The 72,089-nt window shown below is 44.2% G+C and overlaps 1 protein-coding gene across 1 annotated transcript; it reads left to right on the forward strand.

Annotated features, from left to right (window-relative positions):
• Nucleotides 1-26,683: 26,683 nt before the first annotated feature.
• LOC311114521 (uncharacterized protein) lies at nucleotides 26,684-55,807 on the forward strand (the record flags this gene model as incomplete). Its single annotated transcript, XM_084189771.1, has 4 exons — nucleotides 26,684-26,738; nucleotides 39,847-39,949; nucleotides 41,160-41,181; nucleotides 55,487-55,807. Coding segments are annotated over exons 2-4 (406 nt in total), but the record flags the coding sequence as incomplete, so codon positions are not given.
• Nucleotides 55,808-72,089: the final 16,282 nt, after the last annotated feature.

The raw sequence follows: 72,089 nt of genomic DNA on the forward strand, positions 1-72,089 counted from the left end.
AACGCTGCCGATAAAGAGAGGCAAGAGCCATAGCTCTTGAAGCTAAGCTACTAGAAACCTAGCCTTGGGGAGCTCTTCTCTTTCCCAGTATTTCTCTCTCTCTTCTCCCAGTAAACATACAGGGCCCGGGGCACCTGGGGGACACACCTCTAATTAGCTGGCTGTTTGGCCTGCTGAGTAACTTTCATGTTTAATGGCCATGTTGGGTCCTGCCTGGGGGACCAGTTAAAACAACACTCCACGTTCACTTAGCGACACACACCAGAGTTACAGCAGTTATACAGCTGAGCTAAATAACCATTCAGTTCTAAGCCTGGCGGAGAGGCAGGGAAGCAGGCAACAGGCCAGGGTTGCAGATGAAGCTGTTGTCATCTTCTAAGTACGTGAGAGGGGAGGAGAGAGAGAGGAGAGTGCGTGTGAATGCATAATGTGACATTTATATTTCCCCATCTCTGAACAGACAATAGGGTGTCCTAGTTCGATTATTTTCTAGATTTGACAGAGGCTAGACATATTTTAGAGATATAGACATACTGTAGCATGGGCCCGCACACACACACACTCCCTTCTTCCACCACTAAGGCACTACCTTTCCCACCACTAAGGTGCTACTTGATTGCTTGTGTTTAATTAGTAACCAGCCCACTCCAGAGCTGTCATCACGTTAAACTATTAAGTCCTGAAGTAGAGATGCTGCTGTTTTAATTAGGATGCCATTGTCAGAGAGGATTGTGGAAGAGATGCACAGGATTCATAGACCTCTTGTCTTTTCATGCTGGGCAACACTTTAACCCTCTCTACCCCTTTCCTCTATACCCCTCTCTACTTCCGGGGAAGGGGGTAGAGAGGGGGTTCTTTTGTAGTGGTTGACTAATTAGATTGATTAGAGCTGAGCTGGCGTTGGCGACAGAGAGACAGGAAGAGGAAATGGAGACAGATGACCCTAACCTGTACGGCTGCTGCTGCTGATACGCCACAGGAATGACAATATGTCTACTCTGTGGTAGGAATGACAATATGTCTACTCTGTGGTAGGAATGACAATATGTCTACTCTGTGGTAGGAATGACAATATGTCTACTCTGTGGTAGGAATGACAATATGTCTACTCCAGGACTGACCAACCCTGTTCCTGGAGAGCTACCATCCTGTAGGTTTTTACTCCAACCCTAATCTAGCACACCTGATTCTAATAATTAGCAGGTTGATAAGATGAATCAGGTTAGTAACACCTGGGGTTGGAGCGAAAACCTACAGGAGGGTAGCTCTCCAGGAACAGGGTTGGGCAACCCTGGTCTACTCTGTGGTAGGAATGGCAATATCATGGCGACTCTGTGGTAGGAATGGCAATATCATGGCGACTCTGTGGTAGGAATGGCAATATCATGGCGACTCTGTGGTAGGAATGGCAATATCATGGCTACTCTGTGGTAGGAAAAGCAATATGTCTATTCTGTGGTAGGAATTACAATATGTCTACTATGTGGTAGGAATGGCAATATGTCTAAAGTGTGATAGGGATGGTAGTGTGGGTAGTCAGTGATAGGAATAGGCTATGGTTAATCTGTACTACCGTGGAGAATAGCTGACCTGCTAATCCACAAGACACAATTAGACCAGGCATGTGAGGGGAAAGCCAACTGGCTAAAGTCCTACAGTCCTTTTGATTGCTCCCTCCCTCCACTCTCTCTCTTTCTTTTTTTTTATCTGCCTTTCTCTCTTCCTCTTGCTCTCTCTTTTTCTCTCCTTCTGTATCTCTCATCTCCATTTGTATTCCTTCTTCCCCATCTCTCTCTCTTTCTCTCACTCTCTCTGCTGTCTCTCGCTGTATGTGATTGCGTTGCTCTCTGTCTTGCTGTCTCTCTGTCAGTCGTTGTTGTATTCTGACTGCAGGACAGCATTATAAGTCGTTGCTGTATTCTGACTGCAGGACAGCGTTATAAGTCGTTGTTGTATTCTGACTGCAGGACAGTGTTATAAGTCTTTGTTGTATTCTGACTGCAGGACAGCGTTATAAGTCGTTGTTGTATTCTGACTGCTGGACAGCGTTATAAGTTGTTGTTGTATTCTGACTGCAGGTCAGCGTTATAAGTCGTTGTTGTATTCTGACTGCAGGTCAGCGTTATAAGTCATTGTTCTTCTCTGACTGCAGGACAGCGTTATAAGTCATTGGCTACCACCACCAGAGGGGTACTATAGGACTCAGAAAAGAGCTGGTGTGCTCCCCACTCCATTCATTGTGTAGACACAAACACACACACACTGGAGTAACTATCTGTCGGGAAGAGAACAGGTGGGCACAGTGTGTATTCTGCACTTCCTGTAGAGAGAATGTTTGGTATGAGGGAGGGAGAAAGAGAGAAGGGGAGGGAGGGAATAATGACTGAGAGAGCTGGAGTAGAGTGAAGGGAGGGAGGGAGGGAGGGAGGGAGGGAGAAGGGGAGGGAGGAAGGGAATAATGACAGAGAGCTGGAGTAGAGTGAAAGAGTGGAGGGAGGGAGGGAGGGAGGGAGGGAGGGAATAATGACAGAGAGCTGGAGTAGAGTGAAAGAGTGGAGGGAGGGAGGGAGGGAGGGAGTGAGGGAGAAGGGGAGTGAGGAAGGGAATAATGACTGAGAGAGCTGGAGTAGAGTGAAAGAGTGGAGGGAGGGAGAATAAGAATACCAACACACACACTGGAAATCCTCAAATATACATTTTCCTCCTAAGCTACAATAGTTCAGGTAAATGTGTAACTACTATTAAACACTATATACACTGTAGCTGTCAGTCACTCCCTCTGCCTACTGGATCACAAATTATATCTCACTGAGTGTAAACCACTGGGGAGCTAAGACAGCTGAGGGCCTCAGACTGCTAGGTGCTTTCCAACCACAAGATGCATAGCAGTTACGCATATCAGGTCCAATTGAAAAATAACAAACATGTAACACATCTAACAGCCCAAATTCCTCTTCTTTAGACTGATCTGGGCTGAGCTCCCAAAACTTCGTAGCACTAAGATCATCGTTCATCCATTGCTTACCGATGGACTTCAGATGATCTTTTTTTAAATGTAGTATTTTATGGACACAGTCAATTATACAATCATTATATTTTGTTTGTTTTTACTCCTGAACTTCAGATGATCTTAGCGGTAATAAAAGTTTTGGGAAACTCAGCGCTGCCCAGTACAAATGACTGTGTGTACTGGCAATGCTGGTTGCCCTGGAAACTGCCCCTTCCTCAACCCGACCACAATTGCATCTCACTGGAGGTTTGATGGAGCAGAGGGTATCAAGGGCATCTGACATCTCGTTGGTTCCTAATCTTGTTTCTGGGGGGCCTGGCTTTGTGTTGCACAGCGTGGGCAGAGGGAATGGGGTTTTAATGGTGGATTTAGACACAGAGGGATCATTCCAATGTCAGATGCCCATGCTCTAATGATTTGAAATTAGATTCCTGAGGAGAACAAAATGTGAATAGAGAAGGAGTAAGAAAGAATATGTGTGTGCGTGCGTATGTTTTGTTGTTTATATTTCCGTCCCCATCGCATTCCGTCTCTCTTCATCCCTCTGTCCCTCCTCTCACTCATCCCCCTCTCCTCGGACCATGCTACCAATGTCACTCTATTGTTGTCACAACAACAGCTTCTGGAAAGGGATCTTTATGACTCTCTCTCTGAACCTCACAGAAACCACTATTTCACATCTCTGTTATGAGGCGGGAATAGACCTTCTCACAGGGAATGGCAAATGGAGAAGGAGAGAATAGAGGAGGACCATCAGTGGCTTGCCTATAGAGAGTGATTTAACAGATGTGATTGTGCTCCAGTCCCCTAATGGCAGAGGTGTGATATAAATCTAAATCTCCTCTTTAGAGCTAATTCATCTCAGGTCTGATTTAATAAAGGGCCTGAACCTACCATTAGTCATTATCAATAAGGGCTCTAGAGCCTCAGACATGCTGCTCATTAACACAGAGTGGTGGCGTGTGTGGGGGGGAGGGGTGTTTTGCTCCATATCATACAGGGATGATTTCTGTATTTTGAAAGTTACATATCTTGAAAACTTGATTGCTGACAAGCAAAACATTTTGGGACTATGTCAACAATGGACTAATGACAAATACAAAAATATTGGTTTTGGGTGGAATTTTCCTTTAAGGGCACAAAAGCTGACCCTGAAAACAACACTGACCCTGAATCAGTTTTCTAGAGGCAACATCAGCCTTCTACCATTAAAGTTATATTGGTCAGCTGGTTATTGATCAGGATGCAGTCGTTGATGGGGTGAAACGGTCAGAAGCCCTGTCTGGTTTGGCCTGTCTGAGACCATGAACCCTAACATCTGACCTCTGTCAGTGCTCCCTGGGGAGTCTGGGTTGTAGGTGAGACGTGTGTCAGTGACAGAAGCTAACGACTGAAGGGGAGGAGGAAAGATATACAAATAAAATGTGTCGATGACGTGGGCCGATTATCCTCTCAGGCCTCATCCCCTCGCTATTGCCGGAGTTAGCTCGGTAGGCTAATCTCGTTAGCAAGATTCTCTCCTAAATGGATTGTTGGATGTCGTTAGCATAAACTCTCTGTGGCCATGTGGAATACAGTGTGGACAGTGACTCATGGACAGTGTGTGAAGTTACAGTGACAGGGAGAAGGATGGAAAAAGTCAATTCAATTTAGATGCATTGTCCTCAAACTGATGTTTTAGGTCAAATTATTATTGTCCCCGTATGATTTGAAGCGATGCCACCATGTCTGGTAACAAGCAGCCTAAAGAAAAGAGTCCCTGCTGTTGAATGAGTCTATACCTTCATCCCAGAGAAGAAAGAGTGAAGTGCCACCATTCCTTTCATCCCCCTCTCCTCTCCTCTCCTCAGTCTCCCACTGTCCTTATCTATTAATGAACTAGAATCCTCTTAAGAGCAGAAGGCTGAGGATGTGTTACTACCTAGCCTAGTATCTGTAAATTACAGAGTCCTAAAGTCCTTTTCATTTATTTAAACCTTTTTTCTATTTGACTTTCTATCTTCTCTCTCTCTCCCCTCTTTCTTTCTTTCTTTCTTTTTCTTTCTTGCTTTCTTTCTTGTTTGTTTCTTTCTCTCTCTCTCCATCTCTCTCTCTCTCTTTCCCCCTCTCCCTCTCTGCAGTTACTACTGGTGAGAGTCACTTTTTAAGGAGTGGACCACACTATCAGGTCAGTTTGTTCTTTTTTGAAAAGACCCGTTGTTGTGCTCAAGGTTCTATTCACTCCAATAGAACACACCATTTGTGTCTATATTGTTCACACATGGCAGATAGATGATACTGTAGCCAGCCTGATCCCAGATCTGTTGGCGCATCGGCGTGATAATGACAAGGGGTTGACAAGAGAACACAAACAGATCTGGGATCAGGCTAGAATATTCACACACACCTGGGGGCCTACTGAATCTTATGTGATGCTCATTAGATTAACCTGAGCAGTAGCCTAACACCCCTACTCATAGAAACCAACTAGTGAATCATACACTGGAATTATACATATTGGGATGTGATTAAAAGACTGGGGCTGGCCTGTTTGTCTGCCTGCGGTGGTTGGCATCGTTCACTCTCTCCCTCACACTGGATGAGATTTATTCACCCTGGCTTGACTGCTAAATGTAGGCCCACCCTCCTCCTGTACCACTCTACCATTCTTTCCCATACTGCTGCATGTAGGCCCACCCTCCTCCTGTACCACTCCACCATTCTCTCCCCTACTGCTTCATGTAGGCCCAACCTCCTCCTGTACCACTCCATCATTCTTTCCCCTACTGCTTCATGTAGGCCCACCCTCCTCCTGTACCACTCCACCATTCTCTCCCCTACTGATTCATGTAGGCCCACCATCCTCCTGTACCACTCCACCATTCTTTTCCCCTACTGCTTCATGTAGGGCCACCCTCCTCCTGTACCACTCTTCCATTCTTTCCCTACTTCTTCATGTAGGCCCACCCTCCTCCTGTACCACTCCACCATTCTCTCCCCTACTGATTCATGTAGGCCCACCCTCCTCCTGTACCACTCCACCATTCTCTCCCCTACTGCTTCATGTAGGCCCAACCTCCTCCTGTACCACTCCACCATTCTTTCCCCTACTGCTTCATGTAGGCCCACCCTCCTCCTGTACCACTCCACCATTCTCTCCCCTACTGATTCATGTAGGCGTACCCTCCTCCTGTACCACTCCACCATTCTTTCCCCTACTGCTTCATGTAGGCCAACTTTCCTCCTGTACCACTCCACCATTCTCTCCCCTACTGATTCATGTAGGCCCACCGTCCTCCTGTACCACTCCACCATTCTTTCCCCTACTGTTTCATGTAGGCCCACCCTCCTCCTGTACCACTCCACCATTCTTTCCCATACTGCTGCATGTAGGCCCACCGCCCTCCTGTACCACTCCACCATTCTCTCCCCTACTGATTCATGTAGGCCCACCCTCCTCCTGTACCACTCCACCATTCTTTCCCATACTGCTGCATGTAGGCCCACCCTCCTCCTGTACCACTCCACCATTCTTTCCCATACTGATTCATGTAGGCCCACCCTCCTCCTGTACCACTCCACCATTCTTTCCCCTACTGCTTCATGTAGGCCCACCCTCCTCCTGTACCACTCCACCATTCTTTCCCCTACTGCTTCATGTAGGCCCACCCTCCTCCTGTACCACTCCACCATTCTTCCCCCCTACTGCTTCATGTAGGCCCACCCTCCTCCTGTACCACTCCACCATTCTTTCCCATACTGCTGCATGTAGGCCCACCCTCCTCCTGTACCACTCCACCATTCTCTCCCCTACTGATTCATGTAGGCCCACCCTCCTCCTGTACCACTCCACCATTCTTTCCCATACTGCTGCAAGTAGGCCCACCCTCCTCCTGTACCACTCCACCATTCTTTCCCATACTGCTGCATGTAGGCCCACCCTCCTCCTGTACCACTCCACCATTCTCTCCCATACTGCTGCATGTAGGCCCACCATCCTCCTGTACCACTCCACCTTTCTTTCCCATACTGCTGCATGTAGGCCCACCCTCCTCCTGTACCACTCCACCATTCTTTCCCATACTGCTGCATGTAGGCCCACCCTCCTCCTGTACCACTCCACCATTCTTTCCCATACTGCTGCAAGTAGGCCCACCCTCCTACTGTACCACTCCACCATTCTTTCCCATACTGCTGCATGTAGGCCCACCCTCCTCCTGTACCACTCCACCATTCTCTCCCATACTGCTGCATGTAGGCCCACCATCCTCCTGTACCACTCCACCTTTCTTTCCCATACTGCTTCATGTAGGCCCACCCTCCTCCTGTACCACTCCACCATTCTTTCCCCTACTGCTTCATGTAGGCCCACCCTCCTCCTGTACCACTCCACCATTCTTTCCCATACTGCTGCATGTAGGCCCACCCTCCTCCTGTACCACTCCACCATTCTTTCCCCTACTGTTTCATGTAGGCCCACCCTCCTCCTGTACCACTCCACCATTCTTTCCCATACTGCTGCATGTAGGCCCACCGCCCTCCTGTACCACTCCACCATTCTCTCCCCTACTGATTCATGTAGGCCCACCCTCCTCCTGTACCACTCCACCATTCTTTCCCATACTGCTGCATGTAGGCCCACCCTCCTCCTGTACCACTCCACCATTCTTTCCCATACTGATTCATGTAGGCCCACCCTCCTCCTGTACCACTCCACCATTCTTTCCCCTACTGCTTCATGTAGGCCCACCCTCCTCCTGTACCACTCCACCATTCTTTCCCATACTGATTCATGTAGGCCCACCCTCCTCCTGTACCACTCCACCATTCTTTCCCCTACTGCTTCATGTAGGCCCACCCTCCTCCTGTACCACTCCACCATTCTTCCCCCCTACTGCTTCATGTAGGCCCACCCTCCTCCTGTACCACTCCACCATTCTTTCCCATACTGCTGCATGTAGGCCCACCCTCCTCCTGTACCACTCCACCATTCTCTCCCCTACTGATTCATGTAGGCCCACCCTCCTCCTGTACCACTCCACCATTCTTTCCCATACTGCTGCAAGTAGGCCCACCCTCCTCCTGTACCACTCCACCATTCTTTCCCATACTGCTGCATGTAGGCCCACCCTCCTCCTGTACCACTCCACCATTCTCTCCCATACTGCTGCATGTAGGCCCACCATCCTCCTGTACCACTCCACCTTTCTTTCCCATACTGCTGCATGTAGGCCCACCCTCCTCCTGTACCACTCCACCATTCTTTCCCATACTGCTGCATGTAGGCCCACCCTCCTCCTGTACCACTCCACCATTCTTTCCCATACTGCTGCAAGTAGGCCCACCCTCCTCCTGTACCACTCCACCATTCTTTCCCATACTGCTGCATGTAGGCCCACCCTCCTCCTGTACCACTCCACCATTCTCTCCCATACTGCTGCATGTAGGCCCACCATCCTCCTGTACCACTCCACCTTTCTTTCCCATACTGCTTCATGTAGGCCCACCCTCCTCCTGTACCACTCCACCATTCTTTCTCAAACTGCTGCATGTAGGCCCACCCTCCTCCTGTACCACTCCACCATTCTTTCCCATACTGCTGCATGTAGGCCCACCCTCCTCCTGTACCACTCCACCATTCTCTCCCCTACTGCTTCATGTAGGCCCAACCTCCTCCTGTACCACTCCATCATTCTTCCCCCTACTGCTTCATGTAGGCCCACCGCCCTCCTGTACCACTCCACCATTCTCTCCCCTACTGCTTCATGTAGGCCCACCCTCCTCCTGTACCACTCCACCATTCTTTCCCCCTACTGCTTCATGTAGGCCCACCCTCCTCCTGTACCACTCCACCATTCTTTCCCATACTGCTGCATGTAGGCCCACCCTCCTCCTGTTCCACTCCACTATTCTTTCCCATACTGCTGCATGTAGGCCCACCCTCCTCCTGTACCACTCCACCATTCTTTCCCATACTGCTGCATGTAGGCCCACCCTCCTCCTGTACCACTCCACCATTCTTTCCCATACTGCTGCATGTAGGCCCACCCTCCTCCTGTACCACTCCACCATTCTTTCCCATAATGCTGCATGTAGGCCCACCCTCCTCCTGTACCACTCCACCATTCTCTCCCCTACTGATTAATGTAGGCCCAACCTCCTCCTGTACCACTCCACCATTCTTTCCCCTACTGCTTCATGTAGGCCCACCCTCCTCCTGTACCACTCCACCATTCTTTCCCCTACTGCTTCATGTAGGCCCACCCTCCTCCTGTACCACTCCACCATTCTCTCCCCTACTGCTTCATGTAGGCCCACCCTCCTCCTGTACCACTCCACCATTCTTTCCCATACTGCTGCATGTAAGCCCACCCTCCTCCTGTACCACTCCACCATTCTCTCCCCTACTGATTCATGTAGGCCCACCCTCCTCCTGTACCACTCCACCATTCTTTCCCATACTGATTCATGTAGGCCCACCCTCCTCCTGTACCACTCCACCATTCTTTCCCATACTGCTGCATGTAGGCCCACCCTCCTCCTGTACCACTCCACCATTCTTTCCCCTACTGCTTCATGTAGGCCCACCCTCCTCCTGTACCACTCCACCATTCTTTCCCATACTCCTGCATGTAGGCCCACCCTCCTCCTGTACCACTCCACCATTCTCTCCCCTACTGCTTCATGTAGGCCCACCCTCCTCCTGTACCACTCCACCATTCTTTCCCATACTGCTGCATGTAGGCCCACCCTCCTCCTGTAACACTCCACCATTCTTTCCCCTACTGCTTCATGTAGGCCCACCCTCCTCCTGTACCACTCCACCATTCTTTCCCCTACTGCTGCATGTAGGCCCACCCTCCTCCTGTACCACCACCATTCTTTCCCATTCTGCTGCATGTAGGCCCACCCTCCTCCTGTACCACTCCATCATTCTTTCCCATACTGCTTCATGTAGGCCCACCCTCCTCCTGTACCACTCCACCATTTATTCCCATACTGCTGCATGTAGGCCCACCCTCCTCCTGTACCACCACCATTTTTTCCCATTCTGCTGCATGTAGGCCCACCCTCCTCCTGTACCACTCCATCATTCTTTCCCATACTGCTTCATGTAGGCCCACCCTCCTCCTGTACCACTCCACCATTTATTCCCATACTGCTGCATGTAGGCCCACCCTCCTCCTGTATCACTCCACCATTCTATCCCATACTGCTTCATGTAGGCCCACCCTCCTCCTGTACCACTCCACCATTCTTTCCCTTACGGACTATCTATTTTTCTCTTTATCTACACCTGTCTGTCTGTCTGTCTGTCTGCGTACAGTTAGTGTACTGTAGATCTACTTTTAATATCACTGGTCAATATCCCATTTGAGATCCTAAATGGACATTAGTTCAATGGTACAGAGTCCCTGAAGGGAGGTGTGTATGACAGCCATGGGGGTGTCCACACTGATTTAGTCTAATCTCACTCTACCCCTCACTTTGGTTCTTAGCACGCACACATTGCCCTCACCAATACCACATTGTCTATCAGGGGAGACTAGGGGTTGGACGACTGGCGTGAAGGGCGGTTGGGAGAGGTGTTGAGTGTGTGTGTGTGTGGGGGTCTGTGTCTTTGTGTGTGTGTGTCTGACTGCATCTAGAGGAATTGTATTCTAATGAAGGCAGACAGGCTCTCCCTGTCAGCTCTGCCGGATTACACTCAGCTTCTCATTTAGCTTGTCTCCCTCGTCACACACACACACACGCACACACACACTCATATACAGACACACACACACACACACACTGAACACCCTCCTCTCCCAGCTCACTCCTCCCTCCCCTCTCCCAGCTCCCTTCACTCCTCCCCCCTTCTCTCCCAGGTCCCTTCACTCCTCTCCTCCCCTCTCCTATCCTCCTTTCTCCCCTCCTCCTCCTCTTTCCCAGCCTCAGCCCCCTGCTTTAACGCTACACCACTCTATCAACATATCTACTGACATTGACATTTTCCATTTGGCAGGCCCTATATCTTCTTGCCATGCCCGTTGCCTTGGTAACGATTGGTGGGGGCATCAGCTGGTGGAGTGCGCGAGTTGCCCTGTGGGCCGACTAGTCGGCTGCCCGCTCCAAACCTGACAGAAGCACAGCGGGCCTTTTACAGCAGATTTAATAAGGCAAATAATGAGATCACCCGTAGCCAGTAATAACGCCTTAATTCATTTGGGATTAATTAATTATTGCCTGGTGAGCTACTTAGCGGTGACCAAAAATATGCAAATACCAAATATTCAGTTCTTGCTACATTACATATGTTTTCGGTTATTCTAATGAGATCTTTCAATGGTTATTAAATGAATACTTTATTTAGTTTTGACAATAAACACAAACATAAAAAAAAATAACATTAATTTATTTTATAGCATCAAGTCCGCCCAGGTTATTTAATGATTTCTAAGGCTTTTTATATCCTCTCCCATTTCCCTCCTCTTCAAATGAAATCTTTGCAATCTCTCATTTTAGCTGAATTAAAGCCACTTTGAGTGGTATTGAGGGGGCTGAAGGCTAATGAATGGGGAACCTCCTCCTGTGTTTAACTGTTTATCGTGTTCCTGATGGAGATAGTTTAACTGTTTATCGTGTTCCTGATGGAGGTAGTTTAACTGTTTATCATGTTCTTGATCGAGATAGTTTAACTGTTTATCGCGTATGTGTATGAATCTCCTGCAGCCGACAAATCCTCCACCCATTCCACTCATCTTTCAGTTAGGCTTCTGAATTACCTGTCATCTCCTCTTTGATGAGATAACAATCACAGGGAATGAAGGTGGAGGGAATCATTAATTTCATGTTGAGATGTGAATAATTTGGAAGAGGCTATGGCTGTATTCCATATATGGGGGAATTCAATGTTCTGGTGTGTTTCAGGTGTGCTATCTTTCTCTCTCGTTGAACTCACCATTGTAGGCAGAGAACACAGACTCAGAGGCGGAGGTTACCTCCCAAATGGCACCCTATTCCCTAAAGTAGTGCTCTATATTGTGAATAGCGAGCCATTTGGAACACACACGGAGGCTGTCCTGTTGGCTCTTAAGGCTTGAGAGCTCTTTAAAGACCCCAAGAACAAAAACACTCCCAAGAAAACCCTACACTAGCAAAGCGATTTCAAGCCATTTTTGTCAGCTTGAGAGGATGGGTGGTGTGAATTGACTAACATTTAACAGCACTCCCCTGCTAGCGCGCGCACACACACACACGGACACGCATGTAAGGACCAACTGGCAAGTGTCTTTACTGCATTTTCAACCTCTCCCTGACCGAGTCTGTAATACCTACATGTTTCAAGCAGACCACCATAGTCCCTGTGCCAAAGAAAGCGAAGGTAACCTGCCTAAATGACTACCGCCCCATAGCACTCACGTCGGTAGCCATTAATTGCTTTGAAAGGCTGGTCATGGCTCACATCAAAATCATCATCCCGGAAACCCTAGACCCACTCCAATTCGCATACCGCCCCAACAGATCCACAGATGACGCAATCTCAATCGCACTCCACACTGCCCTTTCCCACCTGGATAAAAGGAACACCTATGTGAGAATGCTGTTCATTGACTACAGCCCAACGTTCAACACCATTGTGCCCACAAAGCTCATCACTAAGCTAAGGACCCTGGGACTAAACACCTCCCACTGCAACTGGATCCTGGACTTCCTGACTGGCCGCCCCCAGGTGTTAAGGGTAGCCAATAACACATCTGCCACACTGATCCTCAACACGGGGGCTCCTCAGGGGTGCGTGCTTAGTCAAGCACGACTCCAACTCCATCATTAAGTTTGCTAACGACTGGTGGTAGGCCTGATCACCGACAACGATGAGACAGCCTATAGGGAGGAAGTCAGAGACCTGGCAGTGTGGTGCCAGGACAACAACCTCTCCCTCAACGTGAGCAAGACAAAGGAGCTGATCGTGGACTACAGGAAAAGGAGGGCCGAACCTGCCCCCATTCACATCGACGGGGCTGTAGTGGAGCGGGTTGAGAGCTTCAAGTTCCTTGGTGTCCACATCACCAACAAACTATCATGGTCCAAACACACCAAGACAGTCGTGAAGAGGGCACGACAACGCCTTTTCCCCCTCAGGAGACTGAAAAGATTTAGCATGGGTCCCCAGATCCTCAAACAGTTCTACAGCTGCACCATCGAGAGCATCCTAACTAGTTGCATCACCGCCTGGTATGGCCAAAAAAATGGTCAAAGACTCCAGTCACCCAAGTCATAGACTGTTCTCTCTGCTACCGCACAGTAAGTGGTACCGGAGCACCAAGTCTAGGTCCAAAAGGCTACTTAACAGCTTCTACCCCCAAGCCATAAGACTCCTGAACAATTAATCAAATGGCCACCCGGACTATTTGCATTGACACCCCCCCCCTCGCTGTTTATTATCTATGCATAGTCACTTTACCCCTACCTACATGTACAAATTACCTCTACTAACCTGTACCCCCGCACATTGACTCGGTACCGGTACCCCCTGTATATAGCCTCATTATTGTTATTTTATTGTGTTACTTTATTTATTTTAATTTATTTTACTTTAGTTTATTTAGTAAATATTTTCTTAACTCTATTTTCTTAAAACTGCATTGTTGGTTAAGAGCTTGTAAGTAAGCATTTCACAGTGTTGTATTCGGCGCGTGTGACAAATACATTTTGATTTTATTTTATACACACACAGACACAGTGGGTTTGGGAGCAGGAAGCCTGTTTGTGGAGGTGTGTGACGACCTCTATCCCATTACAGGACAGTGGCAGTGAAGGATCACTGCCAGCGGCTGTACAGGAGGGTTATTGATACACCAGAGAAAGGCAGCTCATTTAATCAGATGATTAATCAGGTAGAACAGGGCAGGGTAGGGCCGGAGTAGGAAAGCACCGTGCTTCTTCCCTCTACTGAGGGGCCAATCCACTCAACTTCTATGAACCAATGAATTAATGAAATAGCATACGTATGTAACATATCCTGTGTGTGTGTGTGTGTGTGTGTGTGTGTGCGCGTGTGTGCGTGCGTGCGCGTGCGTGCGTGCGTGTGTGTGTGTTTGTGTAGCTGCCTCCCATATCCTCCTCTGCTTGGACCATAACTCACCCTACTAGCCTCCCAGGCTCATAGAGGCAGTAAACAGTGGTGGTGACAGAGGCCTCCAGGCCATAGAGGAGGCAGTAAACAGTGGTGGTGACAGAGGCCTCCAGGCCCATAGAGGAGGCAGTAAACAGTGGTGGTGACAGAGGCCTCCAGGCCATAGAGGAGGCAGTAAACAGTGGTGGTGACAGAGGCCTCCAGGCCATAGAGGAGGCAGTAAACAGTGGTGGTGACAGAGGCCTCCAGGCCCATAGAGGAGGCAGTAAACAGTGGTGGTGACAGAGGCCTCCAGGCCCATAGAGGAGGCAGTAAACAGTGGTGGTGACAGAGGCCTCCAGGCCATAGAGGAGGCAGTAAACAGTGGTGGTGGCCTACTGAGCTACAGCACCACAGGCTGGGTGGTCAATAACACCAGGCAGGTAGGCAGAGCTGGGACTAAAGACTGGTAGGGATGAAGGGAACTACAGACTGGGAGTGATACTGAGGACTGGGAGTGATGAAGGGGACTGAGGACTGGGAGTGATGAAGAGGACTGAGGACTGGGAGTGATGAAGGGGACTGAGGACTGGGAGTGATGAAGGGGACTAGAGACTGGGAGTGATGAAGGGGACTAGAGACTCGGAGTGATGAAGGGGACTAGAGACTGGGAGTGATGAAGAGGACTGAGGACTGGGAGTGATGAAGGGGACTGAGGACTGGGAGTGATGAAGGGGTCTGAGGACTGGGAGTGATGAAGAGGACTGAGGACTGGGAGTGATGAAGGGGCCTGAGGACTGGGATTGATGAAGGGGACTAGAGACTGGGAGTGGTGAAGGGGACTGAGGACTGGGAGTGATGAAGGGGACAGAGGACTGGGAGTGATGAAGAGGACTGGGAGTGATGAAGGGGACTGAGGACTTGGAGTGATGAAGAGGACTGAGGACTGGGAGTGATGAAGGGGACTGAGGACTGGGAGTGATGAAGGGGACTAGAGACTGGAAGTGATGAAGGGGGCTAGAGACTGGGAGTGATGAAGAGGACTGAGGACTGGGAGGGATGAAGGGGACTAGAGACTGGGAGTGATGAAGGGGACTAGAGACTGGGAGTGATGAAGAGGACTGAGGACTGGGAGTGATGAAGGGGACTAGAGACTGGGAGTGATGAAGAGGACTGAGGACTTGGAGTGATGAAGGGGACTGAGGACTGGGAGTGATGAAGGGGCCTGAGGACTGGGAGTGATGAAGAGGACTGAGGACTGGGAGTGTTGAAGGGTACTAGAGACTGGGAGTGATGAAGGGGACTAGAGACTGGGAGTGATGAAGGGGACTAGAGACTGGGAGTGATGAAGAGGACTGAGGACTTGGAGTGATGAAGGGGACTGAGGACTGAGAGTGATGAAGGGGCCTGAGGACTGGGAGTGATGATGGGGACTGAGGACTGGGAGTGTTGAAGGGTTCTAGAGACTGGGAGTGATGAAGGGGACTAGAGACTGGGAGTGATGAAGAGGACTGAGGACTGGGAGTGATGAAGGGGACTGAGGACTTGGAGTGATGAAGGGGACTGAGGACTGGGAGTGATGAAGGGGACTGAGGACTGGGAGTGATGAAGGGGACTGGGGACTTAACTCCTATTCTCTTTTATCTTAACTCCTATTCTCTGTCTCTCTCTGTCTCTCTCTGTTTGTCTAGGCAGCAGGCCTAAGGGATTTCACACAGCCATATGAATGATTCATTGTGCTCTGTAGAGTGTGTGTCCTGACGAGGAAACGGAGAAGAGAGGAGAGGAGAAGGAGAGGAGAAAGAGAGATACAAAGGCTGACAGACACTCACCAACAACCCACAGCAACACAGACACTACAACCCCCACAATGCCCAGGGACATTCATTATTACAACTCTATGGTGATTCATATGCAGAAAATACCCTGCATTCCTCATGTAGGCCACAGAAACAACATAATCATTTCTAATTTACATTCCACATGTCCTAGCGTGCATAGATTATCTAAGAGATAATTAAGACATACTAAATAATTAAGTGAACAATAATGTTAATTCATGAATAATAAATGAATAATGTGTGTATATAGGATCACGGGACGTGGCACTGAGATTGATAGTATAGCCTAGATAAGACCTTCTCCACTGAGAGGAAGACTGCTGTTGCTGTTTCCTCCCACTGGGCATATTCATCATGGTACCATCATCTCACCACTATAGTGGTCCTCTGTAGCTCAGCTGGTAGAGCACGGCGCTTGTAACGCCAAGGTAGTGGGTTCGATCCCCGGGACCACCCATACACAAAAAAATGTATGCACGCACGACTGTAAGTCGCTTTGGATAAAAGCGTCTGCTAAATGGCATATTATTTTTATTATTATTATTATAGTTACACACTCATGTATTATTTACCAAGCTAATCCCACTGCAGAAGTGTGGTACATGTGAGGATCAATGTGGCTTGGCCTGGCTGCTGTATCCAGCCTTGTGTAAATCTGTGGGATTTTCAGATTTATTCATTGGTTGGTTGGTTGGTTGATTTCTGAATGACTGTGTGTTTTGATTTCAAGACCAGGTTCATACCAACTCACCCACTTACTGTTCTTCTCCTCCTATTCTCACTTGGCCTATGTGGAGAGAGAGATTTTTATTCTGTGTGTGTGTGTTGTCTCTGTAGTGTGGCATGTAGAGTGGTTGGGTTTGATATGTGGACGAGACACGAGTGAGTCTGGTACCATAATAATAAAACAATGGTCACCAACTGATATAGATCCAGTGTGTGTGTGAGAGTGTGAGAGAAAGCACACACACACAACCCACCCTCCAGCCCAGTGGAGAGCCCATTGCATGAAAGCCTGTTTCATTACATTTCAGATTAGAGTTGTGGCCAAGCGGCTGCCTGGGCAGTGAATTATGCGTCTGTTACCTGCTAAGGCTTCTGGGGGAATGAGGCTGGCTGCATTCTCCCTGTTTCTCGTGACCTTGGAGGTCATTTGGAGGAAGGATGCATTCATCACTGTGACACATGTATGCTGGGGGAGAGAGAGAGAGCGAGAGGGGAGAGAGGAGAGAGAGGGAGGAGAGAGAGGCTGATAGCCACAACACCCATGCTAGACTGTTAACCCCCACCACCAACACAACACTATAGCGTGTTTTGGCTCAGACTGCAGATTGAAAACATGGCCTCCTTTCTCCCCTCTATAACACTAAATTAAGAGTTTACTTTATGTTATGGCACTACTTTTGTTTGCCTCATAATAGCTTAGAACATTAAATGGATGCCATGACCTCTTCTTCTTGCTTTGTCTTTAGTTAACCAATGCTTCATATTTTTTATATGCATACTAGGTTAAAGGATAACAACTGGCAATGGGAATCAAGTTTACCTGTTTGTCTTCCTAGTCAACCTCAAGTTCCTAATCACATTCATTATCTCATCCACATCTCCAGTTGGTCCATGGCTCCAACTGCAGTCCTGTCCTGCTCATCAATATAACACACACACACACACACACACAGGGAGCGTCTCAGGGGGATCAGCGTTGCAGATAAGAGTACTGAGTGAAGTCAAGATCAACCTACAGCCTCTATTCTATCGCTCTCCCTAGCCCAGACTTACATACAGACAGTGTAATGGAGGGGTCGACAACATTCGGCCCGCGGCCTAAAAACCGTCCTGCAAGTGATTTTTTTTTGCCCCCCCAAAGTTTTTAGGAAAAAATAAAAACTAAAATCACCAAGAATTCAGCTAAAATTAAGTTTCATTTAGGAAATCTGTCACCAAGTATCACCACCAATAAAATAGACAGTGTAATCAAGGTATGAAATGATTGTTATTTCCAAATACAATCTCTTTTTGGGCTTAGTTGTGGTCAATTTGCAGTGTACAAATTATTATAATTATGTTCTGGCCCCCCATGCTGACAAAAATTTATATAACACACATATATAAAGATATGTTTCTCTCTAATGACAATGCCTGACACATCGGCAGAGACAGTTTGATCAAGTGGGTATTTGCCCTATAGAAACAGATCACTATGTTATCCATGACTGATATATTTCCCTTTAGCACTTAGCGCTGCTAGCGTACCTCCTCCAAAACAACGGTGAGTGACTTTGGCAGGTGCGTGGGGCTGCTGAGGCACCAGCAGGCTTTGAAGGATGACAGTGTGAAGAGGCTTTGATGGCTGCGCTGCTCTTCACTTCCTGCCCCTCAGAGAGACATGCTCCCCTACGTGTCGCATCACAAGTGTAGATAAACAGAGTGCGTGTGTGTGTTAGTGGTGCACGGGTCAGCTCTTTTCTTCACCCGCAACCGGCCGCAATTGCTAATAACCCATCCACAACCGCCCGACTACATGTGAAAATCTGAGGCACCCACCCAACCCTAACCTGCAAATATAGAAAATGCACTATAGGCTACAGTCAAAGACTGCAGAATGATTTTTTGACAGGGGGTGCAGGATTTTTTTTGCCTGATTTAGATACGTTTCTGCTTATAATTTCCGACATTTTGGTCGGCTATTTGTTAGTCAACTTGTCTATAATTAGATACCTGTAGCTTCTCTTCTGTCATTATATGTTGCCCTAGAAGCCTAAATAAACCCTTGCTCAAAAGAATAATGTAATAGATAGAATGAATGCTTCAATATAGTTGACGTCGTTAAAGTTCTCTGTCATCTTTGTTCGCGGAGCAAAGACCTTTAGGGACTAGGGAAAAAATGCAATAACACAAAAAAAACCTGGAAAGATTTTCTGTGCAAAATGTCAAATTGACATCAGTTTGACCGGTTGTAAGGAAAAATAAGGCTGTGAAAACGACCCAATGTGTTCTGATAAGGTTTCAGTTCGGCTTCGATGCATATTTTATGTGGTTGAAATAGCTTACTATCAGCTGTTACGATGAAGACAGCACCTCTACAGATTGTATCTAACTGAGCATTGCATTCTCTCAAGATGCAGAAAGAAATCAATCATATTTCTCCACTACTGTTCCCAAGTCCAAATTTTGCCTACATTTGGTGTATAATTTTACTGCAAGAAATGCTTAATTCTGCAGGAGTTATTATTAAGCCTACAGTGAGGAGAACAAGTATTTGATACACTGCCGATTTTGCAGGTTTTCCTACTTACAAAGCATGTAGAGGTCTGTAATTTTTATCATAGGTACACTTCAACTGTGAGAGACGGAATCTAAAACAAAAATCCAGAAAATCACATTGTATGATTTTTAAGTAATTAATTTGCATTTTATTGCATGACATAAGTATTTGAGCACCTACCAACCAGTAAGAATTCCAGCTCTCACAGACCTGTTAGTTTTTCTTTAAGAAGCCCTCCTGTTCTCCACTCATTACCTGTATTAACTGCACCTGTTTGAACTCGTTACCTGTATAAAAGACACCTGTCCACACACTCAATCAAACAGACGAGAGGGACACAGAAATTGAGAGATAGAGAAACGAGAAAGAGAGCAATCACAAGCCAGATAAACAATGTTTGCCGGTAGTTAATTGTTCATTTGAATCCCATAAAGGTAGCCAATTATGTTTGTGTGTAATAAATCTGACAAACAGTGTGGTTGTGACTCTCTACCTTACAATTGAGCCACAATAGACTATCTAATGCCCACGAGGCTAGCATCAGTAGCATGTTTGATTAGCCACAGAGAGTAGCTCTGCTAATATACTGTACTGTATAGAATCAGTGAAGTGAAGTATGATGATATATCAATCAGGCTAATTACACTGCTCTTGTCATCCGTAGAACAAACGTCAATGAAAAAGCGTTTGTGACAGTCTGCCTGCTGGGAGAGAGACATTTATTCTGTAAATGGACCCATTTTGCTGTGCTTGTTTAGAGAGGATTGGAGAGGATTGGGGGAAGGCTTGTTTACACCAGTGAAAGAGTCAACAATCATCCTGTACATTTTGTGAGAGTTCTGTTTGTCGTTTGTCCCTTGATTGTCATGCTTTTTCTTAATATGATGACAAACAGAAAAATCTGTCCATTACAAACAGGGACTTTCTGAGACTAGCCTGGTTCCAGAGCTGTTTGCGCTGCCTTGCCGCCTTCTCTGGTCAGTCATGACAATGACCATAGATGTTGGCAAGACAGCACAAACAGATCTGGAACCAGGCTAGACTGAGATGGCTTCACATTCCAATATTGTCCATCCTGTCGGACATTGCTATCGGTCATCCTCACTCTCCTCTCCAGCTCTTCGCACTCACGTCCCATCATCCTCTCTGGGCAGAGGTGTAAAGTAACTAATTACAACTACTCTCATTACTGTAATTGAGTAGCTTTTCCAAGTAATTTTTTGAGTCAGTCATTTTACTTCTACTTTAATTTCATTAAAGTATCAGTACTTCTACTTGAGTAGGATATTTCAGTACCTTCTTCACCCCTGGTGAGTGAATGAAAGAGGGAGTTTGTGTGTGAGGGAGAGTCAGTGAGGGAAAGAGGGAGTGAGGGAAAGAGTGAGTGAGTGAGGGAACGAGTGTGAATGGGTGAGTGAGTGAATGTCAGCTGGTCCCATGGACAAGTAACAAGTAACAGAGGGGTGAATGAGGAATTGAATGAGTGAAAGAATTAGATGTTGCTACCATGTTGTACAAGCGTGAAGCAAACCTGTGCACATGCGCAAATTCTGTGTGTGACTGTGTAAGAACGAAGTCTTACATCTCGCTCATCGCAATATCTGTGGTGCTGCTGGTGCAACATCATTTCGCTGACTCTATCTTCAAAGCATGGAAAAGATCATGTGTAACAACGTTCAGGTAACCTTAGCAAAATTAGCTAATTATCAAGGTCAATGTGCCATACTACTATGGCTGACCCTGTAAATCAACACATTTCACTGCACCTATATGTGACAATAAAAAATATTTGTATTTTATTTACTTTTTCAAAACTTTTGGTGTGTCTGTGCGTAGGGCTGTGGTGGTCATGAAATTTCGTCAGCCGGTGATTGTCAAGCAAAAAACTGTCGGTCTCATGGTAATTGACCGTTAATTAACATAAACACATTTAGCATCTCCTGGCTTCCACACATAGCCTACAAACCACTGATGCAGACCTTTGGAACATCTACATTTAAAAAAGTATAATAAATCCATGTAATATAGCCTACACCGTCACAATAAATCCATTATTTATTTTAGACAGGTCTAAAGAAACATTATACGAAGAAAATGGAGTCTATTTCAGAAGAACAGAATAGCATACTCTGAGTTGTCCTTATGTTACAGTACAGTGGGGAAAATAAGTATTTAGTCAGCCACCAATTGTGCAAGTTCTCCCACTTAAAAAGATGAGAGAGGCCTGTAATTTTCATCATAGGTACACGTCAAGTATGACAGACATGAGAAAACAATTTCCAGAAAATCACATTGTAGGATTTTTAATGAATTTATTTGCAAATTATGGTGGAAAATAAGTATTTGGTCACCTACAAACAAGCAAGATTTCTGGCTCTCACAGACCTGTAACTTCTTCTTTAAGAGGCTCCTCTGTCCTCCACTCGTTACCTGTATTAATGGCACCTGTTTGAACTTGTTATCAGTATAAAAGACACCTGTCCACAACCTCAAACAGTCACACTCCAAACTCCACTATGGCCAAGACCAAAGAGCTGTCAAAGGACACCAGAAACAAAATTGTAGACCTGCACCAGGCTGGGAAGACTGAATCTGCAATAGGTAAGCAGCTTGGTTTGAAGAAATCAACTGTGGGAGCAATTATTAGGAAATGGAAGACATACAAGACCACTGATAATCTCCCTCGATCTGGGGCTCCACGCAAGATCTCACCCCGTGGGGTCAAAATGATCACAAGAACGGTGAGCAAAAATCCCAGAACCACACGGGGGGACCTAGTGAATTACCTGCAGAGAGCTGGGACCAAAGTAACAAAGCCTACCATCAGTAACACACTACACCGCCAGGGACTCAAATCCTGCATTGCCAGACGTGTCCCCCTGCTTAAGCCAGTACATGTCCAGGCCCGTCTGAAGTTTGCTAGAGTGCATTTGGATGATCCAGAAGAGGATTGGGAGAATGTCATATGGTCAGATGAAACCAAAATATAACTTTTTGGTAAAAACTCAACTCGTCGTGTTTGGAGGACAAAGAATGCTGAGTTGCATCCAAAGAACACCATACCTACTGTGAAGCATGGGGGTGGAAACATCATGCTTTGGGGCTGTTTTTCTGCAAAGGGACCAGGACGACTGATCCGTGTAAAGGAAAGAATGAATGGGGCCATGTATCGTGAGATTTTGAGTGAAAACCTCCTTCCATCAGCAAGGGCATTGAAGATGAAACGTGGCTGGGTCTTTCAGCATGACAATGATCCCAAACACACCGCCCGGGCAACGAAGGAGTGGCTTCGTAAGAAGCATTTCAAGGTCCTGGAGTGGCCTAGCCAGTCTCCAGATCTCAACCCCATAGAAAATCTTTGGAGGGAGTTGAAAGTCCGTGTTGCCCAGCGACAGCCCCAAAACATCACTGCTCTAGAGGAGATCTGCATGGAGGAATGGGCCAAAATACCAGCAACAGTGTGTGAAAACCTTGTGAAGACTTACAGAAAACGTTTGACCTGTGTCATTGCCAACAAAGGGTATATAACAAAGTATTGAGAAACTTTTGTTATTGACCAAATACTTATTTTCCACCATAATAATAAAAAATCCTACAATGTGATTTTCTGGAGAAAAAAAATCTCATTTTGTCTGTCATAGTTGACGTGTACCTATGATGAAAATTACAGGCCTCTCTCATCCTTTTAAGTGGGAGAACTTGCACAATTGGTGGCTGACTAAATACTTTTTTCCCCCACTGTATGTCCTGATATGGCTATGCCATATGGCTGTGGGCTACACTAGTTCATTTAGCAGACAAGATTTGCTTAGAATTCCGTGGCATTATTTTATAGTATGAAGAATACAATTGAACAAAGCTGAATAAAATAGAAAGGATATTTTCTCCAAACGATTTGAGGGAGTGCACACATGCGGCTATTCTGTGTCGAAGCGGTTATCAAAGAAATAGGTACTCCTATATGCTTAATTTAGAGTTATTCATGTAACTTTAGTTGTTCTACAAACGTTGGGCTATATGTTTTGATTTTTAATACATTGTAAGACTGCATGATACAACTCTAATGATGATTTGAAAAAAGCCGCTTGAAAGGCATGAGCTCTGCTTAGTCTTTTGCGCAGACTGTACACACTTCATCAGTTTCTCATTCACAATTTGAGAAGCACTTGATAATGCCTCTAATTTCCCGGCGGCATCCCCTTTGTGTGGCCATAATGCACCCTAAAAAAATCCATGCCTTTTGCAGCCCTTCTTCCTGAGTGCTGCCTGTCCGAAGCACCTCTCATTTCACTCACATGGCTCTCCATCACGTGATCGGGTCTTTCCCACAGGCTACAAGTGAAGACAGACACATCGGGGATGCAACTGCGTGCGTCCTTATCCAATTCCGAAGTGCATATTGAAGATATTGGAAGAACTGTCCACATTTACTTATTGAAGATATTGGAAGAACTGTCCACATTTACTTTTCATCAGCCAACAAGATGAATAGGCCTAACGAACAGCAAAGCACTAGCCTATGTCAATCTACTACCCCCCATAGTACAACATTTGACCTATTCTGTCTGGGACAGTTGTGGGATGCGATGGATCCCAAATTAATACAACCACTAGCAACAACAGATCAGAACGTTTAGCTTAAAATGTTGATAAACTATTAAGCTATTTCTTCACATTATAAGTGCAGCAATGCGCACATGGCAGTAGGCTATAAGTGTGAATGTTCCATTAGCGGGAAAACACCATTATCAAAAGTGACCACATGTGATTATGCATGTAATGCTTTTATTATAAAGGTGCATTTTTATGGTGAAAATGATCTTCCCCAAACTTGAAACTCACGTACTGCGTATGTATGCTAGTTAGGCTCTACACCCGTTGTAAAGCGGATTAATGTGCTTCATTTTAATAAGTTATTTGGCCACTTTAGTTGTGATACAAACCTTATCAAAACATATAGGCCTATGGGCTAGGCTACATGAGGTGTGCAACCATGATTCGAAAAAATCACACAAAAAAGGCATTGCTTCTTGCCTTAAGCTGGGCATCATTCACAAGTGATAAAATATCATTCACAAGTGATAGGCTAATATTGTCACCCATCAGACTATTCTTGATTTAATCTTGTCTTTACGTATACAAAATAATATATGTGTGAAGTTCTTTTGATTTAGAATGGACCATTATCATGCACTGTCTCGAAACAATTGCAGGGGAAAAAATACATGTAATCTCTGCACTTAAATAGCAAATGGAGGACGCTTTTCTTGTGGTTCATTTTCATGCCAGCCAGGTAGGCTATACTCCTGTTGTAAAGATAAGCAATGTGCTTAATATTTGCTTAATATTAGGAAAGTTGAGAAATAAATATAGTAGGCCTAGCCTATAGAAAGCTGATGGGATCCTCAATTGCATAGCCAATAGAAATGTTGCGCAACATGAGATCATGGGCTCTCATGAAGTGTTTGATTAGATTTTCGATCACATTTGCATTGATCTCAGAGTGATTAGAGGGACAATAGAGTTCTGAGTACCAGGTAGTTAGCAAGTTTGGTAGGCTACTAATGACCATCAGCAGCATCAGAGCTTGGAGAAGCCTAATTACAGTGACTAAACGGTCACGTGGAATTTGACTGCATTCATGATTCGTGATAGCCAGTGTGGCGGTAATATGGTCACCGCAACAGCCCTATCTGTGCATTAATGCGTGCGTGCATCTTTGTGTATCCGTCTGCCCCTATGTTTATGGCTGTCCCTGTGTATTATACCAGGTAATATCCTTAACTGAATATATTAAGCAGTTCTCCCATCAAGACTCTTCTCTCCTCCACCTCCATCCCTTCTCTCCTCAGTGACAATTCCTCCTTTAATTGAACTCCTGTGTTTGCCATGGGGCCAAGTTGATACACGTTAACAGCCTGACCTTTCACCCCTGGCAGACAGATGTCGCGGGGTCGGCAGGGGTCATAATTGAATCTCTTAGCGGCTCCGCAGCGCACATTGACTCCCTGTGACCGCGATCGATAGTAACGTCCACTCTGGTGACATCAAGTTCAACAGCCCCTGTCTGGCCCCCTGAGTCTGCCTAAGAGGACACTTAACCCTTTATAGGATCCTACTGGGCATTGGAGACACACACACACACACACACACACACAGCCTGGTAGCTACCAGGGGACATTGAATTATGAACATCTGTAGAGGCCATGACACCCCCAAGATTAATTTCCATAAGCCATGATTAGTGTCTCTCTTTCCCCCTCCCTCTCTTCCTCCACGCCTCACCATGTACTTCATCATGATGTAGGCTGAGTAATTGTGCTTTGATACTGTCGCAGTAAAGCATATCTCTGCCATAATCCATATGTGGGTGACATGAGCACAGATAGTTATTTCATTGTGTGTGCGCATGGGGGCTGTCATCCCATTTTATTGTCAGAGTCATAGTTTTATAGTCATGTATATGATGTCTTCTGACTCATATTCATCTAAGCCTCTAAGCAACAGTATCAGATGGTGTTTTCTTAGGCTGAGTGTGAATGGTAGATCAGAGCTAATGAGAGAGAGATATGAGTCCTTAGTGAGATCCAGATTTGGCTCATTGCACAGTGAAATATTTGTCCTGCACTCTGATATGATTTGTTTTTCTCTTGAGAGAGAGAGAAATGACAGAGATAAGCTGGGAGTGGGGGATAGAGAAGTTTCTCATTATCATTCCAGCATGGCTAAAATATTGACTTATGTAGGTAATTGTGTTTTCCTGCCCGACCAGATAGTAGATAGCCAATTGTAGTCTCTCACAGCCATTCTGCTGCCTCCAATCTTCCATGCTGAGTCTCATTTTGTAGATTTGAATTGGCCCAGTTGGAAGCATCACCGTAAGCAGCTAGAGAACCCTGTGGAGTCCACTTAAAAATCTATTTCATTCTTTGTTTGCAAAAAAAAACAGAATAGAGAAAAATAAGGCATGGTGCAGGGTACTGCAGTTGTGTGTGTGTGTGTGTTGTGCAAATAGGAATGGATTTCTGTGCTGGCACAGAGAGCACTGACATGTCTGTAAGTGCTGGTGTATGACCAACATAATGTTTGTTGAAACTGTGCCCTCTGTTGGTGAAAAGTACATATCCCGTGAAGCATAAACATTGTACTTGCTCACATAACACATTAGCAACTAAACATTCTACATCTTCAAAAGGTACAGAACTGTGAGCTCATACACTGTATAGCAACAAATATGTCTGGGGAACATTGCATTGCTTTCTTAAGCAAGTCAGAAAAAAGAGGGGGGAGAGGAAGGAAACAAGGAAACAAGGAAACAAGGAGGTAGAGAGAGGTTGGCCAGACTGTAGTTGTCATGGAAACGGCGAGGCGGAGCATGGGGAGCCTTGTTGAGTGGGACCAGTTTGTTATTGGAGGTCACGTGGCTAGTCGCTAGGGTTAGAGGCACGTACTGTTTTACCAAAGATTGAAGCGTCGCGAGCTGCTGCTATCGCTAGTTTCAACAAAATGGCTGCAGAGGCACCACTAACGAAAGCCCACTGAATGGTAGGAATTATCATCGACGATGTTTTAATGGATATCTTCGAAATACCCACTCTCCAAATATTGGATTTTGCAAGAATTTGCTCTCTTGGATTCCTTTATTTGCGAGCAATTCACAGTCGCGTGCTGTAAATCATTCAATTTTTTTTGCAATTTTAAAATGTCACCTCATCAAAGACAAGGTATGCTACTGAAATTTCATATGGTGTTCAGTTTATATTTAGCTGAAAAGTTAGACAAGTTGCACCGATATACTTTAGCTTGTTTGACATTAGCTAGCTTGTTTGCTTAAATATCGCACTTTGCTACGATTTATTCTTCTCTCTGACACTTGTTCTATTTCACGCAGTTTCCGAGATAATCAACATTTGCTTTGGGTTAATGGTTGTTTGCAATTAAATTCGAGACTAGAAAACAAGTTTTGAACCTAAAACTTGGCCAAACGGTTAGGACCGCAGATAGCGATCTGTATTGCATTGCTACTGTAGCTTCTTGCTGCGACCGAATTCTTGGTCTGTCATACGGGGATCAAGGACAGAACATCGATTATTTTCATGCAAGTTACACCTCAAATTGAATTCAAATTCACTAAAGCCCACAATAGGAAATAAGGTAATCTTTAACATGATTTATTCTGAGAAATATTTAAATCCCCGCAGCCAAGCAACGCGCCCCTGATATGCGGCTGAAGCTGCCGATTGATAAACAGCATCAATGTATCAAAACAGTGCCTCATGCCTTCTACATGTTTGACCATTGCAACGTTGTTGCCAAATTTCTAAATTTGACTACAAAGGTCTTGTTGATTTTATTAAATAATGTCATTGGAATAACCTCCATTTTTTATTTATATAATAAAACAAAAGATCTGAAATACTAACATAAAATGCACACTGGAAGATGCAACTTTGACCGTGACATTTGCATTGACCAATGAAAACCTTAATAGGCTTCAACAACATCCCACATGCGCGTGCCGAGTGGCATATGTTTTAAATGCTAAGCACATAGATCTATTCTAGAGTAAGCAGGTAGGCATTCGGTACTGCTGTGGTGATAAAATAGGCAATGTAGTCAAATACAGATAAAAAAATTAGCTGGTTGGGGTCACAAGCAGGGCTACTGTCCAATGACAGGTACAGTAATGGGGGTGGTTAAACAAATCAGCCAAGCAATTATGGGCCCAATCTGTGAGGTTATACACATTTGAGATTAGAGTGGTTTGGAAGTCCATCTTGGATCCTTTCCCATTCTCATGGCACTTCTGGTTAACTGCTTTGGCCCTGGTCTTGCCTAGAATCAAATCAAATCAATTTTTATTTGTCACATGCGCAGAGCACTTACTTACAAGCCCTTAACCAACAATGCAGTTCAAGAAATAGTTAAGAAAATATTTACTAAATAAACTAAAGTAAAAAATAAAATAAAAAGTAACACAATAAAATAACAATAACGAGGCTATATACAGGGGGTACCAGTACCGAGTCAATGTGCGGGGGTACAGGTTAGTTGAGGTAATTTGTACATGTAAGTAGGGGTAAAGTGACTGCATAGATAATAAACAGCGAGAAGGCAGCAGTGGCCTTTTGATGAATTGTTCAACAGTCTTATGGCTTGTGGGTAGAAGCTGTTAAGAAGCCTTTTGGACCTAGACTTGGCACTCCGGTACTGCTTGCCGTGCGGTAGCAGAGAGAACAGTCTATGACTTGGGTGACTGGAGTCTTTGACAATTTTTTGGGCCTTCCTCTGACACTGCCTAGTATATAGGTCCTGGATGGCAGGAAGCTTGGCCTCTCTCTGCTAACGTATGTTACCTCCCAGAGGGACTGAGCTCTGGGGCAGAATACTTTTGTCATCCTCCAAGTAGGCCTAAATGAGGCAAAAGGGAGATTATTGAAAGGCCTTTTAGTGAACAGTAGGGTTTGTCCCCCTGAGGTCTGACGACTGAATGCTTGGCGTTCTGGTCTCGTAGACTTCTGAAGAGAGGCCCACTTGAAGTGACCAATTGGTGAGTCATCCACTGATTCCACTCTATCTAACGGCCTCCCAAGCCTAGTGTCAGTCCTCCAAACTACTTTAGATCCTTTAGCCTTGTATGTTCATTTTTTTCTGAATGATTATTATTATTATTTATATATTTTTTTTCACTAAGAAATGCAGGACTGGGCTACTTGGTCAAAGAGGGCCATTGAACAGATTAATGGCAGTTAGCTCAGCAGTTTAGAAGTCTAGCAAGGTGTTTTACTGAATTTACACACCGAGTTCATCTTTACCTGCTTCAGTAAAACTCTGCTGACTCTTCAGCCCTGCACAGACAGCATTTATTACGTTGATCGGTCTTAATTTAGTCTTCTTGCTACGTGAGTTTCCCCTCACATACAGCCCTTTCACTCTTCAGAACTAATGGCTTTTTATAAAGATGAATGTGGAAACAGAGAAAGTGCTACGTGATTGGAGTCTAATAACTCCTTTTGTTGGGGACGTTCTGTGATCTATTGGAGCAATAAAATGTTTGACCGGTCTCGTAAAACGGCTGCTCCGGTTACTGACGGAGAGGATGAAAGTAATTGGGAACTTCAACTGTCGTTGGAGCCGATCCATAGATTTTATTTCTGGAGGCCTGCTTAGTGCCAGGAGGAGTGTAACGTATGAAAAATCTCCTGTCCTTTTGGATCAGCCCTGGCCAGAGCATTAGCATGACATCATGGAGAATAGCTTCCAGTTCTTTGAAGAAGGAGATCCTCTTCGCTATGTTAGAGGAATATCGTCAACTATTACCCAGTTGGTATTTTTCTCCTTCCTTATATAAATCTACATGTTTTGGCTTAACTTAACTGTTTTTTAAAGTTTTTTTTTAAAGGGGTTGATCAGCTTTAATGTTGCAAATAGATTGTGGCTTCTATCAATGTAATTGTCTGCATCATTTCCAATCCCCCATATATTGTTTTATAAATATATATTGTAAAAAATAATTATATATATATAACAAAAATATAAACACAATAATTTCAATTATTTTACTGAGTTACAGTTCATTTAAGGAAATTGGTCAGTATAAATAAATAAATTAGGCCCTAATCTATAGATTTCACATGAATGGGCAGGGGCGCAGCCATGGGTGGGCCTGGGAGGGCATAGGCCCACCAACTTGGGAGCCAGGCCCAGCCAATCAGAATGAGTTTTTCCCCACAAAAGGGCTTTATTACAGACAGAAATACTCCTCAGTTTCATCAGCTGTCCGGGTGGCTGGTTTCAGACGATCCCGCAGGGGAAGAAGCCGGATGTGGAGGTCCTGGGCTGGCTTGGTTACACATAGTCTGCGGTTGTGAGGCCAGATGGATGTACTGCCAAATTCTCTAAAACTGCTTATGGTAGAGAAATGAACGTTAAATTATCTGGTAACAACTCAGGTGGACATTCCTGCAGTCAGCATGCCAATTGCATGCTCCGTCAAAACTTGACACATCTGTGGCATTGTGTTATGTGACAAAACTGCACATTTTAGAGTGGGCTTTTATTGTCCCCAGCACAAAGTGCACCTGTGTAATCATGTTTAATCAGCTTCTTGATATGCCATACCTGTTAAGTGGATGGATTATCTTGGCAAAGGAGAAATGCTCACTAACAGGGATGTAAACAAATTTCTACCAAAAAATTAAGAGAAATAAGCTTTTTCTGCATATGGACAATTTCGGGGATATTTTATTTCAGCTCATGAAACATGGGACAACCACTTTACATGTTGCGTTTATATTTTTGTCCTATAGTGCCCTCGGAAAGTATTGACTTTTTCCACATTTTGTTACATTACAGCCTTATTCTAAAATTGATAAAATAGTTTTTTCCCCCTCATCAATCGACGCGCAATAACTCATAATGACAAAGTAAAAACAGGTATTTAGAAATGTTTTCAAAAAAATGTAATGGTAATATGACATTTACATAGGTATTCAGACCCTTTACTCAGCTCTTTGTTGAAGCACCTTTGGCAGCGATTACAGCCTCGATTCTTCTTGGGTATGACGCTACAAGCTTGGCACACCTGTATTTGGGGAGTTTCTCCCATTCTTCTCTGCAGATCTTCTCAAGCTCTGTCTGGGTGGATGGGGAGCGTCGATGCACCGCTATTTTCAGGTCTCCAGAGATGTTCAATCGGGTTCAAGTCTAAGCTCTGGCTGGGCCACTCAAGGATATTCAGAGACGTGCTCCCTTGATCCTGACTAGTCTCCCAGTCCCTGCCATTGAAAAACATCCCCACAGCATGATGCTGCCACCACCATGCTTCACCGTAAGGATGGTGCCAGGTTTCGTCCAGACATGAAGCTTGGCATTCAGGCCAAAGACTTCCATCTTGGTTTCATCAGACCAGAGAATCTTGTTTCTCATGTTCTGAGAGTCCTATAGGTGCCTTTTGGCAACTCCAAGCGGGCTGTCATGTGCCTTTTACTGAGGAGTGGCTTCCGTCTGACCACTCTACCAGTGCTGCAGAGATGGTTGTCCTTCTGGAAGTTTCTCCCATCTCCACAGAGGAACTCTGGGGCTCTGTCAGAGTGACCATTGGGTTCTTGGTCACCTCCCTGACCAAGGCCCTTCTCCCCCGATTGCTCAGTTTGGCCCTGCGGCCAGCTCTAGGAAGAGTATTGGTGGTTCCAAATGTCTTCCATTTAAGAATGGAGGCCATTGTGTTCTTGGTGACCTTCAATGCTTCATAAATATTTTGGTACCCTTCCCCAGATCTGTGCCTCGACACAATTCTGCCTTGGAGCTCTACGGACAATTCCTTCGACCTCATGGCTTGGTTTTTGCTCTGACATGCACTGTCAACTGTGGGACCTTATATAGAGAGGTGTGTGCCTTTCCAAATCATGTCCAAACAATTGAATTTACCACATGTGGACTCCGATCAAGCTGTAGAAACATCTCAAGGATGATCAATGGAAACAGGATGCACCTGAGCTCAATTTCGAGACTCATAGCAAAGGTTCTAAATACTTATGTAAATAAGGTATTTCTGTTTTTTATTTTTAATAGATTTGCAAAAATTTCTAAAAACCTGTTTTCATTTTGTCATTATGGGGTATTGTTTGTAGATTGAGGATTTGTATTTATTTAATCCATTTTAGAATAAGGCTGTAACGTAACAAAATGTGGAAAAAGGGAAGGGGGCAGAATACTTTCCGAATGCACTGTATATATATCTATTATTTTCCCCTAACCCTACCACCCCTCCCCTAATTGGAGTAAACTAATGGACAACAACACTTAGGCTTCTACTTACAGCTTATACATACTATATACATTTTACAGACACAGTATATTTTACATTAGTTATCTTTTGTTTGTTTGTAGTCCCATTCTTCAGCTACCCTCAACCCCTCCCATCTATCTCTGAATACCATCCAGTTTTGATTTCTATTTGCCATATATTTTTCTGCTGTGAAGTTTCACAAAAGTTTTGAATCTTTCTATTCTCATAGTTTCTACAGATTGTTAATTTAAATAAACATTTTTGCTAAGAGTATTATTATGTTATTGATTGATTGACTATGGCTTTTCAAATCACCCAGCAGTGCTATTTGCAGAATTAACTCCAGGTAAATGTTGCAATTCTTCAGCCATTCCTGAACTTGCGACCAAAACCAAGCTACATATGAACAGTACCAAAACAAGTGATCTGATGATTCTGTCTCTTCTCAGCAAAATCTGCAGAGCTGGGATGGTTGTATCACCCATAAATATAACGTTCTATTGGTTGCAAATTGAAAAACTACCTTTTGAATCCAGTGTCGTTTTGTGTATCAGTTCATAAACCATGTACCATGGAAACGGTACATCGAAAATCTCTTACCAACTATTTTGCAATCAGTATGGCACAGCTGTCAATTTTTAGGTCTTTAAATGAAAGTGGTATTCTTTTTTTTTTATCACAATTTTCTTTATTGCAGGGCTGACAGACAAGTTCCTTACTTTCTCCCTCTTCCACTTGCCTCTTCCATTTTTGCGGTAATGCTGCAATTGGTTGGTTGTCATTTTGGATAGAGCAGACATTTCCACATATTTTTGTTAGCTGCATGTGGGACAACTCCACCAGTCCTATTTATATCATTTACAAAGATTATACCGTTTAAATTTTTTTGGCTCACAAAAATTAGTATATTTGAGTTTAACCATAATATTTGTTGTAATATTTGTTCTGTTTATTTCTGGTGGATTAAACTGAAAGTGCAACCAACTTTCTATGTTTTTTTTTTTTTTTGCGATATTTTGGAGATTATTTCATTTTCAAATAACTGAAAGTGAGAGTTTAATCTGAATAAAGGGAAAAAGGCCTTTAGTGAAAGGTCTAATGCTTTAATTTTTAATAGTTTCTGCCCTCCGAATTCATATTCATTATGTAAATAGGCCCGTTTAATTTGGTCTGGCTTGCCATTCCAAATAAAATGGAATATTCTTTGCTCATACAGTGAGGGAAAAAAGTATTTGATCCCCTGCTGATTTTGTACGTTTGCCCACTGACAAAGACATGATCAGTCTATCATTTTAATTGTAGGTTTATTTGAACATTGAGAGACAGAATAACAACAAAAAAAACTCCAAAAAAACGTGTGTCAAAAATGTTATAAATTGATTTGCATTTTAATGAGGGAAATAAGTATTTGACCCCTCTGCAAAACATGACTTAGTACTTGGTGGCAAAACCCTTGTTGGCAATCACAGAGGTCAGGCGTTTCTTGTAGTTGGCCACCAGGTTTGCACACATCTCAGGAGGGATTTTGTCCCACTCCTCTTTGCAGATCTTCTCCAAGTCATTAAGGTTTCGAGGCTGACGTTTGGCAACTCGAACCTTCAGCTCCCTCCACAGATTTACTATGGGATTAAGGTCTGGAGACTGGCTAGGCCACTCCAGGACCTTAATGTGGGGCGGCAGGTGGCTTAGTGGTTAAGAGCGTTGTGCCAGTAACCGAAAGGTCGCTGGTTCTAATCTCCGAGCCGACTAGGTGAAAAATCTGTTGATGTGCCCTTGAGCAAGGTACTTAACCCTAATTGCTCCTGTAAGTCGCTCTGGATAAGAGCGTCTGCTAAATGACTAAAATGTAAAATGTAAATGTAATGCTTCTTCTTGAGCCACTCCTTTGTTGCCTTGGCCGTGTGTTTTGGGTCATTGTCATGCTGGAATACCCATCCACAACCCATTTTCAATGCACTGGCTGAGGGAAGGAGGTTCTCACCCAAGATTTGACGGTACATGGCCCCGTCCATCGTCCCTTTGATGCAGTGAAGTTGTCCTGTCCCCTTAGCAGAAAAACACCCCCAAAGCATAATGTTTCCACCTCCATGTTTGACGGTGGTGCTTTCTTTCTATGTGCTTTCTTGAGCAGGGGGACCTTGCAGGCGCTGCAGGATTTCAGTCCTTCACGGCGTAGTGTGTTACCAATTGTTTTCTTGGTGACTATGCCTTGAGATCATTCACAAGATCCTCCCGTGTAGTTCTGGGCTGATTCCTCACCGTTCTCATGATCATTGCAACTCCACGAGGTGAGATCTTGCATGGAGCCCCAGGCCGAGGGAGATTGACAGTTATTTTGTGTTTCTTCCATTTGCGAATAATCGCACCAACTGTTGTCACCTTCTCACCAAGCTGCTTGGTGATGGTCTTGTAGCTCATTCCAGCTTTGTGTAGTTCTACAATCTTGTCGCTGACATCCTTTGGTCTTGGCCATGCTGTAGAGTTTGGAATCTGATTGATTGATTGCTTCTGTGGACAGGTGTCTTTTATACAGGTAACAAGCTGAGATTAGGAGCACTCCCTTTAAGAGTGTGCTCCTAATCTCAGCTCGTTACCTGTATAAAAGACACCTGGGAACCCGAAATCTTTCTGATTGAGATGGGGTCAAATACTTATTTCCCTCATTAAAATGCAAATCAATTTATAACATTTTTGACATATGTTTTTCTGGATTTTTTTGTTGTTATTCTGTCTCTCACTGTTCAAATAAACCTACCATTAAAATGATAGACTGATCATTTCTTTGTCAGTGGGCAAACGTACAAAATCAGCAGGGGATCAAATACTTATTTCCCTCACTGTATTTACTATACAGTGGGGAGAACAAGTATTTGATACACTGCCGATTTTGCAGGTTTTCCTACTTACAAAGCATGTAGAGGTCTGTAATTTTTATCATAGGTACACTTCAACTGAAAAAATCCAGAAAATCACATTGTATGATTTTTAAGTAATTAATTTGCATTTTATTGCATGACATAAGTATTTGATCACCTACCAACCAGTAAGAATTCCAGCTCTCACAGACCTGTTAGTTTTTCTTTAAGAAGCCCTCCTGTTCTCCACTCATTACCTGTATTAACTGCACCTGTTTGAACTAGTTACCTGTATAAAAGACACCTGTCCACACACTCAATCAAACAGACTCCAACCTCTCCACAATGGCCAAGACCAGAGAGCTGTGTAAGGACATCAGGGATAAAATTGTAGACCTGCACAAGGCTGAGATGGGCTACAGGACAATAGGCAAGCAGCTTGGTGAGAAGGCAACAACTGTTGGCGCAATTATTAGAAAATGGAAGAAGTTCAAGATGACGGTCAATCACCCTCGGTCTGGGGCTCCATGCCAGATCTCACCTCGTGGGGCATCAATGATCATGAGGAAGGTGAGGGATCAGCCCAGAACTACACGGCAGGACCTGGTCAATGACCTGAAGAGAGTTGGGACCACCGTCTCAAAGAAAACCATTAGTAACACACTACGCCATCATGGATTAAAATCCTGCAGCGCACGCAAGGTCCCCCTGCTTGGCCCGTCTGAAGTTTGCCAATGACCATCTGGATGATCCAGAGGAGGAATGGGAGAAGGTCATGTGGTCCGATGAGACAAAAATAGAGCTTTTTGGTCTAAACTCCACTCGCCGTGTTTGGAGGAAGAAGAAGGATGAGTACAACCCCAAGAACACCATCCCAACCGTGAAGCATGGAGGTGGAAACATCATTCTTTGGGGATGCTTTTCTGCAAAGGGGACAGGACGACTGCACCATATTAAGGGGAGGATGGATGGGGCCATGTATCGTGAGATCTTGGCTAACAACCTCCTTCCCTCAGTAAGAGCATTGAAGATGGGTCGTGGCTGGGTCTTCCAGCATGTCAACGACCCTAAACACACAGCCAGGGCAACTAAGGAGTGGCTCCGTAAGAAGCATCTCAAGGTCCTGGAGTGGCCTAGCCAGTCTCCAGACCTGAACCCAATAGAAAATCTTTGGAGGGAGCTGAAAGTCCGTATTGCCCAGCAACAGCCCCGAAACCTGAAGGATCTGGAGAAGGTCTGTATGGAGGAGTGGGCCAAAATCCCTGCTGCAGTGTGTGCAAACCTGGTCAAGACCTACAGGAAACGTATGATCTCTGTAATTGCAAACAAAGGTTTCTGTACCAAAAATTAAGTTCTGCTTTTCTGATGTATCAAATACTTATGTCATGCAATAAAATGCAAATTAATTACTTAAATATCATACAATGTGATTTTCTGGATTACAGACCTCTACGTGCTTTGTAAGTAGGAAAACCTGCAAAATCGGCAGTGTATCAAATACTTGTTCTCCCCACTGTACATAACTTTAACCCATTGTATAAGAGATTCTCCAAAATTGAAATATTCCAGGCATTTATATATCAATTTCAGTCGTACTTTATCAAAAGCCTTTTCAAAGTCCGCTATGAATACCAGGCCTGGTTTCCCTGATTTTTTTTACTTAATTGTCTTTGTTTTGGCGGATGGATGGAGAATTTTAAGCAGTGTTTTGGGATACCCGGAGGTCTCTAATGTGGCACGTCAGATCTCGTTTTCCGGAGCGTTTTGGGAAGTGCGGTCCGTCTTCCTAATGTACGATCGTGCAGAGCAGAGAGGCTGCAGTCAGATTCTGCTATTGCGGCTGCTGCGGTTGCTAGCAAGCAAGCGTTCTCCCGGGGGTTCAGCCTCACTCTTGTTTGTCTTGCAGTGCTGGCATTCCTGGCGCTGTGCCCAGTGACTATCGTCTAGCAAGCCCCCTTCCCCCCCACCGCACACACTCTCACACACAGCCCCTCGGTCTCATCACCGTCTTTGCACACCCACCACCTCCCCCCTTCCGTTTATGTGTTCTCACATACACCAGAATGTCTGGATATAAAAAGCAACCTGCACCACCCACCTCCCCACCCCTATCGTACCATTACCCCTGCTCTTTATTGGACCATCCTTCCTCTCCCCTCTCTCTGATTGCCTTTTGTCCGTCTTTGTTCCCTTCCTTTGTTCCCAGAAGCCGTCTGGTTTAATAGACATCACCTCTCTAATCCGCTTGTTGTGTTTTAGCGGTTAAACCATCCAGCACCATTGTTGTAAGGGGTTTACCTCACCAGCAGCATCGAGCTCAAGGGTGTTCATTCAGCTTGTCAATCACTGTCTTCCTGCTCCAAACTGACTGCTGGCTGGCACTGCCTCAATGTCCATGTCAGTCATTCACCCTCTGACAGTAAAAAAAAAAATTGTTCAATGTCTCTGTCATTTAGGTAACTTAGGTTGGCATTGCTTGGGAATCCATCTCCCTAGACGCATGCACACACACACACACACACACTAGGGCTGCACAATTAATCGGATTCAAATCGAAATCGCGATATTGACAAGATCCATATCACATGCAGTTTTTTGAAAGGCATCTCAGCCGAGTGTAACGTCCGTTTTTATAGTTTGTTTTTTTCCCCTCTTGCAACGGCTTCCCACACACACCATGCGCCGCCCCGTCACTCAAGCAGCACATTTCCTCCTCCTCGCTGTTAGAGATACTATACAGTGAGGGAAAAAAGTATTTGATCCCCTGCTGATTTTGTACGTTTGCCCACTGACAAAGAAATGATCAGTCTATAATTTTCATGGTAGGTTTATTTGAACAGTGAGAGACAGAATAGCAACAAAAAAATCCAGAAAGACGCATGTCAAAAATGTTATAAATTGATTTGCATTTGACGGTGTGACTATGTGACACTAGCACAGTGCATCAATGTTGAATGGAGACTGGCTATATTTAGCCAGCAGCTGTAGCTAGGCTTTATAGCTGGGCTATGGGCCCCCAAAAAATAAATATTTCTCAATCTAATGGGTTGGCCGTGGTATGGTAGCACATCAGAGTTCTGAGGCTAATTTCCATCCACATAATCTCAGGTCTTCAACCCTAAGAACAGCCAGATGATAGGAGTTGCCTATTAATAGCTTTGTTCTTTCCGACTGCTGCTCTTTGGAACCAAATAGGCCAATTTAGAGAATGCTGCAGCGGCTTATGGCTAGTCAAGTGTTTCACTTAACACATGGAGATACATGGAACACTCAGCTCTGTTCCAAGCTAGTCTGTTGCCCATACTGTGAGGTAACTCCTGGTGAAGTGTTAAGAGGACCAAAGCCAAGATTAGCCTCAGATTGGCTGGTTAGCCCATTGGCCGGCCTATCAGCGCATGCCTACGTGGATATGTGAGATACGGCGTGTTTTGAGTGTGATTTCTTTGAGACATTAGCCAGCCTACACACTTATCAGGTTCGTTGATTTAGCTTAGTTGCTAATTGTCTGCGTGAGCAACTGAGCCTCCTGTTGTATTGTAGTCTGTGGTAGACTAGTCTTATTGTGCTTCAGCTTCCTTCTTTGCCTTCTGTTTAAATTGTATCCTAATGGAAGAAGGGGAGCAGACTGTGTTGGTTACAATAGTAGTTTTTATAGGCTAGTCATGTTTCTCAAACCTTTCCCCCAGACATGTTGAATTCCAACAAAGGCACACCTGATTCAACTAATCAAATTTGGTCTTTCTAGAGACTGTCAACCCTGATGCCCTGAAGACCGGTGACTAATATGCAGTCAGTGGTTTAGCTGGATACTTCAGGGAGTAATGTCCCTTTTTAGCAAAGGACTTGGTGAGGTTAGACATGACTCTGGATCAGCACTTAACTCACTCTGGTGAGGTGTTAGACATGAGAATTCTAAAAACCTAACTGACTCTGGATCAGTGCTTAAGGGCCAACGTCCACCACCACCTCTCCACCTGGCTACACACACATCAGGCCTCGGGAGCTCTTGTTGCCAGGCGATGGCACGGCATTGCAGCACATGCTTGGCTTACATTGTTATGTGCAATTTCTCATCTCCGGTTCAAGGAAACCGGATTCCAATTTATGTATTTTTCCATGCAGTTATAATTATCCCGTCTCTGTCCTTAAATGCCGGAGCTTTTTAAGTGAAAAGAGAAAATGCCTAGGCTTATTAAGGCTAAATATAGGATTGGGATGCGTCCCAAATGGTACCCTATTCCCTATATGGTGCAGGCTCAGTGCACTACTTTTGACCAGAGCCTGCACTATATAGGGAATAGGGTGCCATTTGGGACGTGACCATACCCGAATCTCCTCTGAAACAGCTTGCTGCTTGTGAAAGGATGTGGAAATGTCAGGTCGTTTTTTTTTTTTTTATGGCTTTGGAGCATGTGTGTGGAGTGGAGGCTTGGCAGGCTTTTGTCTCTGAGAGCTGGGTACCTACCAGGTAAGATGCAGTACTCTGAGGGATCTGGGGAGTGGCAGTTAGTACTGAGTGTGGCTGTGCCTCACTTTACCTGGGCCATTCTATACATGTCATAGAGATGTCAGGCAGCCGGTCAAAAGCAGTGCACTGTATTGTGAATAACAGGGTATATTTTGAGACACAGCCTTACTCAGCCTACTGAGTCTGGGTTGTCTTGGAGGTGGCGGTAGGTACTGGCTGGATGTCTGTAGTTTGAAGAATGGGGCCTCATCTCAAGGGTTTCAGTAACACTAAGAGGACCACAGCTCTGACCTCCAGCACCCCAATGCCTCCTAATAGTTTCCAGACCACACAAGTCATCCACACGCAGGTCAATCTCTCAATGGTGTTTATATTGTCTGTACATGCCCTCAGTAAAGAGCTGCAGTGAGTAGTTATAACTCTCTGCTTCAGAATGGAATTTATGGGACGGGGAGATTCCAGGTGTTCACGTGCAGACAGTCCTCATCTCCCTAGCAACCGCGTGGTAAAACATGTCTGTCTTTTGATCCTCTGTTCTAGCCGAGAGAAGAAGCAGGGAACACGAGACCAGAACCATTTGATGGAAGAAAAGAATAAGAGAAAGCAAGAAGAAAAGAAAAAGAAGGAAGCTGCTCAGAAAAAGGTGTGACGTCATATCGTTGTTCTTGTTGTTGTTTGGACACACACACACTTCTATCGTACTACCTCATAAAAGCACCATCCCCTGTTTTTAATGGTGTAGCTTTACACAAAGCAAGATGATGATGATATCAGCCTCTACACTGTGCCCTGCTCTCTTCCTCTCTTCTTTCACCCTCCCTCGCTCACGCTCTCTCTTTCACCCTCCCTCGCTTCCTCTCATAGTTTTTTTTATTTTTTATATATATATATATATATTTATTTTTTGTCATTTAGCAGACGCTCTTATCCAGAGCGACTTACAGGAGCAATTAGGATTAAGTGCCTTGCTCAAGGGCACATCGACAGATTTTTCACCTAGTTGGCTCTCGGTTGCTGGCACAACGCTCTTAACCACTAAGCTACCTGCCGCCTCTCTCTCTTTCACCCTCCCTCCCTCGCTCCCTCTCTCTCTTTCACCCTCCCTAGCTCCCTCTCTCTCTTTCACCCTCCCTCGCTCCCTCTCTCCCTCTGCTCTGAACTGTGTCAGTAAGTGATCCCATTCCACTCTGTTGGCTAAACAGGCTAACGTGTCATGCTGCTTCTCTCTTTATCACATGCAGACTCCTGTGAGGCTGAGGAAAGCAGAGCTGAAGGGGGAGCTGGCCAACGTGTGTGTGTGTGTTCATGCATACGCCACTGTACGTGTGTGTGTGTGTGCGTATGTTTTGTCTGCCTCTTATTTCACTCTCTGGCTAACAAAACCACATGACCCACCAGGCAACAGCCCCTGAGCTCAGCCGGTGGAGGGAAGAACATAAAACATTTAGCATTACAATAGGCTAACAAGAACATTCCCCTGAACATTCTGTTCCAATGGAATGGGCTGGCTTCAGTCAGAGCTAGGTTGAAGTGCAGGCAGCCAGCCCAGTAGCAGGCTAACGCTAGCAGGCTAACTCCGAGAGAGGAGACCTATTGATTGTGTGTTGATTAAAATGTTTTTATGTTATTTTAGATTGACATAAAACACGTACTTCAGTTAGGACTTTTTTCTTTATTATGCATATTTGACAGGGACAATAGGCCTACACATTGACCAACATTTCTGTAAATGTGCCAGATTTATCCAGCCAGGTCATTTTCATCTGTAGCACCTTGTACTTGCTATGTTTTTGCGTAAACTCTTTAAAAAAATAATAATCTGTTGCTAATATATTCTTCCTCTTTCCTTCCAGGTCACTGAACAGAAAACCAAAGGTGAGTTGATCTCATCATCTTTTCCAACTTTCTGCACCAATCCTACCTCCTATTACCTTAGCATGACTGACTGACAGAGCTGAAAGTGGATTGAAAAGAGAGGGGGAGTGAAGGAAAGAGAGGGGGAAGGAGAACGACAGTCGGAGCAACAGAGAAAGTGAGAGCGTATGCACAGTGTGCGCTTAGCTGGCAGGGTTTTGAAGTGAATTGAACCCAGAGCACTGTAGATAGAACACATCCTCTCTCTCTCGCTTCCCTCTGTGCCAAAGCTCTTAATGAGTGAGAGAGAAGGACTGGAGAGAGGGAGAGGACCTGTTATGTGGGGGTGACTGGCCAGATGGGGCCGGGTGGGGCTTATGTTTTGAGGGATAGTCGCTAGGAAAGCTCATTAGGGCATCTGTTAATTGTCCTGTAACGGCCTTCTAGCACTTAACAGGAGGTTGGGGAAGTGGGTGGTTAAAAGGTCAAGATGAAGGGACTTCTTGGTGTAATAACCCTACAGGGCATAGTAGGCTGCAGGACTGTATCTACTGGAGCCTGTCTGTGGTGCTGAGCTGCACTAATGAGCAGTAATCTGGGTTAGTTAGCTTTGTTATCCTGTTTCCATCCAGTTAGCATTGTTAGCATGTTTCCATCCAGTTAGCAGTAATCTGGGTTAGTTAGCTTTGTTAGCATGTTTCCATTCCACTGTGGTTGGAATGGGGAGGCCCAACCTGGGTCAGAGAGAGAGGGAGGGAGAAGGATAATATATATGGGGTGGATGGGGGAAGAGAGAGATTGGGTTGAAAAAGGCAGAAGGAAATTCTCCTGGCTTGTCACAATCATATTCCTCAGAATTCGAAGGAAATGACAAAAGTGAAAGAAAGGGTCTGAAGGAAAGAGACTGCAGGACCAAAGTACATGAAAGAAACAGAGAGTGTAGTGTGAGAGAGAGAACACACTAGTTTCCTGTCTGCTGGGTTGTTGGCAGCATATTGCAGCTGAGTTTTTCAGACAACTGACAAAAGAGCCTCACCAACCCCCTCTGTGACATACACACCTACAGTTTACACATACAGTTAGCAGTGCGCATCTAGATCAACATAAAAAGCACATGTGCGCACACACACGTACATACACGGCTCAGGCATACAGTACATTCATGTATATAAATAAATTCCCTCTGCCTCACCGAGCACACACACACACACACACACACACAGCATCCATTCCAGACGGAGCTGCAGCCGCCACATTTACATAGCACCATAAAAGATAACGTTGTTATTCCAAATCTGCGCGCGACACGACGCTGTCATTTCATAAGATTAATTTGCCATTTCACATTGGCTTAATTACACCCAGCGCTTTGTGTTGCAGCAGAGCCATAAATTGCAGTGTAATCCGGAGGGAATTTATTTATTCCACGCGCCGCAGCTGCCGTCGTTGTCATGTTGTCTCTTTAGCAGCTAAACGCTATGACAATAAATACAGTGGAGATAGATATTAGCCAATCACAGAACAGAGGGAAGGGAGGCATTCAGTTGTTTATGCTGTATTGTTTAGGAGTATGTTTGGGTTAGAGCTGATGTATGTGTTGTTAGGATTGTATGTAGCAGAGGAGGCTGGTGGGAGGAGCTACAGGAGGATGTGCTCATTGTAATGGCTGGAATGGAATGATGGAACGGTATCAAACATATGGAAACCACATTTGACTCATTCCATTCCAACCATTACAATGAGCTGTCCTCCTATAGCTCCTCCCACCAGCCTCTTCTGGTATGTAGCTGTATCAGATCAAAGTTTATTGGTTGCGTACACAGATTAGCAAGTGCAGCGAAATGCTTATGTTACTAGCTCCAACAGTGCAGTAGAATGGCTCACAAATCACATATGTGATGTGAACTATACATATGACTGATATACAGTGAGGGGAAAAAAGTATTTGATCCCCTGCTGATTTTGTACGTTTGCCCACTGACAAAGACATGATCAGTCTATCATTTTAATGGTAGGTTTATTTGAACAGTGAGAGACAGAATAACAACAAAAAAATCCAGAAAAACGCATGTAAAAATTTTTATCAATTGATTTGCATTTAATTGAGGGAAATAACTATTTGACCCCTCTGCAAAACATGACTTAGTACTTGGTGGCAAAACCCTTGTTGGCAATCACAGAGGTCAGACGTTTCTTGTAGTTGGCCACCAGGTTTGCACACATCTCAGGGGGGATTTTGTCCCACTCCTCTTTGCAGATCTTCTCCAAGTCATTAAGGTTTCGAGGCTGACGTTTGGCAACTCAAACCTTCAGCTACCTCCACAGATTTTCTATGGGATTAAGGTCTGGAGACTGGCTAGGCCACTCCAGGACCTTAATGTGCTTCTTCTTGAGCCACTCCTTTGTTGCCTTGGCCGTGTGTTTTGGGTCATTGTCATGCTGGACCCATCCACGACCCATTTTCAATGCCTTGGCTGAGGGAAGGAGGTTCTCACCCAAGATTTGACGGTACATGGCCCCGTCCATCGTCCCTTTGATGCGGTGAAGTTGTCCTGTCCCCTTAGCAGAAACCCCCCCCCCCCCCCCAAAGTATAATGTTTCCACCTCCATGTTTGACGGTGGGGATGGTGTTCTTGGGGTCATAGGCAGCATTCCTCCTCCTCCAAACACGGCGAGTTGAGTTGATGCCAAAGAGCTCGATTTTGGTCTCATCTGACCACAACACTTTCACCCAGTTCTCCTCTGAATCATTCAGATGTTCATTGGCAAACTTCAGATGGGCCTGTATATGTGCTTTCTTGAGCAGGGGGACCTTGCGGGCGCTGCAGGATTTCAGTCCTTCACGGCGTAGTGTGTTACCAATGGTTTTCTTGGTGACTATGGTCCCAGCTGCCTTGAGATCATTGACAAGATCCTCCCTTGTAGTTCTGGGCTGATTCCTCACCATTCTCATGATCATTGCAACTCCACGAGGTGAGATCTTGCATGGAGCCCCAGGCCGAGGGAGATTGACAGTTATTTTGTGTTTCTTCCATTTGCGAATAATCGCACCAACTGTTGTCACCTTCTCACCAAGCTGCTTGGCGATGGTCTTGTAGCCCATTCCAGCCTTGTATAGGTTTACAATCTTGTCCCTGACATCCTTGGAGAGCTCTTTGGTCTTGGCCATGGTGGAGAGTTTGGAATCTGATTGATTGATTGCTTCTGTGGACAGGTGTCTTTTATACAGGTAACAAGCTGAGATTAGGAGCCCTCCCTTTAAGAGTGTGCTCCTAATCTCAGCTCGTTACTTGTATAAAAGACACCTGGGAGCCAAATACGTATTTCCCTCATTAAAATGCAAATTAATTAATAACATTTTTGACATGCGTTTTTCTGGATTTTTTTGTTGTTATTCTGTCTCTCACTGTTCAAATAAACCTACCATTAAAATTATAGACTGATCATTTCTTTGTCAGTGGGCAAACGTACAAAATCAGCAGGGGATCAAATACGTTTTTCCCTCACTGTAGGACAGTGACTGCATGCTATGCATGAGAGCTGTCATTAGGCATCACATAGTGAGAGATGCCTGTTTATGTTAGTGTCTCTCGCTCTCTCTCTCTCACTCACACACACACACACTCCGGGGTAGGGATTAATATTTTCCCAAAAATCTACCAAGTTTCAATACCGGGAATAATTAATATTTATACCGCAAAAATCGGAAGTGCCCATTTTAAAGCGTTTAAAACCAAGATATGGTCACTATGCCAGGGTTCTCCCCAAAAAAGAGGTGCGCTGTGTCAGCTTGGCTGCGCCACTATGTAAAGATTTCAGAGCAAATGAAACTGATATTTATTAATGATAGAGTAACTATCTTTGATCGCCAATGACATTGTTGTGAATTGCGAAACAGGCTGTTCATAAATTCAGAGCGTTATCATGTTTCTCAGTTAGCCTACTGCTGAAATGCGCTCAATTATCTCGCAACCGGAGTATAGCGTTGTCGAATCATACAAACTTTGTAACGGCAGTCAAACAAAAGTCAAATGACTAAAGTTGCTAAGCTTGCTAGATAACCTCCTTCAACGAATGACAGAATAACTCCTATATTTGGCAAAATCAAAGATTATACAGATAGCAGATCAGCTCACCAGTAACAGGGAGATGAAGAGTGGAAATAGTTTAAATATCAAGTTAACTTATTGGGGACCAACTCTGTTTTAAAAATATTTGTATCTACGTTATAGGCGAGAGACATGCTTTGATAACGCAACCTATGGATTACAAAATAAAGTTAGGAATTTTCATGCGAGACAGGAGTCAGGATTTTAGGTTTCAGTGGGATTGGGACTGGATAGGAAAATAGCCTAGGCTCTAGGACAGGAGAATATATACTTTTCTCTCATGCCTCTCTGAATAGGTAACAGACTTAATTCCTGTGACAGAGATACCTAATGTAGTGAATTGTGAATAGGCCTGTGAAATTTGACTGTCTGAAGAGTCGCAATGACAGCGCAAAGAGGCACACGTTATTTACTAGGCTAAAGCCTACTGTAGAGATTTCCTTTAGGGTTTATTAAATGCATTCGGGCAGCGTGTGCAGGCCCCCAGTGTCAATTATGTGTGTGCTTTGAATTCATGGCGACTTTGTGTGAAGTAAATCCGCTAGGCTAAAGGCTTCCAGGCGACAACCTGTTTGGATAATGTGCTATTACATTTTTTGCTAATCTGCTGCTGCGCATGTTGTGTATTTTGTGGAATTGCATTAGTGCGACATTGGGAGAAAATGTTGTAGGCTAATTTCCCAGGTTTTGGTTTAATTTTTTCGGGAAATGTGAAGTGTTCCTGGGACAGTCCCGGGATCCCGGTTATCCATGTTAATTCCTGCTCCGTGGTTGTCCAAGCCAAAGCCAACACTTCCAGCGACCACTCCATAACCCACACTACCTTCAGGAAGACATTAATCTAAAACTGTGTGCGTGTACGTTGAAGCGAGCAGGCTGGGTGTAAGGGTAGCCCTGGCTGCAGAGTGAGTTTTGGTGGGATGATGTATGGGGTGGACAGGCAGGGTTGAGTGGGCAGGTAAAGTAGCAGGGGAGTGTAGGAAACTGGGCAGTCAGGCAGAGGAGTTGGACTTAATGGGTTACTGGAATAGGGGACGCAGTGGGCCAGTTGGACCTCTCTCATTAGGTCAGTTTTATAACACTGACACGTTCACACACTCTCCTACGTGTGTGAGAGCGACTGAGTTCCACCTCTGAACAGGTCTCTCTCTCTCCCAGCCACCAGCTGCAGCTACTGTCCAGTCCATTCCACCAATGTTTTATGATGTGGAAATGGTGTGTGAAAGAAAAATCACCTGTCCTGCTAACCTGAACCAGCTCCAGTCCCTGTGCCCTCATCTGGTCTGTCAGGCCTCCATTTTGGGTGCACACACACACACACACACACACACACACACACACACACACACAACGCCTTAAAGCTGCAATATGTAACGTTTTGGGTGACCTGACCAAATTCACATAGAAATGTGTGTTATAGATCTGTCATTCTCATTGAAAGCAAGTTTAAGAAGCGATAGATCTGTTCTGCGCTATTTCTATACTTCCCGTTCTTATGTTTAGTTTTTGCGTATTTTACTTTCGGTTTTGTACACCAGCTTCAAACAGCTGAAAATACAATATTTTGGGTTATGGAAAATGTATTTCACACCGTTTGAAATGGTACAATGAGTCTCTACACTATAATTGCTTGTTTTCTCACATAAACTGAAATTAGGCGAACTATTAGAATTTTAGCAACCAGGAAATTGTGGAGCGATATCTGCATAGTGCATCTTTAAAATGTTTTAAATTGTTGAATAAAAGTATATTTCCATTTCAATATACAGTAGTCAGAGCGAAGTGTTAAGCACAGTTGAGTTGTCCTGCCTTTCAGACCTCTATATGAGTTATCAGGAGACCTGGGAGAGAGCTGTTCCTTGAAACTACAGCCCCATATTTAATCAGTGTTAATTAAGCCCTATCATCTCCACGTCCCCTCTGAGGCCCTCCGCTCAGTATGGCAGCTCAGCTCAACACGCTGAGGAGAGGAGGGGGAGACCGACAGGAACCCTTCAGAGACCCTAAGGGAGACACACACTCCACACACAAACATGAACGGATACACGCGTGTAAATGCACACATGCTCTACTTTAACATCGTCTCTCATCTGATCTTATTTTCAGATCAGTATCTATATACAGTATTCTTCCATGACAAACTTAACATTACAGTGTTAAATTGTATTAATTCACTAGCTGATCTGGTTCTGATTAAGCCTGGTATCTATATGACTGAAGTTACCTGTAAGCAACAGATGTTTTTCTAGCCGACATTGACTGTCATTCACTGGTCTGCATTGTGAAGCTATGCAGTAATGTATTGAGCTCTATTGCACGCTGCCATCTTGGTAAAACCATGACATATCCCATCCTTTCTGAAGGCTGCATTCTATTTTTACATCCACACCATCCCTGAACCCTATATGCCACATTATTCAAGTAAACACTTGTAGTGACTTGCTTTCCAAGACCTGCCACTGCTGTGAAATGGGGCTGAACACTTTCCCTCCTGAATACAGCCCATTATAACAGAGAAGACCTACTAATTAATCTCTCCCACCTACCCAAAGCTAAGGCATATATGTTTCCCCCCAAACATTGGGCAATAGTAGCCTGTTTAGAGCAGTGTGACATGTTGTCGAGGCCTCTGGTATGGAAGCTCTCCATTCAGTTCGTCTCTCTGGCCGATTTAAAGACTAAGCTATGGAAAAGCCTATAATTGTGTGTGTGTGTCTCGAGTGTGTTTGTGTTTGGCCATGTTTGATGAGTGGAAAGCAGTCTGCACAGTGCGAACACACACAGACACTGAGACAGATTAAGGGCACCTCAAACTTCAGACATTTGGCCTCCTTTTGGTTTTCACCTGAGAAAGAGTCTGTGTGTCAGGGGTCGCGTTAACGCAGAATATAATATATAAAACGCATAAGAAATATCTTGCTGCATTTTGTAAACGCAGATCTAAAGTGTACCTTATTGTCATTTCTGCTCGGCATCAGACTAATTTTGTGCTTCAGTTGCACGTCTCAATTCGGATGAGAATTCACCAACAGGCATTCTATCAGCAGACAGTGCTCTGACTGATGTGGAGCTACTTTTCTCCTGTACTTTATTGTTGGTGTAGCCAGTCTACTTTTCTCCAGTAAAATGCAAGATTAACTTCAATCAAAACATTAGGAGATGTAGCTGGATACATTCTTTCTATGATAAACATTATAAATATGATGGCCATGCATTGTTTTTGCAAAAAATACCTTGCTTTTTCATTGTAAGCTCATTTACTTGTGTGTCTACTAGCCAACTAGCGTTACACTTCTGTCATCTGATGAAAATGAAGCTATTTTCTGCCGAATGTGTTGCACTAATGTATTTTCTGTAAAGGAAAACTATAGTTGCACCACCCTGATCGCTATTGAAGCAAAAAAACACTGACTTTCAAAATAAAATGCAGGTGAAATGGTTTGAAACAGAGATTTTTTTGATTGTCTGTGTTTTGAAAATGCATATTTCTGAACTCTAACGCGACCTCTGGGGTGGGTGGGGGTGTGTGATCGTCTATTCCATCAGAAAATGAAGGGCTCTTTAAAGTGTAAAATGGGATCCCATTCCCTTCCTCTGCGTGAGGCTGTAGGGGCCCAGGGCCATAGTTTCATGTGTATCTTTGATGAACTGGGAATCCACACTGCGCACTCCAGCTGAGGAATGTCTCTCTTACCAAACAGGCTCGTCACACAGCTTAGAACTGTGTAATCTCTATTTTTTCTCTCTCTCCATCTCTTTCACTGTATTCATCTTTCAGATGAGCACATTGGCGGGTTTTCTCTCTCGCTTAACCACACCTCATGGACGCTGTCTGTGTTTATTTTGTTTGTCTGTTTGATCAAATCATATTTAGGGCTGAACGACATGCACCCCGTCTCGCTCATTCTGACAACCTATCCTCAGTGGCATAGCATTAAGTAGGGTTGGGTTGGGTTGAGTAGTGTTAGGTTGAGTAGTCTTGAGGACTGCAGCGGTTTTGTCTGTTGTGTATGTTTAATCAAATCAATCACTGAGTGCTGAATGACTGCAGCTTGTCTCTCTCTTTCATGATATCTTCATGTCATCACAGTGGTGTAGCATTGAGCTGATCTGAACACAGCAACGTTCAGTCGGCAACAGCGAACAGAGGCCATTGCACAAATCCACCCTGATTAACACCAGATGATTCTCCTCTCAACCCTGGGAATCAAATGACACCTCTCCATCACCCTTAAGCCAGCGTTTCATCACACACACATCATGCAAACTCTGTTTATTTGATGCAGCAATCACCGGTGTTAAAATAAACCCAATGAAAGAGGGGGTGGATCGGGGATAATCTGCATTCTTTGTATTTGTGTGTGTAAAGGGGGGGGGGGGGGGGGGGGTTAGAGGAAGAATAGTGCTCTAATTGTAAGTGGATTAGAGGGAGAGCTGAATTCAGCCAGTGAGACTCCGTGACTATAGCACATACAGTGGAGAGAGAGAGACTCGGGGAGTGGGACTATGTGACACACACACTATTATCTGCACTGTGTTGTGATTGGTGTAGCCAGAGAACAGACTGTTAGCCCCGCCTCTCCCCTCACTCCATCCGTCCCCAGTGCTTCCAGAAGCCTCTACGTCAGAGAGACGGCCATCACTCTAATACTGTTGTTCTATTTAAAGGCGGGACGTAGAATACTCCCAGTTTTAACAGGAATATCCCCTCTGTGAATCAGCAGCAGGGAGAATTAGGGGTAGGGAGGAGAAGTTGAGAATAAAAATGGGCTTCTATAGAAATGAGGTCCAATAGTAGAAAGCAGATCATTCTAGAACACGGCGATACACTGAAACCATTAGATGCAGTTTATCACAGCGCACTACGCTTTATTACGGGCGACAGGTTCAGTACATATCACTGCATTCTATATCAGAAAGTAGGCTTAGTTTGGCCCTCTGAAGTCTCCTAGATCAGTGGTATTCAAAGTCGGAGTCGTGAGCGCTAGTGCGGTCACGGGGGAATTGCAGTGGGGTCACCCAAAACATAATTTTTTTTTGGGAAACAACAAATTAAGAGTGGAGATTATTGTATGGGACAAATATACAAAGGATGCAAATTTCGGTAAATTTTGCTGCCGTCTAACTGTCCCTCATTAACCGGTCAACAAACGATTACATTTTTTCAAACCGTAAAATGACATGACCAACAGAAAATACTATCAGAGATCTGTATACAGTGGGGAAAAAAAGTATTTAGTCAGCCACCAATTGTGCAAGTTCTCCCACTTAAAAAGATGAGAGAGGCCTGTAATTTTCATCATAGGTACACGTCAACTATGACAGACAAAATGAGAATTTTTTTCTCCAGAAAATCACATTGTAGGATTTTTAATGAATTTATTTGCAAATTATGGTGGAAAATAAGTATTTGGTCAATAACAAAAGTTTCTCAATACTTTGTTATATACCCTTTATTGGCAATGACACAGGTCAAACGTTTTCTGTAAGTCTTCACAAGGTTTTCACACACTGTTGCTGGTATTTTGGCCCATTCCTCCATGCAGATCTCCTCTAGAGCAGTGATGTTTTGGGGCTGTCGCTGGGCAACACGGACTTTCAACTCCCTCCAAAGATTTTCTATGGGGTTGAGATCTGGAGACTGGCTAGGCCACTCCAGGACCTTGAAATGCTTCTTACGAAGCCACTCCTTCGTTGCCCGGGCGGTGTGTTTGGGATCATTGTCATGCTGAAAGACCCAGCCACGTTTCATCTTCAATGCCCTTGCTGATGGAAGGAGGTTTTCACTCAAAATCTCACGATACATGGCCCCATTCATTCTTTCCTTTACACGGATCAGTCGTCCTGGTCCCTTTGCAGAAAAACAGCCCCAAAGCATGATGTTTCCACCCCCATGCTTCACAGTAGGTATGGTGTTCTTTGGATGCAACTCAGCATTCTTTGTCCTCCAAACACGACGAGTTGAGTTTTTACCAAAAAGTTATATTTTGGTTTCATCTGACCATATGACATTCTCCCAATCCTCTTCTGGATCATCCAAATGCACTCTAGCAAACTTCAGACGGGCCTGGACATGTACTGGCTTAAGCAGGGGGACACGTCTGGCACTGCAGGATTTGAGTCCCTGGCGGCGTAGTGTGTTACTGATGGTAGGCTTTGTTACTTTGGTCCCAGCTCTCTGCAGGTCATTCACTAGGTCCCCCCGTGTGGTTCTGGGATTTTTGCTCACCGTTCTTGTGATCATTTTGACCCCACGGGGTGAGATCTTGCGTGGAGCCCCAGATTGAGGGAGATTATCAGTGGTCTTGTATGTCTTCCATTTCCTAATAATTGCTCCCACAGTTGATTTCTTCAAACCAAGCTGCTTACCTATTGCAGATTCAGTCTTCCCAGCCTGGTGCAGGTCTACAATTTTGTTTCTGGTGTCCTTTGACAGCTCTTTGGTCTTGGCCATAGTGGAGTTTGGAGTGTGACTGTTTGAGGTTGTGGACAGGTGTCTTTTATACTGATAACAAGTTCAAACAGGTGCCATTAATACAGGTAACGAGTGGAGGACAGAGGAGCCTCTTAAAGAAGAAGTTACAGGTCTGTGAGAGCCAGAAATCTTGCTTGTTTGTAGGTGACCAAATACTTATTTTCCACCATAATTTGCAAATAAATTCATTAAAAATCCTACAATGTGATTTTCTGGATTTTTTTTCCTCAATTTGTCTGTCATAGTTGACGTGTACCTATGATGAAAATTACAGGCCTCTCTCATCTTTTTAAGTGGGAGAACTTGCACAATTGGTGGCTGACTAAATAATTTTTTTCCCCACTGTATAATGACGAGATGCTTATGTTTCCGCCTTAACAATGGGAGTCGTCCCATGACGGGAAGGCAGGCGACAAGCTTAGGCCCAAAATAAGCCCATAGCCCACATTGGACTTATTTTGGACAGATTTTGGTGAGAGTGAAACCTCTCGCTTTGCCTCTTCCTCTCTGATACTATGCATGCATACAAGGACCGGACATTTTTCATTAAGAGCTTAATGGAAACATGCAACAATAGCAAGCCTATCGTCTTACAGTCAAAAGACTATAGCCTATTATTGAACATGCAACTCATGTAATGAAGCAGCTAATAAAACTTCATTTTCAAACATTTGCCAAAATGCAATTCGCGGAAAAAACAATTCTAAACAGCGCACCTAATGTGAGCAGTTCCATATGTGAGAGAGATGAAAATCTCAGAAACTTAAAGGTGGAATCTAATAGCAACTACTATGATGGGTTGCTAACATGACTAGGATTGTGCCGTTGCCTTCTGGACAATGAAAAAAGTTAATATGAAAACCAATAAAAAGGAGATAAATGCTGGTTAATGGCATGAGGAAGTCTTTATAAAATAATTGCCTCCACGTTTCTATGGATGGATTTTTGCAAGGCTACTTTGAAGTAAGGTAAGACATGCCTGATTATTTGAAGTAAAGTGAAATGTTCAGGTTTCTAGCTCACATTACAAAGTGGTGGGTGAAGTGCTGATAGTCAACGGTAGGCAGGCTATAGCCTAGGCATCCGATTTCACTCCAGTAGCCTACACCGGCTTTTTGAGGAGCTACTATTGCGCTGTCTGACAGGTGGTAGGCTGTTCCGCTCCTTAAACTAGGTGTTAAATAAAATACATGACAACCAACAAAAATACACACGAGCCAATTTAATTCTACAAGATTATGCAAATTAATCTATAGACCGATAAGCAAGACCGGTCAAATGTATTTTCAGCGGTTAACCGATTAACCGCTAACATCCCTAATACAAACATATTTGAGAAAGATTATTTGAAAAATACAATATCATTGAGTAAATTTATTTATTGGTTCTTTGATAAGAGATGAACATTTGATGAATTGAAGGTTATTTGTGGATGTGAATCTTTTTTATTTTTTTTGTCATTCGATTTGGGGTGGGGTGGTGTCGCCAGAATCTCTGGCAAAAAAAATGGGGTCTCGGGGATGGCGAGCTCTGGAAATTCCTTAGTCTCTACAGAGTTAAGTAAATCTGGTTTTAGTTTTTTTGCAATAATCTCTAAAATTGGATGAATTGGTGCCTCTATGGCATTTCAGATGGCTTATTGAGGACCTTTTTAATGTAGAATGTGTTTGTTTTCTATGACTGTGTTTTGTATCTCTGCTTTGCTTTTCATATTGTATTAATGTGTATATTTTTGTAATTACCCTTCTTTATAAGAGACCTTGGTCTCAGCATGACTCCCTGTTAAAATAAAGGTTAAATCAATGTTTTTGGATGACACCATTCTGTCCTCTTCCCCCTTACTGTGGGCCTCCCGGTTACATAACTGTGTGTGTGTGCAAGTGCCTGCTATGCAAATGTGTGTGTGAGCTGTTCACCGTTCACTGCACAAACATTAGACCTCGGTCAATGGAGCAGCACCGTTCCCATACAGCGTCATACGCAGAACCCACACATGATTTTCTGTGGGTTACTTAAGCAATAAGGACTGAGGGGGTGTGGTATATGGCCAATATACCATGGCTTAGGGCTGTTCTTAGGCACAACGCAATACCTCAACCACCCAAGGTGCCTTATTGCTATTATAAACTGGTTACCAACGTAATTAGAGCAGTAAAAATAAATGTTTTGTCATACCCAGCCAATCAGCATTCAGGGCTCGAACCACCCAGTTTGTAATGAGCTATTTACTATGTGAGAATATTTTGTAACAGGATTGTTGCCGGTCTCTCACTTTGATTCTCTCGTACTGTAAAACACATCACAATCTCACGCTGGTTTGTTTGGCTTCCGGTCTGTGTGGCTAGAGCCAGCTGTTTTTACTAGTGTTGCCATGCCAGATCTTTCTCTCTTGCTCCCTCTGGCTGTGTGATTTAGCTGGCATGTCTGTGTTTAGGCTACATCCCACTGCTGTCAATGTGTGTATGTGAGCATTCCTCTTTTCCCAAGTTAAGACATGTCTTTTTTTTATTTAAATCACAATTTTGTTGATATTTTTTTGGGGGGCAGAATAACAATAAAACAGTGGAACAAAAAAACTATCATAAACAATGAATCAATAAGCTGTTTCTAAGGAATTTGTCAGAGTGGTATAGTCAGCTTGTTTTGCTGTATTTTTAACCCTTTGACTTTTAGTAGGTCAATGTTTTTTAACCCTCACCATGTTTTCTACTCAATACACTTACACATACATTTACATATTGGTAATTGAGCAGATGCTCTTATCCAGAGCGACTTACAGCCTCTCTTTTACTTGGTATAATAGGTTAGCGCTCTGCTCCATACGTGTGTCCGTTTCAGGTGGACCTTTGTAGTGCCAGAAAATAAAATCATAATTTACTAGCATGGTAAAAATGATGATGCATTTCAATGATCATGCATTTAATTGATTAAATGGCAGAGCAGCAGTAGGCTCTTTGCTTTGTACAGAGATTATGACCAGAATACATCTCTTTCCCATAATGCACCTGGTGTGTTGCCTGTCGTTCCAAAGCGTATCCTCTTGCTACTTGGCCTCTCCTCTCTACGGATTGAGCCCTGACCTTTTGAGCACTTCCCCTCTGTTGCTAATACTTAAGATGCTAGCCTCCAAAACTGCTAATATTGTGCCCGGAAATTAATGACTACAGTACTTAGCATGCTAGGCTGCTAAACAGCTAATACAGTTGAGGCAATAAATGAATATAGTACTTAGCTAGCATGCTTAATGGTGCTTGCTAGCTATTATTGAGCTGAGGAAATTAATGAGTTGAGTACTTAGCTAGTATATCATGCTAAACAGTGCTAGCTGGTTTATGCTAATGCAAGACTGAGGAAGTGGGTGACTGGAGTTTGTCATAGGGGCTGGAAACGTAGACATAGATGGTCAGGGTGGAATGTAAATGGAGGAAAGGACAAGTCACGGCTAGGTAAGGAAGACGGATGGGGGTGTTACAGAGGGAAGAGTAGCTCTAAAACTGGCCTCTTTTTCCAGGGTTAGGATGAGGTTGCCCTTATAAACACTGATCTAAGATCAGTTGGTGGGCTTTCCCTTAAGCCTACTAATGGCTATGGTTAAGATCGAGGGATGGGGAGCTGATGATGGCTCGGTATCATCAATAGACTGTTAAGCATATAGATGTGTTAATGTGCGTGTCGAATAAATCAAAACATCTGCTTCTGCCTGGTGCCCTAACCTCCTGCCTCCTCTCTCTCCCCTCCACAGTGACAGACTCAGCCAAGCTCGGCCCCACCCCTCCTCCTCCCCCCGCCAACCCCAGTGTCACCCCGTCTGTGCCCCCCCTCACCACCACCAGCAGCAGTGGCAGTAATGGCAAGCGCACCCCCTCCAGTGCCCAGCAGCAGTCCCAGCCCTCGCCCGCCCAACAGCGTTACCCGCCAAGAGAGATCCCTCCACGCTTTCGCCAGCAAGAGCACAAGCAGCTGCTGAAGAGGGGTCAGCCGCTGCCCCCCGGGACCCTTGCAACTGTACCAGGACGCCCCGAACCTGACTCGAGTCAGATATTCTCTGGTGCATCGCACACAGGTTAGCATTTACTTTGAGCTTTTCCTTTGTGACCTTTTGACCTCTAGGAATGGTCCACAACCCTTGTGCCCTGAGGCTAGACCTTGAACACAGTCAACAGTCCAGAGTCCAACTTGCTTTCTCTATGATTATGTATTGTATTTAGTGGAGCTTTTTTTGGATTCCGATCTTATATTGATGATGGTGTTTTCTCCGTATTTTGATTAGTCTGCCACTTTGCATTCTCCTTTAGTGTGTTCCGTTGTTGCATGTTTAGTGTGTTCCATTGTTGTTACCTCTGCCTGTTCCCTTGGGTTTGCTGTGTACCGCGCCGTGCTTCAGACTGCAGTCTAGTTCACCTGCAGGGCTGTGTGCACCGCTGCTGTGGGAGGATCTGTTGTTTTGTTCGTTGTTTGTTTTGAATGTGCTCTACCTGGCCTGGGATTCTAAATAGAGAGAGTAAATTACAGCAGGCAGCCACTGTGGAGGGGCGGAGAGGAAACACAGCTGGCGTGTGTGTGTGTGTGTGTGTGAGAGAGCGAGAGATTTGATCTGATTTAAACACCCTGAAGACAACTCTAAAGATTTCAACTCATTCTTAGTTTCTGTCAGTAAAGTTTGTCTGCAGGGTTTTTTCTGCATAGAAAAGTATTGGGCGGGCTGCCTAATAGTGTTGCATGGTATACCGACTCTTCTGTGCTCTTTTAATACTAGAACATGAAAAACGGTTCGGTACTAGAATTTATTTAACTTCTGGTACTTCTGTCAAATGTGTCTCATGGATCAAGTCTGTCTATCAGCGCAGCTGATGTCCACCTTATAGCGCGAGCGCACCGTGCCTGCTGCACTTAGCCTGCAGTGGGAGTCTGGGCTGCATCTTGTTAGCTCCCCACTCATGCTGCACAGAAGTTAACACACTTGAATGATGCAACACGGCATGTAGAAATGTTGAAACTGTTAATTACTGTTCGCAAAACAATGTCCATACGCTCTAGAACACTTTTACAATGCAAGAAGATACAGGTAGCTTCCAGATTTGCAAGCTAACTATCCTTGCTATCTTACAGCTGAAGCTAACAACTATTCACTTCTCTAGTACTTTGTTTGTAATAATATACAAACCATAATGCAAAATATGCTGATTGCAAAGATGATTGTCAACAAAACTTTATTCATTCACTTAATCGGTCTCTCCAAAAGATGATCTGTTGCCTCAGCGAACTGACTGTGTGTATGTGAATATGACTCCGACGGGCCGCCCCCCCTTTTTGCAGCGTGAATGACAACATTACTGGTTAAAGAGACAGCACTCACTTTTATAAATAACCTACTTCTATGCAAATGTGGTTGATCAGTACAAGAAACAAGGCCCAAATGGAAGGGAAATGTGTCGTCTGTTGCCCCATGAAATCAGACCAAACAAGCTCAATAATGCATGCAAACACTCCTATTGAATATACATTCACCTGTATTGTGAATAGGCCTACCCAGTTTATCAATAGAGATACAAAAATAAAACGTGCACCCCTTGGGGTACAGAGGACCGAGTTTGGGAAACACTGGATTATGCGTACATGACTGTCTCTGAAAAATGTTGACATAAACATTTCAAATGTAACGATATTGAACTCAAAAGATGCCCAACGATTGAACAGTTTATCTGTCTGGATCAAGTGCCATTCTGTGACTTTGGCTAACATGCCTTCTTTTTTTGCTGTGGTATCATTTTGGTATTGTGATGGAATCAAGTATTGTGATATTAAACCTGGTATCAAAGTCAGAATTCTGGTATTGTGACAACACTGCTGCCTACATGTTTTTTTTCGGGTCGCCTACAGTGCCATGCAAAAGTATTCATCCCCCTTGGCGTTTTTTCCTATTTTGTTGCATTACAACCTGTAATTTAAATTGATTTTTATTTGCATTTCATGTAATGGACACAAAATAGTCCTCTGTAGCTCAGCTGGTAGAGCACGGCGCTTGGAACGCCAAGGTAGTGGGTTCGATCCCCGGGACCACCCATACACAAAAAATGTATGCACGCATGACTGTAAGTCGCTTTGGATAAAAGCGTCTGCTAAATGGCATATTATATATTATATTATTATATTATATATTATATATTATTATACATATTATATTATATATAGTCCAAATTGGTGAAGTGAAATGAAAAAAATAAGTTGTTTACAAAAATTCTAAAAAATAAATAACGGAAAGGTGGTGCATGCATATGTATTCACCCCCTTTGCTATGAAGCCCCTAAATAAGATCTGGTGCAACCAATTACCTTCAGAAGTCACATAATTAGTTAAATAAAGTCCACCTGTGTGCAATCTAAATGTCACATGATCTGTCACATGATCTCAGTGTATATATACACCTGTTCTGAAAGGCCCAAGAGTCTGCAACACCACTCACTAAGCAAGGGGCACCACTAAGTAAGCGGCACCATGAAGACCAAGGAGCTCTCCAAACAGGTCAGGGACAAAGTTGTGGAGAAGTACAGATCAGGGTTGGGTTATAAAAAAAATATCAGAAACTTTGAACATCTCACAGAGCACCATTTTAAATCCATTATAAAAAAAAATGAAAGAATATGGCACCACAACAAACCTGCCAAGAGAGGGCTGCCCACCAAAACTCACGGACCAGGCAAGGAGTGCATTAATCAGAGAGGCAATAAAGAGACCAAAGATAACCCTGAAGGAGCTGCAAAGCTCCACAGCGGAGATTGGAGTATCTGTCCATAGGACCACTTTAAGCCGTACACTCCACAGAACTGGGCTTTACGGAAGAGTGGCCAGAAAAAATCCATTGCTTAAAGAAAAAAAATAAGCAAACACAGTTGGTGTTCGCCAAAAGGCATGTGGAATACTCCCCAAACATATGGAAGAAGGTACTCTGGTCAGATGAGAAGCTTTTTGGCCATCAAGGAAAACGCTATGTCTGGCGCAAACCCAACACCTCTCATCACCCAAAGAACACCATCCTCACAGTGAAGCATGGTGGTGGCAGCATCATGCTGTGGGGATGTTTTTCATCAGCAGGGACTGGGAAACTGGTCAGAATTTAAGGAATGATGGATGGCGCTAAATACAGGGACATTTTTGAGGGAAACCTGTTTCAGTCTTCCAGAGATTTGAGACTGGGACGGAGGTTCACCTTCCAGCAGGACAATGACCCTAAGCATACTGCTAAAGCAACACTTGAGTGGTTTAAGGGGAAACATTTAAATGTCTTGGAATGGCCTAGTCAAAGCCCAGACCTCAATTCAATTGAGAATCTGTGGTATGACTTAAAGATTGCTGTACACCAGCGGAACCCATCCAACTTGAAGGAGCTGAAGCAGTTTTGCCTTGAAGAATGGGCAGAAATCCCAGTGGCTAGATGTGCCAAGCTTATAGAGACATACCCCAAGAGACCTGCAGCTGTAATTGCTGCAAAAGGTGGCTCTACAAAGTATTAACTTTGGGGGGGGTGAATAGTTATGCACGCTCAAGTTTAGTTTTTTTGGCTTATTTCTTGTTTGTTTCACAATAAAAATATTTTGCATCTTCAAAGTGGTAGGCATGTTGTGTAAATCAAATGATACAAACACCCAAAAAATCAATTTTAATTCCAGGTTGTAAGGCAACAAAATAGGAAAAATGCCAAGGGGGGTGAATAATTTCTTAGGTCTAAAACCAGACCTAAAGTATACACACAAGATAATGGACCTATGTATTTAAACAAGATCATCTTTGAGAACTAACAATCACCAAAATAAAAGCTAGACAGTCAGGGACAATCTAAAATGAAAACAATTATGCCTTCAGGAGTATTTTTGTCATGGCATGGGGCCCCCATTGATTTTGTTATAATGTTGAGTCCCTCCGATTAGCATAAGCCATGGCAAAATGTGTAGAATTGCAGGAAATGTGCTTTAAAACTGCACATTTTTCTCTCAGCGTCATGGCAAAATGTGTAGAATTGCAGGAGATTAGTGTTAAAACTGCTTATCCCCACCAATGGCCCAATTTTGATCCAGAAAAAAATTGTCTGTGTGTAGTGTTTCAAACGTTCAGTGTTTCAGCAGATTTAATAGTTTGTAGAGTCTAGATACATTTCCTGTTAAGATGTAGTGTTTGTCCTTCATATCCTTTTTCTGAAAATGTATGGTACTTTTTTTCTTGTTTTCTGGTTATAGGGAGTCTGAGTTCTGTTGCGTGTTAGTACTGTCTGAAGAGTTTTGAGTTGTGCTGACCAGAGCTATTTCCTGTAATGGGAGGTGGAGCTATGAAGACCTGGCAGGGCCTGAGTGGGACTGATCTGGTACAGATAGAGAGGGGGAGCAGGGTAGAGGAGGAAAGAGGTAGCTAAGGGTAAATAATTGGTGAGAGGGAAGAAGAGAAGGTGGACAGAGAGAGGGATGTTTTATTTATTTTTAGTGGTATTGTGTGTTGTCCTTTTTACTCTTGCAATGTTATGCCTCTTGGCCAGGTCGTTATTGTAAATGAGAATTGGTTCTCAATTGACTTATCTGGTAAAATAAAGGGTGGGGGGGGGGGGGAGTAATAGAGAGTTGAAGAGAGAGAAGTTGGGGGTGGGGAAGGGGACGTGGAGAGCAAGGAAATCTGAGCGAAATGAGAGAGAGGCCCAGTTCTGTGGGCTGGGTGACTCATGGCTTACGGTAAAAGCTCATGATTCACTCCACCCCTTTGGCAGACTTTTCTTCGCTCGCTCTTTCTCTTTCTCTGTCTCTCTGTCTGTCTCTCTTTCTCAGAACAGCAGGGATAGGCCAGGGATACACTGTAGCCAGAAGATGGTGCTGGACCAGCATACAGCTCTATCTCCTCTGACACGCTACACTACAGTACAGACACCTAGATGCATACATGGTCTAGCCATGCATATTATCGCCTGTGTTTATGATGGTACTGAGGATGACCACTGGCTACTGGCCAGCTGACAGACACATCAGGCTCCATGTGTGCAGCCCTGAGCCCCCACTACTGGTTCTAGAGAGAGGTCCCCTATTTCTGATGTCTGTCTCTGTCTGCCGTAGCCCTTTACACTCGTAAGTGCCTAAATTGTAACGCAGTGGCTGTACAGTAACATGCTATACAAGATGTCAGAGCTCAGGGTCTCCGCTACACAGCTCTGTATGGGTTTTGACTGACAGCAGTTCTGAACTTGAGCACCGAGCGGGACAAGAAGTTGCCCCCATCCCGACTGCATTTTTTGTTGTCTGAATACATTTAAGAGGACTCTATGTATTTTGAAAGATGAGACATTGAGGATTATGATAAATACTGCTTTGATGTCATACAAGCAAGCCGAACACCCGTGAGTCCAAATGTGCACTTCACATTTCCATATCATAAAATTAACGGAATATACAGTGTCAACGTTTATATTCACTGTATTTAATGTACAGTTACAAGATTACATGGCGTTATACCCTGGGTTGTCCTGAACAGAATGAGCTTATGTTTGTTGTATTGTAAAGAATATTTGCCACGGACCACGCGTCTGAATGCACTCATGACTCCATTCTATGCACACCAACATTACCATCTGCTTCTCTGAATTGCCTTGGATCGTGTAAACAACAACTGTAATTGTGTGATGGCGGGATGCAGGGATGTGTTCCAAACCAAACAACTACAAGTGTGCTTGCGCTCGTTCCTCAACGGCACAGTGAGGAGAGCTAAGAAATGCACCTTTTCGTTGAAGAAAGTGCACACTTTGGAGAGGTGTGTGTGTGTGTGTGTGTCTGTGGTCACTTGGAGACACAAGTTTGAACTCTCACTCAAACCCTTGTCATTTTTTTGTCTTATGTTGCACCTACCCCAAATTAACATCTTACTGGGTGTATCCAGAGCATTTTCAGAATTCGTTGTCAACAAATGCGGCGAAAAGGTCAGTAAATGTGAAATGCACATAAATAAGGCTGTGACGGTAATTTAATAACCCTGTAACTGACAGTTATGGATGAAGACCATCATGAAAATAAAATAACCGTCAAAACCATTTAAATAGGCCAACATTCATCTTTGGAAAAACTAATTTTTTTATTAACTTTATTTTAATGTAGATAAACTTTACTTAATAGCAGGGGTATTTACTAATGACTATAAGGAATTGTTTTGCTAACTTAGTCTGTCTATTAAACTGTCTACATCTCCTCTTTCCAACGGTGGTTTGATGCTCCAGCAGCTAGTCCGCTAGATACTTTCGGAAAAGCCTAAGGTAGTCCTAGGTTTTTTTAATACGTTTTAAGGAAGGGAGAAATATTTGCTCTTGACTGACAATACTGGTGGATTTGATTGACGGGTCCTTTTTACGGGGGTGTGCGTGTGTAGGTTCGCTGATTCTCTCTACTGGCCTATATGTCCATTCAGAAAGTTTTCTAAAGTAGCCTGTCTGGAATCCATCGAATAAGAATCAAATGCTCCTGTCATGATTTAATTTTGTAAAAGGCCTATTTTCAGTAGCTTAGGCTACATTATTTCCCTCATTGCGGGGGTCCTCTCTTAATATTTAAAGTAATAACCTAAATAATAATGAAGTGTATTGGCTTGTTTCAAATATGTTTATTAATAAAGAAGCATATCCATGTACAAACATAATTGGAACCTCCCCTTTTTACATAGGGCTTTATAGGCCTAAGACAACAGTAACATTTAAACAAAATGGACACAAAAAATAAATGAAAAGGACAAACCAGTAACGTAGTGTAACGCAACACTGAAATTGCACGTTTCTTTTGAGTCTGATAGCCTATGTGTTAAATTGTCAATACGAAAATGTGACAATTTCTTAATTTGAATACTAGACTAATATTTAGAGGTAATAATAACTTGAAAAATGAAATTATATTGATGATAACAAAGTGTAATGGTAATAGTGAAGTTACAGAGAAAAGCCACGTGTTTCTTTTGAGTCTATGCGCCAATCCTGGTTGGCTTGGTGAATTACCATAACGTCAAATTCCAACACCGTCACAGCCCTACACATAAAATCAACTGTGTAATGTTTGGATTCCGTCTTGTCAGGTGAACTGTTGTGTCCTCACCTTTTAGTCTAATAATTTCCCCATAATCTCCAAACGGTTCTCTTTTGATTGCTACCATGGTTATGCAAGAGGGGATTGATTGTCTCTGCTGTAACCAAGAAGCTTGATCTTGCAATCTAGCCACTTAGTTAGCAAACCAAATGCATAGCTGGAGCTCTGACCTGTAGATAATTTTATTTAGCACATCTTAAATACTTAACTTATAAGCATGCCCCGGTATACTGTCGGTATTTCAAAATACCCTGGTATACAGTATACCGCCCAAGTCTAGTAGATGCTACTGAAGTTATAGGCCAATTAGCTAAAATCCATTATAGCATAGATGCTATCATGCTACTGAAGTTATAGGCCAATTAGCTAAATTCCATTATAGCATAGATGCTATCATGCTACTGAAGCTAATAGGCAAATTGCTAATGTTTTGTATAGTTTTGAACAGAAAGCAGATGTAGGCCTGACTACTACTCTTAATATTCTGTTTAGTCTGATGACGTCAGAGGGGTCTGGGATTCCCCTTACAGAGCGATGCAATACTATCTCATCATGTTATAGCCATCTTCTCCTCAACCACAAGGCTCAGTCTGAGTCCAATGGAGGGGTGTTTTACTCTGGTTTCCTTCTCAGCTCATCATAGTTTTCACTTCTGTCATCCATTCACTCATCCTCCCATCCTCCTCAACCACAAGGCTAGGGATGGGCATGGTTAATCGAATATCCGAACGAATGTTAGCAGGGTGCGAATTACGGGGGAGCTCCCCTGAATGAGACGTTAGCTCCCCTAAATGCAACAAAATTCCAACTTTGGGAGGGGTCTCTAAATGATGCTAATTTAACTATTCTGCTATTTGTTTAAAATGCAGTGGTAAATATATTTTACAGTGGTAAATATTAAAATAAAAGCTTCCAAATGAAACGCCTCTCTGTCATGGTTTAAACCATTTATTTATATGTTGGTGGTACTGTCCATTTACATTTAAGTCATTTAGCAGACGCTCTTATCCAGAGCGACTTACAAATTGGGGCATTCAACTTAGGATAGCCAGTGGGACAACCACCCCTTTTTTTATGTGGGGGGGGGGGTAGAAGGATTACTGTTATACTATTCCAGGTATTCCTTAAAGAGGTAGGGTTTCAAGTGTCTCCGGAAGGTGGTCAGTGACTCCGCTGTCCTGGCGTCGTGGGGGAGCTTGTTCCACCATTGGGGTGCCAGAGCAGCGAATAGCTTTGACTGGGCTGAGCAGGAACTGTGCTTCTGTAGCGGTAGGGGGGCTAGCAGGCCAGAGGTGGATGAACGTAGTGCCATCGTTTGGGTGTAGGGTCTGATCAGAGCCTGAAGGTAAGGAGGTGCCGTTCCCCTCACAGCTCCGTAGGCAAGCACCATGGTTTTGTAGTAGGTGCGAGCTTCAACTGGAAGCCAGTGGAGTGTGCGGAGGAGCAGGGTGACATGAGAGACCTTGGGAAGGTTGAACACCAGACGGGCTGCAGCGTTCTGGATAAGTTGTAGGGGTTTAATGGCACAGGCAGGGAGCCCAGCCAACAGCGAGTTGCAGTAATCCAGACGGGAGATGACAAGTGCCTGGATTAGGACCTGTGCCGCTTTCTGTGTAAGGTAGGGTCGTACTCTGCGAATGTTGTAGAGCATGAACCTGCAGGATCGGGTCACCGCTTTGATGTTAGCGGAGAACGACAGAGTGTTGTCTAGGGTCACGCCAAGGTTCTTTGCACTCTGGGAGGAGGACACAATGGAGTTGTCAACCGTGATGGCGAGATCATGGAGCGGGCAGTCCTTCCTTCCCCGGGAGGAAGAGCAGCTCCGTCTTGCCACTCAGTAGCACTACATTTCAGCCTCAGCTAAGCTCCTTTACGCATAGATTTTCCTTTGTACTTACTCATTTTCTCAATTTGTTTGCCGTACGTCCTTGATAAAAATAGCCTTTATTCCAATGCAGTTGATTTATCATTGTTTGCTATTGTCAGGCAGCTGTTTAGAGCGCTCGTTGCTTTGTTTTTCAGGTGCGTGCGGTTACTGGTGTTCTCTGTGCCATTGGTGGCCAGAAGTATTAGACCATTTATTTAGCTTGATTATTTTGTATCAATATTTGTTTTCTTTCCTGGATCAGCTGATGAAGGTCGACCAATATCACTAGACAACTAGCCTACAGCTAGACACCAATGCGCATCCAATCCATCCAACAAGTATACTTTAATGACAGTAGGCCTATAGTTTACTCTTTCGGTTAGAAGCATTTGATTTTGCAATGGCATAGGCCTACATTATTTTGGATTTGTGTGCCCATGAGAACTGTTTTCACGGTGAAATGTAATTAAATGTTACGTAGGCATAGTTATTAAACTTACAGTGCATTTTCCGAGATCTCGAATATCCATGATTCGTACAGGATTTAAGTTCAATGTTCTAATTCAATTGTTAAATGCTTAATAACGACAAATAACACTGTCATGAATGTAAATAAAATATAATTTTATTGGTCACATACACATATTTAGCAGATCTTATTGCAGGTGTAGCGAAATGCTTGTGTTCCTAGTTCCAACAGTGCAGTAATATCTAACAATACACAACAACACAATGGAATTAAGAAATACAGATGAAGTCTGATGTTTACATACACCTTAGCCAAATACATTTAAACTCAGTTTTTCACAATTCCTGACATATAATCCTAGTATAATGTCCCTGTCTTAGGTCAGTTAGGATCACCACTTTTATTTTAACAATGTGAAATGTCAGAATAATAGTAGAGAGAATTATTTATTTCAGCTTTTATTTCTTTCATCACATTCCCAGTGGGTCAGAAGTTTACATACACTCAATTAGTATTTGGTAGCATTGCCTTTAAATTGTTTAACTTGGGTCAAACGTTTCGGGTAGCCTTCCACAAGTTTCCCACAATAAGTTGGGTGAATTCTGGCCCATTCCTCCTGACAGAGCTGGTTTGTCAGGTTTGTAGGCCTCCTTGCTCGCACACGCTTTTTCAGTTCTGCCCACAAATGTTCTATAGGATTGAGGTCAGGGCTTTGTGATGGCCACTCCAATACCTTGACTTTGTTGTCCTTAAGCCATTTTGCCACAACTTTGGAAGTATGCTTGGGGTCATTGTCCATTTGGAAGACCCATTTGCGACCAAGCTTTAACTTCCTGACTGATGTCTTGAGATGTGGCTTCAATATATCCACATAATTTTCCTTCCTCATGATGCCATCTATTTTGTGAAGTGCACCAGTCCCTCCTGCAGCAAAGCACTCCCACAGCATGATGCTGCCGCCCCCGTGCTTCACAGTTGGGATGGTGTTCTTCGGCTTGCAAGCAACCCCCTTTTTCCTCCAAACATAACGATGGTCATTATGGCCTAGACTAGATGACATTTCTCCAAAAAGTACGATCTTTGTCCCCATGTGCAGTTGCAAACCGTAGTCTGGCTTTTTTATGGTGGTTTTGGAGCAGTAGCTTCTTCCTTGCTGAGCGGCCTTTCAGGTTATGTCGATATAGGACTCGTTTTACTGTGGATATAGATACTTTTGTACCTGTTTCCCCAGCATCTTCACAATGTCCTTTGCTGTTGTTCTGGGGGATTGATTTGCACTTTTCGCACCAAAGTACGTTCATGTCTAGGAGACAGAACGAGTCTCCTTCCTGAGGGGTATTTTTAAAAAACATTTTAGTCATTTAGCAGACGCTCTTATCCAGAGCAACTTACAGTTAGTGAGTGCATACATTTTTCATACTGGCCCCCCGTGGGAATCGAACCCACAACCCTGGCATTGTAAGTGCCATGCTCTACCAACTGAGATACACGAGGCTACCGGTATGACGGCTGCGTGGTCCTATGGTGTTTATACTTGCGTACTATTGTTTGTACAGATGAACGTGGTACCTTCAGACGTTTGGAAATTGCTCCCAAGGATGAACCAGACTTGTGGAGGTCTACAATTTCTTTCTGAGGTCTTGGCTGATTTATTTTGATTTTCCCATGATGTCAAGCAAAGAGGCACTGAGTTTGAAGGTAGGCCTTGAAATACATCCACAGGTACACCTCCAATTCTCAAATGATGTCAATTAGCCTATCAGAAGCTTCTAAAGCCATTAAATCATTTTCTGGAATTTTCCAAGCTGTTTAAAGGCACAGTCAACTTAGTTTATGTAAACTTCTGACCCACTGGAATTGTGATAGAGTGAATTATAAGTGAAATAATCTGTCTGTAAACAATTGTTGGAATAGTTACTTGTGTCATGCACAAAGTAGATGTCCTAACCGACTTGCCAAAACTATAGTTTGTTAACAAGAAATTTGTGGAGTGGTTGAAAAACAAGTTTTAATGACTCCAACCTACAGTGAGGGGGAAAAGTATTTGATCCCCTGCTGATTTTTTACGTTTGCCCACTGACAAAGACATGATCGGTCTATAATTTTAATGGTAGGTTTATTTGAACAGTGAGAGACAGAATAACAACAAATAAATCCAGAAAAACGCATGTCAAAAATGTTATAAATTGATTTGCATTTTAATGAGGGAAATAAGTATTTGACCCCTCTGCAAAACATGACTTAGTACTTGGTGGTAAAACCCTTGTTGGCAATCACAGAGGTCAGACGTTTCTTGTAGTTGGCCACCAGGTTTGCACACATCTCAGGAGGGATTTTGTCACACTCCTCTTTGCAGATCTTCTCCAAGTCATTAAGGTTTCGAGGCTGACGTTTGGCAACTCGAACCTTCAGCTCCCTCCACAGATTTTCTATGGGATTAAGGTCTGGAGACTGGCTAGGCCACTCCAGGATCTTAATGTGCTTCTTCTTGAGACACTCCTTTGTTGCCTTGGCCGTGTGTTATTGGTAATTGTCATGCTGGAATACCCATCCACGACCCATTTTCAATGCCCTGGCTGAGGGAAGGAGGCTCTCACCCAAGATTTGACGGTACATGGCCCCGTCTATCGCCCCTTTGATGCGGTGAAGTTGTCCTGTCCCCTTAGCAGAAAAACACCCCCAAAGCATAATGTTTCCACCTCCATGTTTGATGGTGGGGATGGTGTTCTTGGGGTCATAGGCAGCATTCCTCCTCCTCCAAACACGGCGAGCTCGATTTTGGTCTCATCTGACCACAACACTTTCACCCAGTTCTCCTCTGAATCATTCAGATGTTCATTGGCAAACTTCAGATGGGCCTGTATATGTGCTTTCTTGAGTAGGGGGACTTTGCGGGCGCTGCAGGATTTCAGTCCTTCACGGCGTAGTGTGTTACCAATTGTTTTCTTGGTGACTATGGTCCCAGCTGCCTTGAGATCATTGACAAGATCCCCCCGTGTAGTTCTGGGCTGATTCCTCACCGTTCTCATGATCATTGCAACTCCACGAGGTGAGATCTTGCATGGAGCCCCAGGCCGAGGGAGATTGACAGTTATTTTGTGTTTCTTCCATTTGCGAATAATCGCACCAACTGTTGTCACCTTCTCACCAAGCTGCTTGGTGATGGTCTTGTAGCCCATTCCAGCCTTGTGTAGGTCTACAATCTTGTCCCTGACATCCTTGGAGAGCTCTTTGGTCTTGGCCATGGTGGAGAGTTTGGAATCTGATTGATTGATTGCTTCTGTGGACAGGTGTCTTTTTATACAGGTAACAAATTGAGATTAGGAGCACTCCCTTTAAGAGTGTGCTCCTAATCTCAGCTCGTTACCTGTATAAAAGACACCTGGGAGCCAGAAATCTTTCTGATTGAGAGGGGGTCAAATACTTATTTCCCTCATTAAAATGCAAATAAATTTATAACATTTTTGACATGCGTTTTTCTGGATTTTTGTTGTTGTTATTCTGTCTCTCACTGTTCAAATAAACCTACCATTAAAATTATAGACTGATCATTTCTTTGTCAGTGGGCAAACGTACAAAATCAGCAGGGGATCAAATACTTTTTTCCCTCACTGTAAGTGTATGTTAACTTCCGACTTCAACTGTATAGAAATATTAAGACGAGTAATGTCTGAGTCCTGAGTGTAAATGTGTATATGTGTGTGATGGGATGTATAGACATTATGGACAGTATGTGGATAGAATGTATAGTATATCTGAAGAATACGTGGATGGAATAGTATATGTACAGCAATAGTTGAATAGGATAGCCTTGACTAGAATACAGTATATACATATTAAATGGGTAAACATTATTAAAGTGACCAGTGTTCCATGTCTATGTATATAGGGCAGCAGCCTCTAAGGTGCAGGGATGAGTAACCAGGTGGGAGCCGGCTAGTGACAATGACTAAGTTTAGGGCAGGGTACTGGGTGGAGGCTGGCTAGTGATGGCTATTTAACAGTCTGGTGGCCTTGAGATCGAAGCTGTTTTTCAGTCTCTCGTTCCCAGCTTTGATGTACCTGTACTGACCTCACCTTCTGGATGTGGCTCGGGTGGCTGAGGTACTTGATGATCTTTTTGGCCTTCCTCTGACACCGGGTGCTTTAGATGTCCTGAAGGGAAGGCAGTGTGCTCCCAGTGATGCATTGAGCTGACACCACCACCCTCTGGGAGAGCCCTGCTGTTGCGGACGGTGCAGTTGCCGTACCAGGCAGTGATACAGCCCGACAGGATGCTCTCAACAGTGCATCTGTAAAAGTTTGAGGGTCTTAAGGGCCAAGCCACATTTCTTCAGCCTCCTGAGGTTTAAGAGGCGCTTTTGCACCTTCTTCACCACACTGTATGTGTGGGTGGGCCATTTCAGATTGTCAGTGATATGGATTCCTAGGAACTTGAAGCTTTTCACCTTCTCCACTGCGTCCCCGTCGATGTTGATGGGGGCGTGCTCCCTCTGCTGTGTCCTGAAGTCCACGATCAGCTCCTTCGTTTTGATGACGTTGAGGGAGAGGTTATTTTCCTGGCACCACTCTGCCAGGGCCCTCACCTCCTCCCTGTAGGCTGTCTCGTTGTTGTTAGTAATCAGGCCTATCACTGTTGTGTCGTCTGCTAACTTGATGATTGAGTTGGAGGCGTGCGTGGCCACACAGTCATGGGTAAACAGGGAGTACAGGAGGGGGCTGAGCACGCACCCTTGTGGGACACCTGTGTTGAGGATCAGCATAGTGGAGGTGTTGTTGCCTACCTTCACCACCTGGGTCGGCCCGTCAGGAAGTCCAGTTGCACAGAGTGGGGTTCAGACCCAGGGCCCCCGAGCTTAATGATAAGCTTGGAGGGTACTGAGGTGTTGAAGGCAGAGCTGTAGTCAATGAACAGCATTCTTACATAGGTATTCCTCTTGTCTATATGGGATAGGGCAGTGTGCAGTGCATTGGCGACTGCATCATCCGTGGATCTATTGGGGCGGTATGTGAATTACAGTGGGTGTCGGGTAAAGTGAAGGTGATATGATCCTTTAACTAGCCTCTCAAAGCTCTTCATGATGACAAATGAGTGCTATGGGCCGATAGTCATTTAGTTTAGTTACCTTCGCTTTCTTTGGTACAGGAACAATGTGTCCGTAAACACTCCAGCCAGCTGGTCTGCGCATGCTCTGAGGACGTGGCTAGGAATGCTGTCTGGGCCGGCAGCCTTGCGAGGGTTAACACGCTTAAATGTCTTACTCACGTCGGCCACGGAGAACGAGAGCTCACAGTCCTCGGGAGCGGCCTGTGTCGGCGGCACTGTGTTATCCTCAAAGCGGGCGAAGAAGGTGTTTAGCTTGTCCGGGGTAAAAAGAGGTCGGTGTCGACGTGGCTGGTTTTCCCTTTATAATCTGTCATTGTCTGGAGTCCCTGCCACATATGTCTTGTGTTTGAGCCGTTGAATTGTGACTCCACTTTGTCTCTGTACTGACGTATTCAATCATATTGTTTGTATGCAATCATATTCCCAGTCACCTTGCCGTGGTTAAATGCTATGGTTCGCCCTTTCAGTTTTGCGAGAATGCTGCCATCTATCCACGGTTTTTGGTTTGAATATGTCTTAATTGTTACAGTGGGAACAACATCCCCTATACATTTCCTGATGAACTCGGTCACCGTGTCGGTGTATACGTCAATGTTATTCTCAGAGGCAGGCGGCAGGTAGCTTAGTGGGTAAGAGCATTGTGCCAGTAATCGAAAGGTCGCTGGTTCTAATCCCCGAGCCGACTAGGTGAAAAATCTGTCGATGTGCCCTTAAGCAAGGCACTTAATCCTAATTGCTCCTGTAAGTCGCTCTGGATAAGAGCGTCTGCTAAATGACTAAAATGTAAAATGTAAATGCAACCCGGGAACATTTGCCAGTCCGCGTGATCAAAACAGTCTTGAAGAATGTATTCCGATTGGTCAGACCAGCATTGAATAGACCTTAGCACGGGTACTTTCTGTTTGAGTTTCTGCCTATAGGAAGGGAGGAGAAAAATGTAGTCGTGATCTGATTTGCTGAAGGGAGGGCCTTGTAGCCATCGCGGAAGGGTGAGTAACAATGGTCAAGAGGTTTTGAAGCGCGAGAACTGCAGGCGATGTGTTGATAGAGCTTCGGTAGCGTTTTCCTCAGATTTGCTTTATTAAGTCCCAAGCTATAATAAATGCGGCCTCAGGATATGCAATTTCCGGTGTAGTTCCTTGAGAGCCGTTGTGGTATCGGTTTGAGGGGGAATATACAAGGCTGTGACGATGGCCGAAGAAAACTCTCTAGGGAGGTAATGCGGTCGGCATTTGATTGTGAGGTATTCTAGGTCGGGTGAACAAAAGGACTTGAGTTCCTGTACGTTACCACAATCACACCATGAGTATTTAATCATGAAACATACACCTCCGCCTTTCTTCTTCCCGGAGAGTTCTTTATTCCTATCCGCACAATGTATTGAAAACCCAGCTGGCTGTATGGACGGGGACAGTATATCTGCAGAGAGCCATGATTCAGTAATTTTTTTTTTTAAGCATAGTGTACAGATGTAGGATCTTAATTTGAGCCACTTTGCTACAGCAGGAAAATAATCCTGCAGCAACAGGAAATGTGGATTATAATAATGGACAATCTTGTAGCGGTTGATACATTTTTCGTAAGGGAAAATCAAGTCTGAAATTTCAGTGGAATTACAACAGGGTGATCAAATGAAGATCCTAACGGCACTCATATTTTTCCATTAGGGTGTTTTTTGCATTAGCGCCTCTGCACAAAGCTCCATCCCAGTGATACTAGCCACAATTCTACTGTGTAGTAGTCATCTAGCAGATTCTTATTTTATCCAGAGCAAGCTGAAACCACTGCATAACACTGGAAGCCGTAGGA

This window comes from Coregonus lavaretus (genome assembly GCF_964263955.1).
Source record: "Coregonus lavaretus genome assembly, contig: HAP1_SCAFFOLD_2033, whole genome shotgun sequence".
NCBI lineage: Eukaryota > Metazoa > Chordata > Actinopteri > Salmoniformes > Salmonidae > Coregonus > Coregonus lavaretus.